This window comes from Lepidochelys kempii, chromosome 2 (assembly GCF_965140285.1).
Source record: "Lepidochelys kempii isolate rLepKem1 chromosome 2, rLepKem1.hap1, whole genome shotgun sequence".
Lineage (NCBI taxonomy): Eukaryota > Metazoa > Chordata > Testudines > Cheloniidae > Lepidochelys > Lepidochelys kempii.
Genome location: NC_136381.1, coordinates 146,196,834 through 146,256,977, shown reverse-complemented (window position 1 = coordinate 146,256,977; position 60,144 = coordinate 146,196,834). Strand labels below are relative to the sequence as shown.

The 60,144-nt window shown below is 43.3% G+C and overlaps 1 protein-coding gene across 1 annotated transcript; it reads left to right on the top strand.

The window, feature by feature from the left end:
• The first annotated feature begins 3,770 nt into the window (after nt 1-3,770).
• UBE2QL1 (ubiquitin conjugating enzyme E2 QL1) lies at nt 3,771-55,912 on the top strand. The gene is made up of 2 exons (XM_073332410.2): nt 3,771-5,553; nt 46,762-55,912. Exons 1-2 carry the CDS (start codon nt 4,732-4,734, stop codon nt 46,891-46,893), a joined length of 954 nt encoding a protein of 317 aa, XP_073188511.1. The 5' UTR covers nt 3,771-4,731; the 3' UTR covers nt 46,894-55,912.
• Nucleotides 55,913-60,144: the final 4,232 nt, after the last annotated feature.

The following is a 60,144-nucleotide window of genomic DNA, read 5'->3' as shown; positions in this document are numbered from 1 at the left end:
ATCAGACGTATGCCACGATCATTTCTTACACCTTTATTGAATTTTCCCATGTACTTTTCATTCTCACTCTCCTTTCCACCTATTATTGCACTGCAGTCCCCTTGAATGATTGTATAGGTGGACCCTTTCTGCATTGCCTCCTCTAGCTTTTTGTAGAAATGTTCCATTTCTTTGTCTTCCGCTTGCTGCATGGGAGCATACACCTGAATCATTTTAATCATTCTCCTTCACTTTATCTGAACCATGGGAACTGCAGTACCACACAATAAATAGATGTTATTTATTCAAGAGACCAGAAATTACCAAGTGCCCAGATTCAGAGGGTTATATAGTACAAGTATATTTTTCATACTGTTTGGTTGTTTACCAATTTGTTCATGCCATAATTAGAAATAAGCAATCCCTGACTGCAATTTGGCAGGGTGGTATATTCATGTGTCAGGGTGTGATCTCACTTCCCATTGAAATCAATGGAAATGTTGCCATTGACTTCAATAGCAGCATAGCCAGGATCCCATCCTTTACTCAGACAAGTACGGCTGTTCTTATGCGAGAAGTTCCCTGGGCTAAATTCTCAGGTGTTTAGCCAAAGCTCACTGAATTCATAGACTCATGGATTCCAAGGCCAGAAGGGATCACTGTGATCACTTAGTCTGACCTCCTTTATAACACAGGCCATAGAATTTTACCTTGCATCAAGCCCAATAATTGGTGGTAAGATAGAGTATCTCTTAGGAGGGTGATGAGAAGATCTTAGAGGAGTTGGAAAAGACCTCTTTGCCCATAACAGGGATTGTGATTGACCTTTATTGTGGCTGAGTGGAGGAAGTACAGGAATTCAAGAGGATGGAGTTTGCATTCAGTGTGAACTAGGGTGTGGAGATTGGCAGCAGTCAAGGTGGCCAACAGGGATGTGGTTGGCAATTGGCAAGAATCAGTGTATAGTATGTTGCCATTTGGCACCTGCCATTACTAACAGGATAGTAGAGTGCTCTGTGTACTCCACAAACTCTTTATCCAGTTGTGGACTCATTTCAGTGTATTTGTTATGAAATTTGAACCCCTCATTGAGCTGGGTCCCAGCTATTTTCAGGCTTGCTTACACTAGGCAAATTTGACAAAAATTCCTCAGACACTAACACTAGTGTCAGCTACACCAGCAACTTTGAGAGCCTTAATGTAGACAGGACAAAGGCTGCAGCCAATGTTTTAAGTATCAAAAGTAAATTACATCTTTGTTTTGAGCAGTGTTAGCGGACACAGTGGTTAAAATGCTGGCAAATGCCAAAAAAAAATTATCTATACTAGCAGCCGGATTCTCCTACCCACTGTGTCTACTTTGAGTTGCTCAAGTGTACAAAATGGACTGATATTGGCCATAAATGGCCATCAGAGAACTCCTCTTGTGCAAGTGAAATCTCTGCCTCCTGTGTTAGCTCTGTCCTTCTGTCCCATCCCCACACAAAAAACCTCCCTTCCCCTAGCATAGCTGAAAGGAGGGAATGTGTTAGGGAACAAAGAGACAGAGCAGAGCTCCACTTTGCATGATCCTCCACTACTATAAGGTCAACTAGGCTATTTACATCAGTGGCATGATATAAAAAGATGTCTAAAAGGTCTGAAACTGACTATCTTTGTCTAAGCTTCAAGAAAGGCAACCAGTAAACAAACAGCATAGATGTTTAAAATGATTAGAGTTTTAATAATCAAAGTGTCATTTATAACAGAGGTAAGGAACTTTGTTTTGTTTTAAATGATTTTAAAGTGATCAGTGTTCCTTTTGGACTCCATCCTATTTCCACTGAAGGCAAAACTCTCACTGACATCCAATGAAGTGAGCTGTAGCTCACGAAAGCTTATGCTCAAATAAATTGGTTAGTCTCTAAGGTGCCACAAGTACTCCTTTTCTTTTTGCGAATACAGCCTAACATGGCTGTTACTCTGAAACCTGACTTCACTGGATCACTGACTTCACCTGCAGGATAAGGCCTTTAATGATACCATAGCTGAGAAATCAATACAGATTGAATCCCTCTAATCCTGCACTCCCTGGTCCGCTAACATCCATGGTCCGGCATAGGTGACAACTCCGTGGGTGCTCCAGGGCTGGCGCCAAGCTCCCCCCTCAGTCCCCTCCCCCAGCGCTGCTTGCATACCGGCGGCCTCGCGCTTACCAACTCCTCCTCCTTCCTCCCAATGCCTCCAGAGTGCTGCGAACAGCTGATTTGTGGCATCCAAACTCCAAGAGGGAGGGGGAGGACCTGGGGACAGCAGCTGGGACCCTGGGCGAGGGGCCGGCAACTGAGACCTGGGGCCGGCATCAGAGTCCCCGGGTGGGGGGGGCCACACTGGGCGCAAAGCCTGGGGGTGATGCATCACCCCCTGCACCACCCCTATTTCCCGCACCTATGGAGACCCGCTGGCACTCTGCATTGACCTCCCGTGGTTCGGAAAATTCACTGATTCAGCATTGGTCAGGTCCCAGGATGCTGGACTAGAGAGGTTCAACCTGTATAATGCTACTGATTAATTATTTTTAGGATCTTGATATCTAAAAGCTCTCTAAAATTATGCCAAATAAAATTGTCATTAATTTGTTTCTTCTGTTTATATTAATTTGCATTTTACACTATATAAAATGAAAAAATGGTTATTGCAACTGGTCGTAACATGCTATATTGTCACATGCAGTATCACCTGACAAAAGAAGTTACCGGTTAAATTAATAGCAAGGGGAAAAAAATAAGGATGAAAAGTAAAGGGTGTCTCCAAAATTCCTTACAGTTGTGTCAAGAAGCCGTTACTCAGATCAAAAAATATGGTTGCAGCTGATAACATACTATAATTTGCACATATCATTTAAGAAGCCTGCTAAGTTTCCTTCACATTGTTTCCAAAACGGCTTAAAGGAGTTCACAAATCCCTTCCCAATACAGGCCGTTCTTCCAAACCAGAGTGGAGGCCGGGGCCAGATTAACCTTTTGTGGGCCCATTCATGGAGGCAATGGAGCGTGGTGGGGGGAGTGAAGGGCCAGCCAGGGGCAATGGAGCATGGCAGGGGCAGCCCCCTCCGCCCAGCCCAGTGCGAGGGCACTATTCACAAACCAGCAGTTGCCAGACGCACAGTGGCCGACTAGCCCTGTGCTGCCAGCATGCCCTTTCCCCTCGGGGGGCAGGCCTATGTTGTCTTGGGGCGCAGTACAAGCGGAGCAGTCCAGGTCCCCTTCTGAGCATGGGCCCGGCTCCATGGCACCATTGTAAACCTGGCACTGGTGGAGGCCTCCCCAGGGCACACCAAAGGGCAGAGGACATCTAATACTGTAACAGATTTATTCCTTCATCAGGTACTGACTTGACATAGATTTTATAGAATATAATACCAACAGGGACACACACACTGGCTATTACTATGTGTTCACTGGTGAATAGCTATAATTATTCTTCAGCCTTTGCCTTTCGTCCTCCCCATCTGAAAGTGTTTCTCTCTTCCCTTTTCAGTCTTTGAAGGGGAAAGCAACTGTATGGATCCAGCACCCAGCGATCACGTTTCTGATACGGTGGGTTGTCTTCTCTCTGTGCACAGTCACAAGCCCATGGGGCCACATTAGCCTTGGCGTTTGGGGGGAGCAGGTGGGCTGAGAAATCTGTTCATGTTGAGGGGATGAAGGGGCGCCCATCCCCAACTCCCCACCATTATTAAAGAAACATTTTAATTCTCCTCCAGCCAGTGGCTCCTGCCCCCGTGCGAGTAACAGCCTGGCCCCTCCCCAGGGTCCCGCCTCCTCCTCCGCACGCACAGCAACAGACTGAGCGGCCTCTGCAATGTCAGCTCCGCAGAAGCGGAGAACCTGCAGAAACAAGGCAGGGCGGCCGTGGTGCGGGGGCAGCTCCCCCCAAAGCGCTCTCTCCCCCTGTGCCAGGAGAAGGTAAACGGAGGGAAGGGCGAAGGGCGCCTTGGGCTGCGATCGGAGATTCCCCTGCCCCCCTCACCCGCCTTCTCGCTGTATTACTCCGTCAGCCCAAACTAGCCCCGTCGGCTGCGGCACACGCAGCGCCCGGAGCCTGGCTGTAGCGGATTCCACAACAAAGAGCCGGGGCCAGGAGCTGTCCGGCTGCCGCTGCTGAGAGGGAAACGGGGAGGCAGAGGGGGATACTCAGGAGCCGAACAGATCCCACCGTCCGCAGGGAGAAACCTGCAGCCGACAGAATCGAGAGCGACATTAGCTCACCAGCTGGAGGAGGAGGGAAATCTGGTACCTGAGCAGGTCCAAGGCTAGCGAGGGAAGCGAAGGGGGGCGGCGGGGAAGAGGCAGCGAAGGGTAAATCCCGCGGGCAGAGCTCGTGGCGTGGCTTGGCTCGATATTAACTGCAGGTTAGTCGGGAAGCAGCCGGCCATCTGCAGGAGAAGCACCTCTCGGGGGGGAGGGGGCGGTGCGTGGAGAGGGTTTCCCCGCTTTCGAGGGGGGTTATGGCCATAGCAGTGGAGCTCTGGTGACTCCGGGAGCGGCTACAGTGCTGCAATGCTGCCAGCAGCAGCCCCGGTGAAAGGAGGCGTCTGAGCAGAAGCAGCATCGCCTCTCCCCATCGTCTTTCTGTCTCTCCCGCCCTCCCTGCTCCGGGCTCAGTCGTCTCCGTCGCCCTCACTCAAGCCGAGGAGCGCCCTGCTCTCTGCAGAGGGGCCACGCCGGGGCTCGCCAAGCAGCGGCTCCAACAGAAACCGCCAAACACAACATGGCCACTCTGCTCCGGAAAATCGGGCTCATCCGACTGCACAACAGGGACACGGAGGATCCCAAGCACCATCATCACCACCACCGCAGCAGCCAGCAGGGCTCCTCGCTCCGAGCCAAGGGCAGCCAGAAGAACAGCAGCAACAAGCAGCAGGGCAGCGCCGGCTGCAGCAGCAGCAGCAGCCCCAGCAAGGAGGGCAGCCCAGCGGGCAACAAGGCCAAGAAAGTGCTGGAGCTCTCCAAGCAGCCGCCGCAGCAGCCCGGCTCGGGGGGCCACAAGGAGAAGCCCCCGCACCACAGCGCCAAGGAGCCCGGCTCGGGTAAGGAGCCCAGGCCGCAGCTGCCGCCTGGGGGGAGCAGCAGCGGCCGGGCCGGCTCTGCCCCGCTGGTGCCGCCCCCGTCGGGCTCTGCCCCAGTGGCGCCCTCGGGCAGGCAGCAGCACTGCACGCAGGTGCGGAGCCGGCGGCTGATGAAGGAGCTGCAGGACATCGCCCGGCTGAGCGACCGCTTCATCTCTGTGGAGCTGGTGGACGAGAGCCTGTTCGACTGGAACGTGAAGCTGCACCAGGTGGACAAGGACTCGGTGCTGTGGCAGGACATGAAGGAGACCAACACCGAGTTCATCCTGCTCAACCTCACCTTCCCCGACAACTTCCCCTTCTCGCCGCCCTTCATGAGGGTGCTCAGCCCCCGCCTGGAGAACGGCTACGTGCTGGACGGCGGGGCCATCTGCATGGAGCTGCTCACCCCTCGCGGCTGGTCCAGCGCCTACACCGTGGAGGCGGTCATGAGGCAGTTCGCAGCCAGCCTGGTGAAGGGTCAGGTAAGGGGCTGAGGACCCGGGGTTCAGTGCCGTGTCAGCTGTTTCCTTACTTGCAGGGGTTTAAGCCCCAATTCCCGCACAGCCTGCTCTCTGGCCCTGACCTCCTGGGCCAATGGCTCCCTGTATGACCTTGGCCAGGTCAAGATACCAAGGTGATGGGTCACCTGTTCTCCCTGTTCCTCAGTGAAATGGGGATAATTACACTTCCCTGCTGCACAGGGGTGATAGGGTCAGTCATGTGGGTCAGGTGCTTGGAGAGCCTCTGGTTTCAGTTATATGCAACGGTAACAATGGGGGAAAGGGTGTGGAGAGGTCTGAAAGGAATGGTTTTATCTCCCCTTTTATATACTTTGTCCTGTAGCTGACATTATAATTTGCTAGCTGGGTAGTGAAAGATGCTGGAAGAGCCATCCCCAGCAGACAATCCCTTTGTGTTGAGCAAATTATCCTCCAGATTTCAGGTGTCATTTGTTCTATCTTGAACTAAAGCCTCTCTCCACTAGTCAGCCTAGACTTGCAGGCCTCCTACTTTACACAAGTATCACTGTATTAAGATACACTGCCTTGAACTGCTGCTTCCAGACTTTTTGTCTGGCTTCTTCCTGGCCTCCAAAGCACTGCACAGATAAATTACTGGATGGGATAGTGGGCAATTATTGGGACTCCCTCAGCACCTGGTTTTTGATAGCTCTAAACATAGGTTTGCCTCTTTGACAATAGTTACACTCAAGCTACAATTCTTGCCCAGTGCTGAGCTATCAACACTGTTGTGCAGCTTTAAATTTGTTGTCTAAAAAACTAATCAAATAATTGTTCACTATACATTAGGTTCATAATGGCTAGCCCTGGAAAAGATCTTTTGGATCCTCCAGCCAGAACAAAATATGTAGGTCCTCAACAGAGGATGTATTAGATATCAAACAATACTCCATTTGCTCTTAGCCAAGAAGAAATATTACTGTTGTGTTCCTTTTTCTCTTTCTCCCTTAGAACACCATTGGAAGTGAGATTTTGATGAATAAATATTTTTTGTGAGATCTGTAGCCAGTCCTTCTTTATGTTCATTACAATGGGCAAGTTGCCTGTGTCTATGTAAGGCGGTTTTCTGATCATTTAGTGTGTCCTTGAAATGTTGTCTTTCCACTTAGCCCACACACACAGGTCCATGTCCTCTAGTAATAGTAGACAATGGAAAATGGTGTTTTTTCCTTCGGACAAAGGTAAATAAATTCACTGGAATCTTTTGGGTGGATCTTTTGTTTAATAAATAATTATTGTTACAGATTTACTCACATTCATTAATGGGACTGCTTGTGTGAGTAACTGCTCATCAGTAGCTTCACAGACTGGCCCATAAAGGAGGTGTTTATTTAGATTACTTTACTTGAACCTTGCCTGACCCTTTTGGGAAAGACATTTCCACAGTCCTCACCTCCTCCTTCAGTTTGGCTTCTAGGTCTGCTACTCATTTATTCAATTAGTTCGTACTGTATGCCTTGTTTCACTTGAAGATGTCAATTTCCATAGGTCACCTTGGAATTCAAAGAAACATCTACCCATAAAAAAGAGGCTTACTTAATTTATAATAGATCTGTGGTATATTAAACCTCAGTAGGATCTGTTTTGTTATGTCCCATTATTTGTTTTTCATTCTTTTTACAGTGATCGTGTTTCTCATTGTATTTGAATAAGGATTGAGAAGTATTATGTTAAAATCTATCAAACCAGTTCTTAAACTATTGTAATATTTTTCTGTGGTTTGTTTCTACCCCTAAACTGAAAAGGGTCAAAACAGGTTTAATGGCATAATTTTGTTTTAAATATTTTGTTTATTCATAACATGGCTCAATATAAAACACTTTAAATAAAATACTTAGATTACTAATCAATTAAACATTAGTCTTGAACACACTGTAAAATTTCACAATCTTCTTTTAATCACCAAAAGGATTTCTGAAATAAAATTCTGTTTTCTGATTGCAAAGGAAGGATGGTTTCTTCAAAGCAAAGTTTTTCTTTTTTGTTGAAATAAACCTGTTCAAGCCAAAATTTATTATAGGTTTGCCAGCAGTTTGATCTTAGGTATTTAATATGAAAAAGTCCTGTATGTAAATTGGTGTGTATTTGTGAGATAAAGTAAAAATGGTCTCTTAAAATTATTGCCAATAATTTAATAGGCAAGTAGCCATAAAAGGGAAATTTGAAAGCCGTGTACTGTGCAATGCAAGTTAAAATATATATTAACAGTAATATAATATATACTTGTCAATTATAGCCTGATAATCTGTGATAGATTACTATCCTGTAATAGAAACCATGCACTGTGTAATGAGAGCCATATTTTTTGTAATCAGACTCATGTTATATAATCTTGATTCCATTGCATAAGTGCAACAGCTGAAAGTACAGACACTTTAGAATCCAAATTCCATTTTTATATTTTAAACATGATCTTCTCTTGACTATTAGTTTAATATCATAAAGTCATAAGAATATAAAATGTTGAAAATATATAACTACTGATCCTGCAAAAATATACATGGTTAATTCTTATCATGCTGCAAGTAGTCACATTGACTTCAGTGAAACTACCTGCACAAATAAGGATGATTCATGTCAGATTAATTAACTAATGCCTGTACAATGGTGTAGCGTATAAAACATTATGAAAATGCTAAATATCATTATTATTTAAATAAGGGTTTGAAAGAGTAAGCACCTTCTGTAGACTAGAAATGACAGTGCAAGAGTAAATGATAATTACTAGCCTACAGTTCCATTGACGGATTATGAAGCTATCATAAAATATGCCAGAATAATGCAGCATCAGAATTCCGCATTTGAATTCCAGCTTGGTAGTCACCATTAGCCTGTGCATTAACCCTTATATTGGGTGTTATCTTCAAGGGAATGTGATGCATGGAGCTCTTGTAGGGTCTGGCCCAATATGAGCTTAATTCTGTTCCTATGGAATTGAGTGGGAGTCTTTGACTTTAATGGAATGTGGATCTGGCTCAGAGAACAGTTACGGGATCAGGATCAAAAGTAGCACTTACATTGTTAAAAGAAGACTTAAGATAATAACAGGTTTCAGAGTAACAGCCGTGTTAGTCTGTATTCGCAAAAAGAAAAGGAGTACTTGTGGCACCTTAGAGACTAACCAATTTATTTGAGCATAAGCTTTCGTGAGCTACAGCTCACTTCATCGGATGCATATAATAACATATGTTAAATATTCTAACTATTAAGAATGTAGAGTATTTCACATGAAAGGTTTCTAAATATATATGCCCCAGTCCTGTAAGCAATTAGGCAAGTATGTATCTTTAATAAGACACCTTATGTGAGCAAAATTACTCAAGTGTGTGAATGCAGGATTGAGTTTTTAATATGCTTTCCACCGTTTGAGATGTTTGCCTACTTTTTTCACTTTTACCAGTTTGAACAATATAACTAGGCTGGTTAGTTTCATTTTTTGTTTCTAGTCAAGCCCACTTTTTGATATTTATGCACAATAATGCTGTTCTGTGTTAGTTTCCAACACTGTAGAGGGAATGCTTAAGTTTTGTGCTGAGCATAAAAATGCTTTTCAGTATATTTCTCGTATTAGGGTTTTGTCAAAAACAAAAACTAAGCAAGTGAACTCTAACCATTAAGCCAGACCTATCATGCTTGTTTATAACTTGCTCTAAAAATTTGCCATGGTTTAGAGTTTGCCATACAACATCTCACTGGGAAACATACATTTGTTTATTTTTATTATCTTTGTGTAAGTTGTTCCAGCTATTTATATATTTTAGGAGTGTCAAAAACAAAAAGGTTGTGTGTGTATAGGCCCTGATCCTGCACCATGGAAGCCAGTGAGAATTTTACTGTTAACTTTAGTGGGCACAGGATCAAGCCCTTGCTTTCGAAGACTCTAGTCCTGCCTAAATGTAAGCACCTGAGTAGTCCCTTTGAAGGACTGGAGCCTTCAGCTCTAACACTGCTTTGGGATTTTGTTTTGTTTTGTTTTTATTTTGGAAAAAAATAAAAGATTTTTCTGGCCACAAAACTAACTAACTAAATGAAATAAAACAAGACAAGTAATTATTTTACTTGACTAGTTAGGAAAAAGAAATAGACAAGCTTTCTATAGGAAGTATTGTCCGTATCTCAAAGAACACACACGTAAAAATAACTTACTTAGTCAACAAGATTACTACCTTTACCAAATAAAAAAGGTCATGATACTGATATTTATAAAGCTATCTTTGAAAGCCTTTTTAGTTTGCATATTTAACACATGCTCTAAGTTCCATTAGATTACTGCACATGTACTATAGAGTATTTAGATTATATAATGTTGACTTTTTAGTATGCAAACTAATATTGACACAAGAGAAGAGTTATTAAAATGAATCATGTCATTGAGCTAAAATTGATCAGAATATTTCATACATTTGCAAGTTGGTCTTTCCTTTATATATTAAAAAAGCATAAAAAGACAGGGATGTTTATACAAAACATTTGTTGCAAATTAATATTAATAGCCTGATTAAAACTGTAAATTCCACAATGAAAGAAAATCAGATTTATGGACTTCCAGCTTTTTACATTGAGTTATAATAGTATATTTGATATGTAAAAGTAATAGGACCCAGTCTTTTTCCCATTGATGTCAATGGCAAAACTTCCATTAACCTCAGAAGGAGCGGAATTGAGTCCTTCTTTAAGCACAGTGGTGTGAGTTACTGGCATGAGACCAGTTCCATTGGGAGCTGAGGGTGCATAGCACCTTGCAGGACGTTCTCAATACCTCGAAGAACTGTGCCCATATTTTCTGCCTTAACTCTGGATCTCTCTTTTAAAAAGATTATTGGGCCAAGAACTGTACTTTAAGAAGGGTTATTATTATTATTTATTTATTATTATTGTTGTGTAATTGATTCCTGCTGTACTCATTGCTGACAGTTTGGTGAGCAAAGCCTAAGGACTTGTCTACAGTTAAAACATTGCAGTGGAACCACTGCAGTGCTTCACTGAAGACGTTACCTATGTTGACAGAAGGGGTTTTCCCGTTCGCATAGGTAAGCCACCTGTCTGATAGGCAGTAGCTACATCGACAGGAGAATTCTCCCATCAACCTAGTGTTGTTGTCTACACTGGGAGGTTAGGTCAGTTTAACTGCATCGCACGGGCTGTGGATCAACCTGATTTCCTAGTGTAGACCAGGCCTAACTGCCTGCACCAGAGTTTGAATCCTGGCCCACTGAAATAAATGACAAAAATCCCATTGACTTTAGTGGGGTTGGGATTTCACTCAAAGAGTTAAGATAACTTTAGAAGAATACATTTGAATATCATCATCTGACACTGCATCAGGTCCTGGAGTGAATATCTTTTGTTGTCTTGGAGCACTCTTGACCCAGCAGAACCTTTTACATCTATGTGGCTAGCCTGAGGGAACTGCACATGTAACTTGTAGCAGATGAAGTGAAGTCCTTTTATTTTTCTTAAGTCTTTAGAAATTTGTAAATCATTCTAGAATAGTAAGTACTGCCCTGACAATATTAAATGCTATTATTCACTGAATAAAGGAGATGGGAGTAGTGCCAGTCATATAACTGTAATAAAAAAGCAGAGTGTCTGCTGTAGCTCACATTTATTTAATATTAAGATGCATGATTGAAATCAGTGCATATCCCTTCAAACACTGATGCTATCTTGTTACTTGCAAACAAGCATTCTTCAAAATTTATCCCAAAGCAGTTACTATTGCTGTAAAAGTAATTGAACCATTTTATTTGCAGTTTTGCAAACTGTGTAAACACTGTATCATAGAATCATAGAAACACAGAATATCAGGGTTGGAAGGGACCTCAGGAGGTCATCTAGTCCAACCCCCTGCTCAAAGCAGGACCGATCCCCAACTAAATCAACCCAGCCAGGGCTTTGTCAAGCCTGACCTTAAAAATATCTAAGGAAGGAGATTCCACCACCTCCCTAGGTAACGCATTCCAGTGTTTCACCACCCTCCTAGTGAAAAAGTTTTTCCTAATATACAACCTAAACCTCCCCCACTGCAACTTGAGACCATTACTCCTTGTTCTGTCATCAGCTACCTCAGAACAGTCGAGATCCATCCTCTTTGGAACCCCGTTTCAGGTAGTTGAAAGCAGCTATCAGGTCCCCCCCTCACTCTTCTCTTCCACAGACTAAATAACCCCAGTTCCCTCAGCCTCTCCTCATAAGTCATGTGTTCCAGTCCCCTAATCATTTTTGTTGCCCTCTGCTGGACTCTTTCCAATTTTTCCACATCCTTCTTGTAGTGTGGGGCCCAAAACTGGACACAGTACTCCAGATGAGGCCTCACCAATGTCAAATAGAGGGGAACGATCACGTCCCTCGATCTGCTGGCAATGCCCCTACATATACATCCCAAAATGCCATTGGCCTTCTGTAAATGATAATCAGATAAAATAATGAACATCCCTAAGGCTCAGCAAGAAATTTTTAAGTCCTTAGCACCTTGGTCCTTAGCACGTTCAACTAAACCAGAACACCTCCAGAAAAAAAGCATAACTTGTTTTCTTTAGTGAACTAATACAGTTTCAAGAGAATTTTTTCCTATTTGCTACATGTTAAAAAAAAGTTCTGTTTGAGAAGTCAAATGAAGCCATGCTGCTTCACAATATAATGCTTGAATCTGTTTTAGTAAAATGATGAAAGAAGTAGGGATGTCAATGTGAAAATAAGAAATCACAAATCACCATTTTATTTAAAAATGGCTGAAGTAGCAGGAAAACATTACTTAATTGTTTCAGGACCCTGGATTGGATTAGTAATACTGGTGGGTTGTCCTGCCTTTAGTCACTTGTTTCATGTGTTCTCTATCTGGGTGAGGGGACAAAATAGTTTAAGATAATTACCAGCTAAATGGTAACCCTGCAGCTTGTGCCATTTGTAAAGCTTCCCTATTGTAAAGTATATATGTTTGTTTTTGTATCAAGTAGGACAAGTATGAGAATGCAGACCGGACCTAATGTCCGAAAAATAGGAAAAAAATAGCTGGGAGTGTTCTCACATGTTTAAGTATCTAGTGCTTGATTTAAGCTGATCAATCCAGGTTGTTGTTTTTTTTAATATATAACATTTTGTAATTCAGGTTATAATGTAAAGTGTACATTCAGGCATCTTCAAAAATAATTTGTTTCAACTGTCTATGGATTGTATACTAGAGTGTATACTATATAAATATACTGTATGCTATATAAATTAATTTGTTACTAATCTATTTTTCCATTTTTAAAAGTGCACCCATCACAGTTGACTCTGCATGTATGAAACTTAAAAACACAACAACATTAGTTAATATCATTTTATTAAAATGAGATTCAGTCACAGAATCCAGCTGTTAAACATAATCTAAATATCTCCCACCTTTACCCTCTGAAGCAAAAGCCTGAGCAAACAGATGGCCTTTTTGATAGACTGCACCTCTTTCAGATATGAACAGTGGAAATGAATTCCAGATCCATGAGCCTTCACTAACCTCCAAACATTCAATCTAAGGATTGTTTGCATGGACCCATCAGCTAATTTCCACTGCTGCAGTTATCCCTAGGAAGCTCGGTAGTCAGAGGCTTGGTCTACACTACAGAATTAGGTCAACGTAAGGCAATTTACATTGAGCTAACTCTGTAAGTGTCTACAGTACAATGTTGCTCCCACCAGTGTAAGTCGCCCACTACACAGGTTGACATAGTTAGGGTGACGCAGTATCTCTGTAGACACTGCGTTACTTACATTGCTTGCTGGCTATCAGCCCTGCGTGGGGCTCACAGCTTGGGCTGTTGGTATCCCATGATGGTGAGGATGCGCACCACTTCACAGGAGGCATAGTGTAGACATGAACCGCCACAGTAATTACTGTGGAAGATGTACATCGACCTAATGTAGGTGGACTTAATTTTGTAGTGTAGACAAGGCCTACGATAGCCAGAACCCAAACCACACAGAGCTTTATATGTTATATTTAGTATGTGATTGCTTTCTATTAATTGGTTATGCCTCCTGGGCTTACCACAGGTGAATGACTTCAGGCATGGGTGGTGAGGACAACTTTTGCTTTAGAACCATGACTGAGAGCCACATTTAGTAGTATGCAAGATGATAAGAAATGACAAAGGTAATAATCATTAAGTAGCAGGCATATCACTTGAAAGTATTTGAACTTTAAGCAAAAAAAATAAGGAATATTACTGAGGACTTGTCTTCACTACTAGGGTAAGTTGACCTAAGTTACGCTACTCCAGCTATGTGAAAAACATAGCTGGAATTGATGTCACTTAGGTCGACTTACTGCAGTGTTTTTACTGCGCTGCGTCGATGGGAGACACTCTCCAGTCTTACTCTTCTCAGCCCTGGTCTACACTATGAGTTTAGGTAGAACTTAGCAGCGTTAGATCTATTTAACCCTGCACATGTCCACACAACAAAGCCATTTTTGTCAACTTAAAGGGCTCTTAAAATCGATTTCTATACTCCTCCCCGACGAGGGGATTAGCGCTGAAATCAACATCGCTGGGTCAAATTTGGGTTAGTGTGGATGCAATTCGACGGTACTGGTCTCCGGGAGCTATCCCACAGTGTTCCATTGTGACCGCTCTGGACAGCACTCTCAACTCGGATACACTGGCCAGGTAGACAGGAAAAGTCCTGCGAACTTTTGAATTTCATTTCCTGTTTGGCCAGCATGGCAAGCTGATCAGCACAGGTGACTGTGCAGATCTCATCAGCAGAGGTGACCATGGAGTCTCAGAATCACAAAAGAGCTCCAGCATGGACCAAGTGGGAGGTACTGGATCTGATCACTGTATGGGGAGACGAATCCGTGCTATCAGAACTCTGTTCCAAAAGACGAAATGCCAAAATATTTGAAAAAATCTCCAAGGGCATGAAGGACAGAGGCTATCACAGGGACCTGCAGCAGTGCCATGTGAAACTTAAGGAGCCCAGGCAAGCCTACCAAAAAACCACAGAGGCAAACAACCGCTCGGAGTCAGAGCCCCAGACATGCCGCTTCTATGATGAGCTGCATGCAATTCGAGGGGTTGCCCCTACAACTACCCCACACCTGTACATGGACTCCTTCAAGGGAGTCTAATGCAACAGGGATGAGGATTTTGGGGACAAGGAAGATGATGAGGAGGGGGAGGTTGAAGATAGCACACACCAGGCAAGCAGAGAAACGGTTCTCCCCGACAGCCAGGAACTGTTTATCACCCTGGAGACAGTACCCTCCCAACCCGGGCTCCCGGACCTTGAAGGCACCTCTGGTGAGTGTACCTTTGTTAGTATAATACATGGCTTAAACGCAAGCATATTTTATGATTAATTTGCCCTGAAGACTTGGGATGCATTCGCGGCCAGTACAACTACTGGAAAAGTCTGTTAACGTGTCTGGGGATGGAGCAGAAATTCTCCAGGGACATCTCCATGAAGCTCTCCTGGAGGTACTCCCAAAGTCTTTGCAAAAGATTTCTGGGGAGGGCAGCCTTATTCCATCCTCCATGGTAGGACACTTTACCACAGCAGGCCAATAACACGTAGTCTGGAATCATTGCATAAGAAAGCATGGCAGAGTGTGGTCTTGGTGTTTGCTGGCATTCAAGCAACATCTGTTCTTTATCTCTCTGTGTTATCCTCAGGAGTGTGATATCATTCATGGTCACCTGGTTGAAATAGGGGAATTTTATTAAGGGGTCATTCAAAGGTGGCTGTTCCTGCTGGGCTGTTTGCCTGTGGCTGAAAAGAAATCATCCCCGCTGTTAGCCACGCGGTGGGGGGAGGGGTGAAGCGATCATTGCAGAGAATTGGGTGTGGGGTGGGGGGTGTTAGGTGGGTTTGTGCTGCACATTAACCCAAAAACATCAGCCCCTCCTTTTAAATGGCCAATGTGTCTTTTTCAATTTTACTTTCCCATTTTTTCCTCCCGCAGCTTCAAATGTTTCAATGCTGCCACTAGCATCTCCATCCCAGAGGCTAGCGCAGATAAGAAGGTGAAAAAAACACACTCGTGATTAAATGTTCTCTGAGCTCATGTAGTCCACCCAAACTGAAAGAGCCCAGCAGAATTCATGGAGGCAGACAATGGCAGAGTCCAGGAAAGCACAAAATGAACACGAGGACAGGAGGGACGCACGAGAGGACAGGTGGCGGCAGCATGATGAGAGGAGGCAGGCAGGATGCAATGCTGAGGCTACTGGAGGATCAAACACATATCTTCAGGTGTATGGTTGAGGTGCAGGAAAGGCACAGACTGCCACTGCCGCCCCTGTGTAACCAATCGCCCTCCTCCCCAAGTTCCATCGCCTCCTCACCCAGACGCCCAAGAACGCGGTGTGAGGGCCTCCAGGCACCCAACCACCCCACCGAGAGGACTGCCCAAGCAAAAGAAGGCTGGCATTCAATAAGTTTTGACGTGCAGTGTGGCCTTGTCCTTCCCTACTCCCCCACCCCTCCCAGGCTAACTTGGCAGTTATCCCCCTATTTGTGTGACAAATTAATAAAGAATGCACGAATTTGAAACAACAATGACTTTATTGCCTCTGCAAGCAGTGATCGAAGCGGGGAGAGGAGGGAGGTTGGCTTACAGGGAAGTAGAGTGAACCAAGGGGGAGGGTTTTCATCAAGGAGAAACAAACAGAACTGTCACACCGTAGCCTGGTCAGCCATGAAACTGGTATTCAAAGCTTCTCTGATGCACAGTGCGCCCTGCTGTGGTCTTCTAACCGCCCTGGTGTCTGGCTGCATGTAATCAGCAGCCAGGCAATTTGCCTCAACTTCCCACCCCGCCGTAAATGTCTCCCCCTTACTTTCACAGATATTGTGGAGCACACAGCAAGCAGTAATAACGATGGGAATATTGCTTTCGCTGAGGTCTAACTGAGTCAGTAAACTGTGCTTGTAAGCTTTTAAACGTCCAAATGTACATTCTACCACCATTCTGCATTTGCTCAGCCTGTAGTTGAACAGCTCCTGACTACTGTCCAGGCTGCCTGTGTATGGCTTCATGAGCCATGGCATTAAGGGGTAGGCTGGGTCCCCAAGGATACACATAGGCATTTCAACATCCCCAACAGTTATTTTCTGGTCTGGGAAGTAAATCCCTTGCTGCAGCTGTTCATACAGACCAGAGTTCCTGAAGATGCGAGCATTATGTATCTTTCCCGGCCATCCCACGTTGATGTTGGTGAAATGTCCCTTGTGCTCCACCAGTGCTTGCAGCACCACTGAAAAGTACCTCCGGCGGTTTACGTACTGGCTGCCTTGGTGGTCCGGTCTCATGATAGGGATATGGGTTCCGTCTATGGCCCCACCACAGTTAGGGAATCCCATTGCAGCAAAGCCATCCACTATGACCTGCACATTTCCCAGAGTCACTACCCTTGATAGCAGCAGCTCAGTGATTGTGTTGGCTACTTGGATCACATCAGTCCCCACAGTATATTTGCCCACTCCAAATTGATTCCCGACTGACCGGTAGCTGTCTGGCGTTGCAAGCTTCCAGAGGGCTATCGCCACTCGCTTGTGAACTGTGAGGGCTGCTCTCATCTTGGTATTCTTGCACTTCAGGGCAGGGGAAAGCAAGTCACAATGTTCTATGAAAGTGCCCTTACTCATGTGAAAGTTTCACAGCCACTGGCAGTCATCCCAGACCTGCAACATTATGTGGTCCCACCAGTCTGTGCTTGTTTCCCGGGCCCAGAATCGGTGTTCCATGGCATGAGCCTGCCCCATTGCACCAGGATGGCCAAATTGCTGGGGCCCGTGCTTTGAGAGAAGTCTGTGACCATGTCCTCATCACTCTCATGACTGCGCTGCCATCGCCTCCTTGCCTGCTTTTGCAGGTTCTGGTTCTGCATGTACTGCATGATAATGTGCAAGGTGTTTACAATGCTTGCAACTGCTGCGGTGATCTGAGCGGGCTCCATGCTTGCCTGTGTATGGTGTCTGCAGGATAGCAGAGGTGCAGGGGAAGCGGTGGTTGGATGACCAGTTTTGCAGACCTACTGCACCGTCTGCTGCCAGGACACAACAGCTGAGTGGGCTGCACGCTTGCTGTGTGATGGTGAGACAAGAGCAGCCGAGCAGAGTTGCAGTGGAATCGGCCCCACGAGACCACCAGAAGAGCAGGAGAACAGAGTGCCAGTGGAAGCGGTGGATGACGACGGTCATATAGAGGACCTGCAAGGTGGATTCATAGCATCAGGAGAGCAGGAGAGCAGAATGGCAGCAAAAGCAGTGGATGACGACGAAGGTTAGCGTCCTACTGCACCGTCTGCTGAAAGCAGTGTGGCGTCCACATGGAAAAAAGGCGCGAAATGATTGTCTGCCATTGTTTTCAGGGAGGGAGGGGTAACTGACGACATGTACCCAAAACCACCCGTGACAATGTTTTTGCCCCATCCAGGCATTGGGAGCTTAACCCAGAATTCCAATGGGCGACAGACACTGCGGGAACTGTGGGATAATGGGGGGAGGGATAGCTCAGTGGTTTGAGCATTGGCCTGCTAAACCCAGGGTTGTGAGTTCAATCCTTGAGGGGGCCATTTAGGGATCTGGGGCAGAAATTGGGGATTGGTCCTGCCATTTGAGCAGGGGGTTGGACTAGATGACCTCCTGAGGTCCCTTCCAACCCTGATAGTCTATGATTCTATAGCTATCCACAGTGCAATGCTCTGAAAGGCAATGCTAGCCTTGGTACTGTGGACGCACTCCACCGACTTAATGCGCTTGGTGCATTAGTGTGGGGACACACACAATTGACTGTATAAAATTGCTTTCTAAAAAATTGACTTCTATAAATTCAACCTAATTTCATAGTATAGACATACCCTCAGAGAGCTAGAGTACCGGGGTCAACCGGAGAGCACTCTGCCATCGATTTTGCAAGTCTTCGTTAGTCCCCTGCTGCATTGATTGCAGCAGCGTTGATCTCCCCGTGATGAAGGCAAGCCCTTCGATACATGAAGAAAATCAGGTAGCAATCTGAGAGCTATCTTAGACTATAATTTATGAAGCTTGGATTTTAAACTTCATCTTTTATTTGCACCATTGAGATGCTGGAAAATGATGTATGAGCTGAAAAAACAACATTGTTCATGTGCATTGTGCTGCTGTCCTAAGTATAGAGTGTATTGTTATGCAAATTTATTCTGTGGAGTGGGAGTGGAGACACAGGGATTCCAACTCACTGAGATAGGAAGATGTCTTAGTTCTTTTAAACAGCAGGGAGAAAATAATCTTCACTTTATCCCTTCAAAGTATACACAGGGAAACTATTCTAAAGATTTTTAAAATATTCTATAGTAGTACCATATTGTTAAAAATAATGATTGAATTAGTGAAATCATTAAAATTGAGAAAAATTACTGTTTTTAAAACATACTTTCCTGGCACATAGAACTAATTCTCCCTTGCAGTACTTGGCTGATACCCTGAATAGACGAGTTCTTAAGAAACACCTGCTTTGATCACAACTGATTAGATGCAATTTTATATGAAGAGCCTGAATCACCCAAGTGGTTCCCATTTACTTTAGTCGGGCTGCTCACTTGAGTGAGTTGTGTAGGATTTGCCTTTTTTTGTTAAATATTGTAAAGAATCACACTTCTGAAATAAGAGTCAAATCTTGAAGTCCTTACTCAGGGCCTAATTGTCCTCTCTTACCAGAAAATATGTGGGAGGAGTCACAAGGTGCTACTCTGTGAGGCAGGGACAGTTTGATCCACATGGACCAGTCTATGGGGCTACCCTCAAGCTCTGAAAATCCCCAGAATTGGAACAAATCCCAGGGGATCCATGCAAGGCCAGGGACTTGCATGTGGAAGCTCTGTTTCTGCAGTAGTTTTGGCCTTTGCACCATTGGAATCTTATTGCCATCATCTTGTTTGGCCATGGCTGTCCCAGGGACACCCCTCAATTGTATTAGTTTTCCAATGTGAGCTCCACCAGGCTGGGTGAGAGGATGCACACCCCTACCCCCTCCAACCTGCCCACTCTCCCATACAGATCCCAATCAGCAGGATCTGTCAAAGGGGGAACACAGCCATTAGGCAGCCGAGTCCCCTTTACATGTGGAAAGGGGAGATCCAAGCAGAGGGATCACAAAGGTATAATTCTGACTCTGTTTTTACTTAGGCAAAGCATCCATTAATTTTGGTCAATATTTTGCATGAGTAAGAACCTAGTAAAGATTGAATAAAGACGTATAGTTTGGTCCAAAATGTATAATATGTAATGTACAAATGATTTAACTGTCATGATTGCTTAATTGAATGCGAGGTTTTTGGTGAGCATTATGATACTGCACAGCCTCTTGGGTCTGGCCTGACACAGGTTTAAGTGGTACTTAAGTGTGTGAGTAAGATAATTGCACTCGCCTGTGATGAGTGGCAGATACAATGCAGTCTTCCCTGGGGAGCGGGGCTAAGCAATGACTGGCAGTAGCCAAGACTGAGGCAAGGTGGCGGTAGTGGGTGGGGGTTCCCTGGGGAGGGGAGACCTTCAGGGATTGTTGTGGTTTATTGCCAGGGGGCAGCACCCCAGGGGGAGGAGGCACCGGGTCCTGGGAGGGACTAGGGCCAGTGGTAATGTGGATCACCAGACGGCAGAGGGCACTCCAGAGGCTGACGAGCTAATTCCCAAGGAGAACCAGCAGGAGGCACTGCTGGGTGAGTCCAGCTCAATTACAGATCAGTACTGCTGTTTCTGTTAGGGAACTCTCTTTCCTTGTTTACAAAGATTGTTTATGAAAGTTTTCAAGTGATTATGTATGGAACAAAGATTTTCCATAATAGGAAATGTGAGTGGGTGCCTGGGATGGGCCACATTGAGAATGCCACACTCTGAGCAGACTACAAGAAACAGGGCAGAGAATCCCCCAAAACTGGTGATTTATTGTTGTCAAAGTTTGACTCAGACTCACAATTTATCAGACCACTCTGTTTTATTAGCAAAGCTGCTCTGCTAATACATTTAGAAGTGAGTCCCCCGAGTGGGGCTTGTGTCTTTTAATTTATACAGTTTTTTGGAGAACAAGTTACAGACAAAAGAAGAAAAAGATTTTAGTCACCACCCTTTGAGATCCCTGAGACCAGTCATGTATCTTCAATTACCTGCCACCCTTAACAATCTCCTTTAACAGCTTCCAGTTAACTTAACTAATTGCCCTTCACATCTTCCATTCTGATGCCTGCTTCTTAGATGTGCTGGCTCTATCTTAATTGCTTCTCCATTCAAAAGCTAACTGTCCCTACATGTGCTCCCTCAGATACTTTGTAACATGTTTTGGCATGCCCTCTCATATACAATGTATCCAGCATGTCCCCTTATACAATGTTATACTTCCACAATTCCCCCTTTTGGTCAAGGCTACGCCCAGGACCAATGATTTACTGGATTTCATACATCAATCGTTCTTTTTCATTACTTTCACTGGTGACATTTAACAACATTAGATTAGCACTCTGGTTAGGGGTAACCTGATGGATGGTGTGTCTTGTGCAGTTTTGGATACAACAAGAAATCAATTGAAAACACACAAAGATTATTAGGTTTCAGAGTAACAGCCGTGTTAGTCTGTATTCGCAAAAAGAAAAGGAGGACTTGTGGCACCTTAGAGACTAACCAATTTATTAGAGCATAAGCTTTCGTGAGCTACAGCTCACTTCTTCAGATGCATATCGTGGAAACTGCAGCAGGCTTTATATATACACAGAGAATATGAAACAATACCTATTCCCACCCCACTGTCCTGCTGGTAATAGCTTATCTAAAGTGATTTCCAGCACAAATCCAGGTTTTCTCACCCTCCACCCCCCCACACAAATTCACTCTCCTGCTGGTGATAGCCCATCCAAAGTGATAACTCTTTACACAATGTGCATGACAATTAAGCTGGGCTATTTCCTGCATAAATCCAGGTTCTCACATCCCCCCCACCCCCATACACACACAAACTCACTCTCCTGCTGGTAATAGCTCATCCAAACTGACCACTCTTCAAGTTAAAATCCAAGTTAAACCAGAACATCTGGGGGGGGGGTAGGAAAAAACAAGAGGAAACAGGCTACCTTGCATAATGACTTAGCCACTCCAAGTCTCTATTTAAGCCTAAATTAATAGTATCCAATTTGCAAATGAATTCCAATTCAGCAGTTTCTCGCTGGAGTCTGGATTTGAAGTTTTTTTGTTTTAAGATAGCGACCTTCATGTCTGTGATCGCGTGACCAGAGAGATTGAAGTGTTCTCCGACTGGTTTATGAATGTTATAATTCTTGACATCTGATTTGTGTCCATTTATTCTTTTACGTAGAGACTGTCCAGTTTGACCAATGTACATGGCAGAGGGGCATTGCTGGCACATGATGGCATATATCACATTGGTGGATGTGCAGGTGAACGAGCCTCTGATAGTGTGGCTGATGTTATTAGGCCCTGTGATGGTGTCCCCTGAATAGATATGTGGGCACAGTTGGCAACGGGCTTTGTTGCAAGGATAAGTTCCTGGGTTAGTGGTTCTGTTGTGTGGTATGTGGTTGTTGGTGAGTATTTGCTTCAGGTTGCGGGGCTGTCTGTAGGCAAGGACTGGCCTGTCTCCCAAGATCTATTCAGGGGACACCATCACAGGGCCTAATAACATCAGCCACACTATCAGAGGCTCGTTCACCTGCACATCCACCAATGTGATATATGCCATCATGTGCCAGCAATGCCCCTCTGCCATGTACATTGGTCAAACTGGACAGTCTCTACGTAAAAGAATAAATGGACACAAATCAGATGTCAAGAATTATAACATTCATAAACCAGTCGGAGAACACTTCAATCTCTCTGGTCACGCGATCACAGACATGAAGGTCGCTATCTTAAAACAAAAAAACTTCAAATCCAGACTCCAGCGAGAAACTGCTGAATTGGAATTCATTTGCAAATTGGATACTATTAATTTAGGCTTAAATAGAGACTTGGAGTGGCTAAGTCATTATGCAAGGTAGCCTGTTTCCTCTTGTTTTTTCCTACCCCCCCCCCCAGATGTTCTGGTTTAACTTGGATTTTAACTTGAAGAGTGGTCAGTTTGGATGAGCTATTACCAGCAGGAGAGTGAGTTTGTGTGTGTATGGGGGTGGGGGGGATGTGAGAACCTGGATTTATGCAGGAAATAGCCCAGCTTAATTGTCATGCACATTGTGTAAAGACAGGTTTCAGAGGAATAGCCGTGTTAGTCTGTATTCGCAAAAAGAAAAGGAGGACTTGTGGCACCTTAGAGACTAACCAATTTATTTGAGCATGAGCTTTCGTGAGCTACAGCTCACTTCATCAGATGTTTACCGTGGAAACTGCAGCAGACTTTATATACACACAGAAATCATGAAACAATACCTCCTCCCACCCCACTGTCCTGCTGGTAATAGCTTATCTGTTGATCACTTTAGATAAGCTATTACCAGCAGGACAGTGGGGTGGGAGGAGGTATTGTTTCATGATTTCTGTGTGTATATAAAGTCTGCTGCAGTTTCCACGGTAAACATCTGATGAAGTGAGCTGTAGCTCACGAAAGCTCATGCTCAAATAAATTGGTTAGTCTCTAAGGTGCCACAAGTCCTCCTTTTCTTATTGTGTAAAGAGTTATCACTTTGGATGGGCTATCACCAGCAGGAGAGTGAATTTGTGTGGGGGGGTGGAGGGTGAGAAAACCTGGATTTGTGCTGGAAATCACTTTAGATAAGCTATTACCAGCAGGACAGTGGGGTGGGAATAGGTATTGTTTCATATTCTCTGTGTATATATAAAGCCTGCTGCAGTTTCCACGATATGCATCTGAAGAAGTGAGCTGTAGCTCACGAAAGCTTATGCTCTAATAAATTGGTTAGTCTCTAAGGTGCCACAAGTCCTCCTTTTCTTTTTACAAAGATTATTAGAATTCCAAATAGGATAGTCAGGATTCTTTGAAACAACCAGTTTCCCAGACTAGAGAAATTGAATAAGTTACTTATCCATTTCCACAAGGAACTTGGTTCTTCGTGGGGAAGGTATGCAATTTGCTCCAGATGGCTAGCACAATTAATTACCTCATTAGTATTATCAGGTATGTATACACAGCATTCTGTTCCAATTAGAGCACAGGTCCCTCCTTTGGCTGCCAGTATTATATCTAATGCCCGACAGTTTTGGAGGGCCACTTGTCGGACCGCTCCTGCTTCTTTGGCTAGAGCTTTTAAGCTCTCTCCTGTTTCATTGACCATGATCTCAACCACCGCTTGTAACCTTAAAAGCCTTTTTGCATGGTGGATTACCCCCCTCCCTCACTGGGACTAAAGAAATGCCAACAGCTTCTTCCCAAGTTAGGGGGCTTATGTTATCCACATACCATTTAGCATCTGGCAAGTCCCTCTTTTTTCGCCTGAAATTACGGAGGCGATTTCGTGGGAGGGATTGAAGCACCCGGAATTGTGGGAAAAGCTGAGCAGGATAACAGATACCTGACCAATTTGCTGGTAACTCAGTGTAAGCATTTTCCCCACAAACCCAATAATGTCCCATTAAAGCTGGGAAGGGTTGACTGCAACCCTTTGACATGTAAGAATTTATGAAGGAGGAATAGTAACCCCCAAAGGGCACAGGATGATTTTCACTGGGAGAAGAAGTAGGATTCACATGACATTTGTAGATGGTGCTGTTTTTCTCAGGGAGGCTGTAGGGGGAGCAAGAGATTGAATCTTTGGTTTGGTCCCAGGTTGAGAGGAAGTTTATCTTTCCATACCCAGTTCGCCATTCTCCAGCCTTGTTTGAATAGTCCCATATACCATGGGACACGATGTATTGGAGACAGCTGCTCCTCCCTAGATTCAGCCCTGTCCCATTACACACCCAGCACCAGTGGCCCTTTCCTTTCACCACACTTATAAGTTTAGGAACATATGTTTTTCCCAGCCCCCAAGTGTCATTTTCCTTCTATGTCCTTTTAAGTGGATAGGGTTCTCCAATAAGCTCTGAGGAATTCAAAGGGATTGCCATGGTGGGGATACTAGCTTGTGAGTGAGCTGGGATGTGGCTGCAGACCCAGCAATTAGAAATATTCAGGATCTGGGCTATCTGCACCTGTTGTTGGATGAAAGAATTGTCACTGTCACTCTGGATTCCCCAGACCCTCAGGACACAGTAGCTGAGGATTAAGCTTCTCAAAGGACACGTGTTGGAAGCAGGACCCTTTCTGGTTCCGACAACCCCTTTCAAGGGAACCTCAGTCATGGTTTTACGTCCACCAGGCAGCAGACGCTAGGCTCACTACTGCTTCTTGTTTGTTGGGTCCTGCTGTCTGCTTACCCTCTGCTTCTGGCAACCCTTACGAGAGCGCAGATTGTAAGGTATTGCAGGCTGTTCCTCTTTGTCTTCTGGGGTTGAAGCTGGTTCTGCGTGGTCTTGCAGAGGTGCTTGGTCCCCTTGAGGTGGCGCTGGCTTACACTGTGAGGCGTGGATCCATGCAGCGATGCTGGATAATTTCACTGCTGTCTGGGTGGTGAGCGGTACCTGGTATGGACCCTTCCACCAGGGTTCCAAGGCGTGCTTCCGAAGGTGGTGCCGCAGGTAGACCCAGTCACCAGGCTCAAGAGTGTGACAGGCAGCAGAGGTGGGTTCCGTCGGCCAAGCTGCTCGCACCTGCGAATGGAAGGAGCTCACAACTTGCATTAACCCTTTGCAGTACTGGAGGAGCGTGCTGTGAGTTAGGTTGAGGTCTGGGGCTGGGGTAATAGTAGCCATTGTTCGCATAGGGCGTCCCATGATGATTTCAAATGGATTCAATTTGTGTCTCTGGGATGGGGATGACCGAATTTCCATAAGGGCCAGTGGTAAAGCAGCTGGCCAGTTTAACCCTGTGGAACTACAGATTTTTGCCAGCTTATTTTTAAGCAACCATTTCGCCTTTCAACTGCCCCTGCACTCTGTGGATGGTAAGGGCAGTGCAACAGGTGGGTGACATGTAATACCTGGTTTAGATGTTGAACAATTTTTCCAGTAAAATGTGTTCCCCGGTCACTAGACAAAGTGGCAGGAATTCTCTTGGTAGGGATAATGTGGTTTAACAGACATTTTGCAACGGACAATGAATCAGCTTTGCGACAGGGAAAGGCTTCAATCCAACCCGAGAACAGACATATTATAACTAATATGAATTCATATTTCTGACACTTTGGCATTTGTACAAAATCAAGTTGCCAGTGTAGGAAAGGTGCTTGAGGCAAACCCCGGAACCCTTGTGTTACTTTTACAGATTTGCCTACATTGTGGCTTTGACAAGTAACACAAGCGGCACAGTGGCAGGTTGCAAAGGAGCTGAAATGGGGAGCCCACCACCCCACCTTACTCATAGCAGAGACCATCCCCTCCTTGCCGACATGCAAAACATCATGTAGCAGGGTGGCTAGAGACGGGTGGAGTGAGAGGGGGGCTACAAATGTACCGGTGGGCAATCGCCAAAGGGAATCAGAATGCAAAGAGCAACCCAAAGCACTCCAGGAGTCTTTCTCTGTTTCTGGGGCAGAATCCTGGAGCTGAGCAAGATGAGACAGGGATGGTGGCATTACAGAGACAGAGAGGAGACCAAGAAACGCTTCTGGTGAAGGTTTTATAGTGGCGGCATGTTTTGCAGCAGCATCAGCAAGTGCATTACCTTTTGCCACCTCGGTGTCTGCTGCTGAGTGGCCAGTACACTTAACAATTGCCAAGGCAGACGGTAGTAAAACTGCATACAGGAGGGCGGCAATGTAGGGGCCATTCTTGATAGGGGTACCAGTAGGGGTAAGAAAACCTCGAGCCTGCCAGAGGGTGCCAAAGTCATGCACAACCCCAAAGGCATACCGAGAATCAGTAAAAATAGTGGCAGAGAGCCCCTCGGCTAGAAAGCAGGCACAGGTTAGAGCAATCAGTTCAGCCACCTGGGCAGGGGTCACAGAGGGTAAGGGCGCAGCTTCTATGGTCTCAGAGAGAGAGACCACAGCGTACCCTGCAAGAAGGTGGCCTTGGTCATTTCTATAACAGGACCCATCAGTGAATAATACCAGGTCAGAGTTAGGGAGAGGTACATCTGAAAGGTCGGGGCGCGGGACAGTGATAGCGGAGACAGTTGCAAGGTAGTCATGGGGTTCACCATTACTAGGTAAAGGAAGGAGGGTAGCAGGGTTTAGCCGGGAGCAGCGCTTAATAGTGATATGTGAGGCTGAAAGCAGCAAAAGTTCATACCTAGTGAGGCGAGCAGAGGAGAGGTGAGCAGTGTTGCATTGCAGAAGGAGAGTTTCCACAGAATGGGGAACCATGAGAGTGAGAGGAGAGCAGAGGACAAGGGACTCAGACATCTTGACCAGGCGCGCTGCAGCAGCTACAGCGCGTAGGCAAGGGGGTAAATCCTGGGCTACAGGGTCCAAGGTTGCAGAAAAATAAGCCACCAGGCTATTTCTGTCACCGTGCTCCTGAGTAAGAACCCCGAGGGCACAAGCAGATTGTTCGTGACAGAAAAGGGTAAAAGGCTTGTCATAGTTAGGTAACCCTAAGGCGGGGCAGAGGCTAAATTCTGCTTAAGGGAGATGAAAGCAGCATTTGCTTCAAGTGGCCATGGCATGGGGTTAGGTACAGAGGATCGAGTGAGTTCTTGGAGTGGTTTAGCCAGAGAAGCATATTGGGGAATCCATTGCCTACAGAACCCTGTCATGCCTAAGAATTTTCTGACCTGGCGTGGAGAGCAAGGCTGGGGAAAGCCAAGGATGGCTTGTACCCGGGCTGGATAGAGTGAACGGGAGCCCTGGGAGAGAAGGAAGCCTAGGTATGTGACAGAGGTTTGGCAGAGCTGCAATTTTGTGCGAGAAGCCTTATGACCCTTGTTTGCTAAAGCTGTGAGAAGTGTTAGTGAATCAGTTTCTGAGGCAGACAGAGAGGGGGAGCACAGGAGTAAGTCGTCCACATATTGGATCAGTGTGGATCCTGATGGGAAAACCAGATCAGCGAGATCCCTGGCTAGGGCTTGAGAAAAATAGGATGGACTCTCTGTATACCCCTGGGGAAGGGTAGTCCATGTATATTGCTGACCCTTGTAGGAGAAGGCAAAGAGATACTGGGATTCAGAGTGAACTGGGACAGAGAAGAAAGCGGAGCACAAATCTACAACAGTAAAGTGGGTTGCATTTGGAGGAATAGACGCTAGTATTGTAGCAGGGTTAGGAACCACTGGAAAAGAAGGTATGACAATACGGTTAATAGCTCAAAGGTCTTGAACAAATTGCCACGATTTGCCCTCAGCCTTTTGAACTGGGAGGATATGGGTGTTACAGGGGCTGCAACAAGGGACAATAATTCCTTGTTCTTTTAATGCAGATATAACTGGAGCAATCCCAGCCTCTGCCTCAGGATTCAAAGGATACTGAGACAGGCGAGGCAGAGGTTTGGAATTGTCTACAGTAATCCGAACTGGGTCAGTATTTAATCGGCCCACTTCAGATGGGTGAGATGGCCATAGGGAGGAAGGAACCTGAGAGATTAGGTGCTCTAGGGATGGAGTTAAGGGACAGCAAGGGACCGGAGTGGAGAGGGAAGTTTCAGACAGCAGGGAGGCTACAGAATCACATAAGGAAGACTGAGGGATTTGCAGATAGACTGAGGGATTTGCAGATACATCTGGGGATCAGTAAATAGAACAGCCAAGTTTGCATAGCAAGTCCCATCCCAGAAGGTTTGCAGGGGTGGAATCAGAGAGGAGGAATGCATGCTCCTCAGAGTGGGGACCGACCTGAACAGACAAAGGTTTTGAGAGGGGAAAAGAGGTAGGGATCCCTGTAATGCCAACAGCAGACACAGATTTTCCAGATCGGGGAACCTCAGGCAAGTCAGTGGTGCGGATTGTAGAAAGAGAAGCTCCAGTATCAACAAGGAAAGGGAGAGAGAGATCATTTACAGTCAGGACACATTCTCCAGTAGGGGACAGAGGTAATAAGGGAACTAAAACTTTGTGAGGTTCCCCAGCATTCCATCATTGTTGGGGTGAAAATAGGGTTGGGAATCAGCTGGAGGAACCAGCGGGGGGTTCACTTGATTTCCCATACAATTATTAGGTTGTCTTGGACACTCTTTTTTCCAGTGACCAGGCTGTTTACAGTTGTTACAAACCCCAGTTAATCCAGCCCCCCGCCCCCTTCTGCAACCCCGTCCCTGTCCCCGGTGTGGTCTGCTTAGTCCTGAATAATGCTGTATCTGCAGAGCCATTAACTTTTGGGAGGACTGTTCCTCCTTTCCTTTTAAAGTGCAGTGGCAATGCTCTGCTACTGCCAGCAATTTGTCCATGGTTTCAGTTTCCCATCCCACACTTATTCGTTTTAACATGCTGCCTGTGGCAGGGAGAAGACCATCAACAAATGCATGTGCCAAGGCCCCCTGCCCATTTACATCGGGCTCTTGTATTCCTGAATGTTGTAGGAAAATATCAGTTAGCCGGGACCTATAGTCACCTGGGCTTTCTCCTTGCCCTTGCTTACAGCAACGTATTGCTGTCCAGTTTGTTTTAGGAGACCACACTTTGGGAATGGCTTGATGCAGGCGCTTCCAAAGAGCCATACACCGGTCTCTGTATGCCGAATCTGGGCCAGTACTTTTTATGGTTGAGTGGCGTGCCTCAGCTGGCCAGTCTGCGGCAGCCAACCATTTTTCATAATAACTGCCAGGAGCTAACAATTTACACAGTTGGAGGAGATCTGTCTCAGAGGGTTCATAGGTTTCACAGATTAACAGAAACTCCTCAGCAAATTTGACAGAGTTTTCCTGTGGTTTGGGAAAATTTTTAACTATAGATAAAAGTTCCGTACGAGTCCAGGGCTTATAATCCCATATGGACTCACTTTCTCCCATTTTAAGGACTCGTAAGGGTACCACAACAGTTTGATCAGAGTCTCTCATTAACCTCCCATCAGGTTCTCTTTTCCAAGAAGAGATGTCAAGAGAATCTTTGCAGACTGCTTTGGATTTCTTCTTCATAATATTTTGCAGAGCTGCGAGGCCAATGAGGGTATCTTCTTCACTTTCATTATCTGTAGTCACTGAAGATTTTTCCTTTTCTGATTTCTTATTTGCGCAGGAGTATGGTGGGGGTCGGATTTGATCAGGATCATTGCACAGGACTGGGCAAAGGGGAGCGCTTGGACTAGTGGTGGGAGAGACTGCATCCAATTGAACTGTTAGGTTTTTTTGATAGAATTTTTAAGAGAGGTGAGTTTTGACTCGGTCCATCTATGATTTGCCTCTTCCCACCACTGCATGAAGCAGTCTACTTCTGCTCTCTCCAATTTGGTTTTTGGGAGGACGAGTTTGCTTTTTAAAGCGTCCACTCGATCCTTGTCCCAAGAACCTAACAGTGGCCACTGTAATTTGGGGTTCTCTAGAGCTAATTTGGACCATTTTTCAAGAAACCTACAAGAGTCCAGACCCCTCCTAAAATACATAAAATAAGCTGGATTTCCCTTAGGGAACTGTTCTACCTTAGACTTCTGATTACCCATCCAGGAGGACTTCACACAGCACTCACACAAGAAGGAAATTCAGGCTCAGCAGAGCGGTACCCGGTGCAACACACAGAAAGGACCCCACAGGCTACTGCCTCAACTGCCCTTGCTTTCACACCAGGGGTTATACCCAAGGTGTGGTGCGGCTGCAGCTGTGCAGATTCCACTTATTCAGACCGTGGGGACGGGGACCCCTTGGTCAGCCAGTCTCCGGACAGAGATGGCTCCCAGATTCACACACACACCATGGGGAAGACGGATAGACACAAAGACAAGACAGTCCTCAAACTGGTTAAAGCACAAAAATAATAATTACCTGAGACGTCTGATTCCAGAAGCTGGATCCAAAGACCCCTACCCGAACAGAGTGGGAACCAACAAGTTCAATGGTGTAGACTGCGCTGCTGCTGTGTACCTTTCTGTCTTGTGGAGGATCGCTTGGACTAAGCGTCCAGGCGCCGGCTGCCACGATCGTCCTGCAAGGCAGTCAGGGATAACACAGCCTCAGTGAAGCCGCTTGCCATCTCAGTAGAACCTCCAAATTGTCAAAGTTTGACTCAGACTCACAATTTATCAGACCACTCTGTTTTATTAGCAAAGCTGCTCTGCTAATACATTTAGAAGTGAGTCCCCCGAGCGGGGCTTGTGTCTTTTAATTTATACAGTTTTTTGGAGAACAAGTTACAGAGAAGTTACAGATAAAAGAAGAAAAAGATTTTAGTCACCACCCTTTGAGATCCCTGAGACCAGTCACGTATCTTCAATTACCTGCCACCCTTAACAATCTCCTTTAACAGCTTCCAGTTAACTTAACTAATTGCCCTTCATACCTTCCATTCTGATGCCTGCTTCTTAGATGTGCTGGCTCTATCTTAATTGCTTCTCCATTCAAAAGCTAACTGTCCCTACGTATGCTCCCTCAGATACTTTGTAACATGTTTTGGCATGCCCTCTCATATACAATGTATCCAGCATGTCCCCTTATACAATGTTATACTTCCACATTCTATAATTAGATTCACTAAACCAGTAACAAAGGAGCAGCACCACACTGGTTAATCAGAAGCCAAACACATTCCCATTTAGGCATTCCAGCCCTTGGCTCCCATCCAGACAAACAGGTCCCCATATATGAGGTTCTACCAATTTGACACCCCCCAGGTCAATATGTATCTTAGATCTTACCCAACTATCAGGCTGTCAGCCAATCCTTAGTAAACTAAATATTTTATTAAGAAAAGGAGAGAGTTACTGAATGGTTAAGGAATCAGATACATACAAGTGATTTTCAGTGTTCATAGACCAGGATCATAGCAGTGATGGAATAGACTGCTGGCCTGCAAAAGTCTCTTTGATAGCTTCCAAAAGATTGGAAGGTCCTCAGTCCATTGTTCAAAATACTCCTTTTAGTTGTAAATCCACAGTCCAGAGAATTGGAGCAGGAATGAAGCATAATGGAGATGTCTCAAGTATCTTTTATATCCTCTGCCATGTGCATGGAAATTTACTGCCCCAAACAATGATAAATGGATTTAACAAGGATAATCATACTTGATAGACAGTATCTTTTCCATTGACACCTATGATATACTTTGTATAAGATTTGTATAACAGTGGTAGCGACAATGACACAAATGGTCATCTTCAATTATACAGTGTCACAGGAAAGAAAAATAATTTATGTCAAATATTGATATTAGAAATATTGTATTTTTAGAAAACTGAACAAATGTGACATATACTATAGGTTATGTGACCAGTGATTACTATAATATCCTGGGAATAATTTTAGAGTAATTTTTCCACTGGCAGTTATACATGAGAATGTAGAGACCCTATTTTTCATAAATCATCTGTGGCATTTAGCATTTCAACAATCCTGCAATTATTGCTTTCCTGAAATCTGCCATTGAAATCAGTAAGGAAAGCAGGATCAAGCCCATAAGTTCTGCACCCTGCTAACACAAAGCTTAGTCCTGCAATATCTTAGTCACTTAGGAACTATTGTAGAAGTCAATAGGATAGTCACCCTGATTACCTTCAACTACACTGAAATCCAGCTAGGCAATGCCATTAGTCTTGTACTAGTGGAGGGGGTGGCATAGAATGAGGTTCAGCATTCTATAACTATCAGAAAGGGATTAGGGGAAATTAGGAGAGCCTGAACCACACTCAGCTATTATTGGTCTGAAGTTAAGCAGGTCTTCACAGCTATTTATATAAAGAGCAGCCCACTAAAATAAATGGGAACCACTTTATTACTCTAGCTGAATTTTGCAACAGCATGACTATTGGGCAACACAATAAGTCTGTTGCAGGGAAATCAACATAATATTGCACAGTGGCCTAGATGCTGAAAATGTGTTTTCCATATGTATAATTTCACAGAGTTTAAAACCTGAAGGGGCCATTAGATCGTATAGTCTAACCTCCAGCATATCACATGCCACTACATTTCACCCATACTCCTATAGTGAGCTCAATATCTTGAGTTAGACTAAGCATTTCAGTCCTCAGGAGATTAAATTGTTGGGTGCCACAGGCAGAGAACAGGAGAGATCAAGGAGCCACCAATGCTCAAGATACATTGAGATGATCTTAATCAATGCCTCAGGCTCCAGCGGAACACCTATGATCCCTGCAATTCTGACCTGGGAGTAAATGCCTTCCAAATTCTAAATGCTGATTATGACTCTGAACACATGAACAAGACACACCAGCCAAGCATGTAAGAAAGAAGATTCTGTGTACCACCTCAGAGCACTAGTGTAATGGCCAGGGCATAGGTAGCCAGCCTAGTAGCATCTACAGGGCAAGGGTCAAAGGCAGGAGTCAGGACTAGTTAGTAAGCCAAATAAAGAGAGGGTACCAAGGTCAAGCCAGGCCAGAGTCAAAGTCAGGAGCAAGCCTGTGTAAAAGACAAAGTCAGTAACAATTTGCATTTTTGCTCAGATTGCCCCTTAGGCCAACTTCCTGGTGTGGACCAATCAGGCAGCTGCAGGGTTCTGTTGCTCTGGCCTCTTCAGGCATTACTTTCTGCAGTGCCTAATTCTCCAGGAATTGTTGGATGCTATTCTATATGGCTTTCCAGTGGCAGTAGAGCAGTGTCAGTTCTCTTAATAGCCTAGCGTGCTGGGTTCTAGACCTGTGGATCCATACAGTTAGGCCGTCCTATCCTGCTTTTAGCTGTGGTTAATTTCTGATGCTTCAGAGGGTGGTATAAAGCAAAACGCAGACTACAGCTGTCCAGTTGTGCACTGAGGGGAAAAATGCCTTCCTGAAGCATGAGATTCTATTTCAGTCATAATGCAGAGCTGGAAGTGTTCTGAGTAAACTGAGGACAAAATGCAGAGATTCTTGTTCTCCCCTTGTCCTGAGAAGGAAGGGGATGAACAGGGGTATTCATAGATTCACAGATCCAAGACCAGAAAGGACCCCTACTGGAACAGTGTTCTGTCTCCACTACCCCACTGTGCCCAGTCCCACACTGCTATATGCCTCTCCCCATGCAGTGTCAGGGTAAGGTTAGAAAGCAGTGTGGGAGCAGGGCTAGAGAGCCAAGCTGACAAGGGAAACTGCAGTTTAGGACTACCCCACTGAGTACGACCATCCAGTCCACCCCATTCCCTGTCCACTCCCTGCCCCTGCACACATAATCCCATAGGTGGATATCAGCATATCTTTTAGAAATAGATCTAATATCATTTTAAAGACTCCAAGTGATGGCGAGTCCCCAGGTAAGCAGTTCCAATATTTAATCACCCTCACTTCTAGGAATTACATCTTATTTCAAGGTTAAATTGGTCTAACTTCCATTTCCAGCCATTGGTCTTGTTATGCTTTTTTCTGCAAAGTTGAAAAGCACCACCCCTGGCCCTCCTCCCCAGTATCAGATATCTTTTCCATGTGTAGGAACCTAGACACAGAGATCAAGTTACCCTTCAACCGCCTTTTTGCTAAACTGAATAAGTTGAGCTCCTTAAGCCTCACAAAGTAAGGCCTCTTTCCTGGCCCCTTGATCATTTTTTTGTGGCCCTCCTTAGAATTCTCTCCAATGTTTCCACATCCTTCTTGTAGTGTGGACCCCAAAACTGGACACAGGTTTTTAGTCACGGTCTTACTTCTGCTGTATACAGAGGCAAGGTCTCTTCCCTACTTCTTTTTGATATTCTCCTTTTTATACACCGAAAGAGTGCATTAAACCTTTTTGCCACAGCATTGCTCTGAGAGCTCATGATGAGGTGTTTATCTACAATTCTTCTCTGAGTCAATGCTTTCCAAGGCAGTCCCCCATCCTATAGATTTAACTTACATTCTTTATTCTCAGATGTATTTCCTTGCATTTGCCTGTATTAAAATTCCCTTTATTGGATTGTGACCAGGTGATTCAGGTCACTCTGAAACAATAATGGGCTGAATTCACAAAGTGACTTGGTTACCTAACTGCCATTGGAATTTACAAAATCCCTCTGCTCAGCTGCTGTCAAACCTTGACTCCTAAACTCACTCAGAATTTAAGATTTTGAAGTAAAAGATTTCTAGGCACTTACATTTCACCTATAGGCATGCACACTGCTCCCTCATTCTAGGTGTCCAGATGCCTCGAGCACCAGTGTGATTCATAAAATGGAGGAAAATAGCCATTCCCCAACCTAACTTGCCTGTGAGTCCCAATCCAGTAGGCATGCTTAGAGCATTCTTAATTCCACACTAGACAGCAGTAGGGACGGGGGACCTCCCTCATAACTTTTAAACTTAGTGTACATTGGAGCAGGGGGACTGGATCCTAGGTCTCCCACATATTGCATGAGTGCTATAACTACCAGGTAATAGATTCATTCTTATATGTGCTCGCTCTCTTTTTCTCACTCAATGACTCTTTAAATATTTATCTAAATTGGAACTATTGAGGCAGTGCCACAACAGAATATCCCATAGTCCAGTGGTTATAGCACCCACCTGTAATGTGGCAGAGCCATGTTTAAATGCCTTCTCTTTTTGAGGCAGTGGGGGGGCTTGAACCAGGTAGTCTCCCACATCCCAGGTGAATACCCTAATCAACAGGCTAAAAGTTACAAAGAGATCCTCCTCTAATGCCTAATTCTTAAGACAGTATTCAGAACTGTGAACTCCAAGCAGACATAGGCCCCTCCCTCCAACCTAAATTTAGGTGCTAAACTTCCTGAGAGGACTGGGATTGAGGACACATCTCTCTCATTGGCCAGTTTAGACAGGGAACCACCTAGCATGCTGGCTTTCATGAATCCCATTCTCGGGCTCTCCTCTCCCTCCATTCATTGTATAGGGAGCTTGAGCACTTGACTCAGGCCTCGTGAATCCGAATGATTTTCTAGGCACTTAAAATTAGGCATTGTGACACTGAGCATTGCAACACCTAAGGCCCTTTGTGAATCTTGCCCAACTTGTCCTCCTCATTATTTACTACCCTACCAATCTTTGTGATATCTGAAACCTTCACCAGCAATAATTTTATAACATCATCTAGATTGTTAATAAAAATACTGAATAGTTTTGAACCAAGAACTGATCACTGATGGATCCTGCTAGAAACGGCCCTGCTCATTGATATCCCCCCCCCTTTGACAAATACATTTTGAGATCTGTCAGTGAGCCAGTTTTTAATCCATCTAATCTGCGCCCTGTTAGTTCCATTTAATGCAACTGTTTTAATCAAAATACTATGTGATAGCAAGTCAAATGCCTTGGAGAAATCTAGGTATACTATATCAACACACTTGCCTTTATCAACCAGACCTATAACCCTGTCAAAAAAACAGCAGGTTTGTTTGACAAGACGTACCTTTCATGAAACCATGCTGACTGGCATTAATTATATTTTTAGCCTCTAAATCTTTGTGGATAACTTCAAATTAATTGTTCCATTATTTTACCTGGGACCAATATGAGGCTTACTGGTCTATAGTTTCCTGGGTTGTCCCCTTTAACCTTTATAAATATTGGAATTACATTGGCAGCCCTACAATCCTTTGGAATTTCCCCTTTTTTCCAATATTTGTTAAAAATTAACATTAATGGTTCATAGAGCTTCTCAGCTAGCTCCTTTAAGAATCTTGGGAATAAGCTATCCAAGCCTTTTGATTTTAAAATTTTTAATTGTATCAGATGCTTCCTCTCATTTTCTTTTGTTATAGATGGTAAAGTTTCTCTTGCATCCACAACATTATATGGGATGGATACTGTCAAGGTTCCTTCCCCACTCTGAACTCTAGGGTACAGATGTGGAGACCTGCATGAAAACCTCCTAAGCTTACTTTTACCAGCTTAGGTTAAACTTCCCCAAGGTACAAAATTATTTTACCCTTGGATTTCCACTGCCACCACCAAACTTTATCTGGGTTTACTGGGAAACGTGGTTTGGACACGTCTTTCCCCCCAAAATCCTCCCAACCCTTGCACCCCACTTCCTGGGGAAGGTTTGGTAAAAATCCTTACCAATTTGCATAGGTGACTACAGACCCAAACCCTTGGATCTTAGAACAATGAAAAAGCATTCAGTTTTCTTACAAGAAGACTTTTAATAGAAGTAAAGGATTCACCTCTGTAAAATCAGGATGGTAGATACCTTACAGGGTAATTAGATTCAAAACATAGAGAATCCCTCTAGGCAAAACCTTAAGTTACAAAAAAGACACACAGACAGGAATAGTCATTCTATTCAGTACAGTTCTTTTCTCAGCCATTTAAAGAAATCATAATCTAACACATACCTAGCTAGATTACTTATTAAAAGTTCTAAGACTCCATTCCTGTTCTGTCCCCGGCAAAAGCATCATACAGACAGACACAGACCCTTTGTTTTTCTCCCTCCTCCCAGCTTTTGAAAGTATCTTGTCTCCTCGTTGGTCATTTTGGTCAGGTGCCAGCGAGGTTACCTTTAGCTTCTTAACCCTTTACAGGTAAGAGGATTTTTCCTCTGGCCAGGAGGGATTTTAAAGGGGTTTACCCTTCCCTTTATATTTGTGACAGATACAGACTCCCGCTTCATTCCAAATATAGAACATTAATGTCTATTAAGGATTCCTGAATTTTCTATATCCCTATTTACAGTTTTACCATTTGCATCTAGCAGTGGACCTATACCTGACGTAGGATTTTATTGTTTGTTTGTTTTTGTTCCTGATATGTTTTTTAAATGTTTTCTTATTGTCTTTAATCCTATTGGCCATTGATATTTCATTGGTTCCTTTAGCTTCCATTATCAGTCACCTATATTTTTAACTTGTAACTTATTCTTGAACAATTCCCAGTTGTCATTAACACTTCCCTCTTTAAACAAATATTCTCAGTCAGTTATGCAGACAATTGCTTTACATTTGGAAACTTGGTCCTTGTATAGTTCCAAATATATATATATATGTAAAGGTAGTCAGATCATGATCACTGGTATGCAGACAACCGCTAATTTTTAGGTTAGCAATCAACTCTTCTTTGTCCATGAGAATGAGACTAATACTGAGTCACCCCATGTTGTGTGCAAGGTATTTTGTGTTCAGTTATGTATGATTTTTAAAAATTCTGACAAAGTTTTGGAACTGGCTGCATGGGATGTCCAGCAAATATCCCCCCAATTGAAGTCAACTCATGACAACCCAGTTTTTCTTTCTACATATTACGAACTGATGCTTAAGGAGCAGTTTTCCTGTTCTCTAGTGAGATTTGGAACTCTGTAACATATGCCCACCAGTACCCCAAATTTAGTTTTACTAGTTACAACTTTAATCCATAAAGCATTTGGGGTCCTGTGATTCTGAATTGTCTATGAGTCTGTGACCCGTGATAGTGTCTTTGAAGTATCATCCCTCCCCCTTTTTTCCTGTCCTTATGAAACAAGTTGCAACCATACATTTTTATGTTCCAGTCATATGACCTATCCAACCAAGTTTCAGTAATATCAGCTGTATCATATTTTTTATCATTCACAAGCATCTCCAACTATTCTTTATCAGAGGGGTAGCCGTGTTAGTCTGGATCTGTAAAAGCGGCAAAGAGTCCCTGACGAAGTGGGTATTCACCCATGAAAGCTTATGCTCCAATACATCTGTTAGTCTATAAGATGCACAGGACTCTTTGCCGCTTTTACAACTATTCTTTATTATCTAGGCTGCTATCATTAGTATATAGACAATTAAAAATGTTTTTTCCTTATATGCCTCCTAGTCATAGAATCATAGAATCATAGAATATCAGGGTTGGAAGGGACCCCAGAAGGTCATCTTGTCCAACCCCCTGCTCGAAGCAGGACCAATTCCCAGTTAAATCATCCCAGCCAGGGCTTTGTCAAGCCTGACCTTAAAAACCTCTAAGGAAGGAGATTCTACCACCTCCCTAGGTAACGCATTCCAGTGTTTCACCACCCTCTTGGTGAAAAAGTTTTTCCTAATATCCAATCTAAACCTCCCCCACTGCAACTTGAGACCATTACTCCTCGTTCTGTCATCTGCTACCATTGAGAACAGTCTAGAGCCATCCTCTTTGGAACCCCCTTTCAGGTAGTTGAAAGCAGCTATCAAATCCCCCCTCATTCTTCTCTTCTGCAGGCTAAACAATCCCAGCTCCCTCAGCCTCTCCTCATAACTCATGTGTTCCAGACCCCTAATCATTTTTGTTGCCCTTCGCTGGACTCTCTCCAATTTATCCACATCCTTCTTGAAGTGTGGGGCCCAAAACTGGACACAGTACTCCAGATGAGGCCTCACCAATGTCGAATAGAGGGGAACGATCACATCCCTCGAGCTGCTCGCTATGCCCCTACTTATACATCCCAAAATGCCATTGGCCTTCTTGGCAACAAGTCCTTGGATTTGTCATGTGCATGACACCTTGAGGTTGGTTTACATATTTGGGTGTTTGTACCATGATTGCCCCATTATTACCCTCACCCTTCGTGATTATGCACTCCTGCTATTCCAGATAATCTACAGGAGATCCCCGGTATATGTTTCCCCCTTTGCATCAATATCCATTGCTCATCAATAGGAGAACGTGTTCCAATTCACATTGGTCTTGATCCGTATATCTGTCGCTTGCAACTTGCTGCTTCATCTTTTGCGTTGCTTTTCCATGGGTGCTTAGCACCCACCGGCAGCCAGCACCAACAGCCCCACCAACCCCCCCAGTGCCTCCCATCCACCAGCGGCCCCACAGGCCGCCGATCAACTCCTCCCTCTCCCTCCCAGCGTCTCCTGCATTCTGCAAAACAGTTGTTCAGCAGCATGCAGGAGGCATTGGGATGGAGAGGGAGGAGCGGGGACAAGGCATGCTCAGAAGAGTGGGCGAGAACTGGGCCATTATTTCCTATGGGGAAAAATTCCCCGATATCCATCATTTTGGTATCTGTTGCCCTTTTCAAGAATGCAACCCCAATGTATACCAGGGATCCCCTGTATCACTCGAGATTGGTAACCCTACTACTGATCTAGAGGATGCAAGAACCATACAGCCACCTCTCTCCATAGTAGGAGCCTCAATGTTCCACAAAACCAAAGCCTTTGCCCCTACACCCCTTACTTAAGCACAGATCCTGTGAACAAATTAGATATTTTTAAAACATGAGAAAAAAATGAGAGGCTTCAATATAAAACACAAATCATTTGCTGAAGTTTTCTGTTTGACATGACAGTCTTTCATAGCCAAACTACAAGTCAGTAATAATTTTCTCAAAGTACCAATAGCAAAATATATAAGTGTGTCATAAATATAAAGGGAAGGGTAAACCCCTTTGAAATCCCTCCTGGCCAGGGGAAAGCTCCTCTCACCTGTAAAGGGTTAAGAAGCTAAAGGTAACCTCGCTGGCACCTGACCAAAATGACCAATGAGGAGACAAGATACTTTCAAAAGCTGGGAGGAGGGAGAGAAACAAAGGGTCTGTGTCGGTCTATATGCTGGTTTCTGCAGGGGATAGACCAGGAATGGAGTCTTAGAACTTTTAGTAAGTAATCTAGCTAGGTATGTGTTAGATTATGATTTCTTTAAATGGCTGAGAAAAGAATTGTGCTGAATAGAATAACTATTTCTGTCTGTGTATCTTTTTTGTAACTTAAGGTTTTGCCTAGAGGGGTTCTCTATGTTTTTGAATCTAATTACTCTGTAAGATATCTACCATCCTGATTTTACAGGGGGGATTTCTTTATTTCTATTTACTTCTATTTTTTATTAAAAGTCTTCTTGTAAAAAACTGAATGCTTTTTCATTGTTCTCAGATCCAAGGGTTTGGGTCTGTGGTCACCTATGCAAATTGGTGAGGCTTTTTATCCAACATTTCCCAGGAAAGGGGGGGTGCAAGTGTTGGGAGGATTGTTCATTGTTCTTAAGATCCAAGGGTCTGGGTCTGTAGTCACCTAGGCAAATTGGTGAGGCTTTTTACCAAACCTTGTCCAGGAAGTGGGGTGCAGGGTTTTGGGAAGTATTTTGGGGGGAAAGACGCATCCAAACAGCTCTTCCCCAGTAACCAGTATTAGTTTGGTGGTGCTAGCGGCCAGTCCAAGGACAACGGGTGGAATATTTTGTACCTTGGGGAAGTTTTGACCTAAGCTGGTAAAGATAAGCTTAGGAGGTTTTTCATGCAGGTCCCCACATCTGTACCCTAGAGTTCAGAGTGGGGGAGGAACCTTGACAAAGTGAAAAATTATTCCATAAAGCTGGTAATGTGGGCTAACTTGGTAATGGTTTGTGTGAAATTCTGCTAGTATTTTAATATTTTTGTGTAGCTTTTGAATATCTTTTTTAAAGGCTTGGTCCTGCTCCCTGAAGTCAGTGGGTGTTTTGCTTTTGGCTTCAGTGGGAGCAGGACCTACATCTGATTTTTGAGTGGTGGATGGCCAATTTCTGCTTGCCTTTTTCAGGTAGCCACAGAGAAGTCAATTGGGTTGTTTATCTCAGTAAGGCTAATATAATTTGACTTGTGTTTAAATATACTAAATTAAGTCTTTTTTTAAAAAAGAAGCAATTCAAAGTTCTGCTTACATAAATAAATGATGATAAAAAATGGAAGTGTTGTTGTCCTCTATATTTCTTTATTTTAACCTCAATTAGCTCATTATGAAAAGGGTCTCACCAATCCTTAAAAATGATTCATTCATATTTTAGTAGTATATGGAAACAGCTGATGGCACTTTTGGGAGGTACATTTGTTTTAACTGCCTTTATGAAAAGCTTCCTTGTTTTCTGTTGCTTTTAAGTTTTATAGAACATTTTGATCAAATTCAACTCAGAATTGGTCTTTTATGAATTAGGGCCTGATACTTCAAATCTTTAGTCATGCACTTAGTCCTTGCTCCTGGGAGCAATAACTATTCATGTGCTTTAGAGTTTACGGGATGGCACCCTTGTTTAGTTTAGTTTTACCAATCCTGAACTGGGAAGTGGCAAGAAAAAAGATGACCCTAGTTTAGATAAAGCATAGGATGTGCAATCAAGATACAGCTAGTGCTGGCCATTTATGATGTTCAATTGCCAAAAGGCACCTGCAAAGGTTAGGATTGCTACATTTTCAAATAGCAGCTTTAAAATATATTATAGGTGGGGCTGATAGTATCACACATTAAGAAGTTGCCTGATACTTCCCATTATAAACGTTTGAATCATAGGCACTGCCAGCCCCCCCTGGCTTGAAGTGGTTTCCATCATATACAGGGTTTACAATTTTGTTCAATGGTTTTCAGCACCCTCACTATAAAAATGTTCCAGCACCCTTTGTATGAATTGCCATTTTCAAAGGCTTATAACTTGGCAAATGTGGGTGGATTTTCACAGATATAGCAAAAGGAACTCCCTGATGCTAAGGCCATGCCCCCCACCAAACAAATGTCATGTTCCTGCTCCAGTGCATGGAAATGCTAGAGCATTTCAAAGAAAAGATCTCAAGAATTTTTTAACATGGGGGAAGAAAACATTTTTCCCTAGCCGCGTTCTTGGAAACAGCTGTACCAGTTAGCTGGGGGGGGGGGAAGATGGAGCCAGAGGCAGATAGCTGACATAGAAAATGGAAAATTTCAATCAGAATGCTTAAAGTTTTACCAAGTTATAAGCAAGTGGGAAATTTGGGGCAACCATAATAATAGTTATATATATATAGTGATACAGCAGAGCCAGAGGGCAGCATGAGAATGATCTTATTGGGTGCTGGGATCATAAGCCAGCCCACAGCTAAAAGTCCCTTTCCCTCCAGTCTGGGGAGGAGCTCCTGAGCCCAGAACTCAACTAAATTCAGGGGACAACAAAGGAAAATAACAGGAACAGGTGTGAGGGTCAAAGGGCCAAAACTAGGGAACCTGAAGGTGACACTGAGCAGAGAACCCCAGACAGCACCCGCTGCTCCTCAAAGGATATCCAAGGAGCCAGCAGATGCCACCCAGAGGAACTCTGCCTGGATGCATGAGCGGATAAAGGAACGAAAACAGGCCCCACAGTCACAGAGCCCCCATTTAGTATCAGAGGGGATTTCAGAATTTATATCTTTGATATTTTAGTTGTATTGCATATTGTGTAGCTTGTTTGCTGTAGAGAAAAGATGGCATATGTTTTCCCCAAAAATTCTATTTCTGGGCACCTCTAGAATGGTAATAGCTGCATCTGTGAAAATTAAAGAGTGGACAAAATGTGTCAGGTTCCAAAAACTTTCAGTTGATGAGACTTTTAAAACATGCTGATATCTAACTAGATCAGTTCCTGTGGGAGTTTAAGTGGAAGCTGTTGGACTCATTTTCTGATAGACTTCATATTTTTCCTTTTTCTCATGTGTCTCTAAGTACAAATACATTCCCTATGCTTGTTTGGTTTAGGATAAAAAGGAGAAAATATTTAATATAAAAACAAACAAACCCAGAATGTTACCTCAGCTGAATTAACCATTCAGAATGTGTTGTGTTTCCATTAAATCAATCTGATTAGTGTTTCTGGAAAGAAGGGGACAGTAGATTTTGCACCCATGAACATTTGAAAAGATGCTGAATATCACTAAATGCATTTATATATTACTTCTCTCAAACTGAAAATGAATATTTTCTGGGAAAATGTATTTACACAAATGTATGTGTTAGTGCAATTTTCAAAGGTAAACTTTAAAATTCTCAGTTATACCATAGCAATTGTAACAAAAGCCCTATCATTTGAGACATTTTGAAGGGAACACTGGAAAATATACTGTACTGGGAAAAATTCCACATTGGTAGAGGTTTTATTACATGAATTTAATGTCATTTTAATATTAACTAGTTTACTAACGTCTAATAGTAATTAGCAATAGGAAACATTTCTGTACTGTATTGTGATATCTTTCTAGAAAAAGAAAACCTGACCTGACCCTTTTCAAATAACTCTCTATTTTATCCTCATTCCTTTCAGTTTACAGTCCTGACTAGTTTGTTTGTTTTCTGTCAGTTAATTTTAATATTTTGGACATTGTGATAAAATTGAATTAAGTGAAACATCATGCTATCCCTGTGGAAACTACAAAAATTGTTTAAATAGAAAATGAATAGTAGGAACAGTGTTTAATGCATTTTTAGTTGCCTTTTAGTGCAGTTAGCAGCTAGAAATAAGGAAAAGGAGAATGTGATCAGTCAGTTTTTTGGAATCCACTAGCAAGTGCTCTGTGGACCACCAGTTGTCAACCAATCACAATTTGAGAACATCTGGTCTGTGACTATTAAAACACCTTTATCATAGAATATCAGGGGTGGAAGGGACCTCAGGAGATCAGGAGTCCAACCCCCTGTTCAAAGCAGGACCAATCCCCAATTTTTGCCCCCAGATCCCTAAATGGCCCCCTCAAGGAATGAACTCATAACCCTGGGTTTAGCAGGCCAATGCTCAAACCTTTAACAGTTGCTGGGGTGTAGGTCTTGGGAGGGAAGGGGTTGTTTGTTCCATTTTGATTTTTATACTCTTGATTTTAACTCCAAACTCAATTGCTTATTCAGTATAATCAGTTGCATGTAATTAGAGATGGCAATTTTCAGTTCAAATTACTTAGCTATTGTTAAAAGTCAACAAGAAATGCAGACTTACCAATAAAAGAACACTAATTCCCTGAAACCAATTTCCATTTTTCTGTCTATCAACTGAGGGTTAACAAATCAGGACCAAAATATGGGAATCAAAAATTGTGACCTATCCCGATTTTCAGCAAAGTGTAGAAGAATAGGATATATTCCTTGGTTACTGCTCAGTGTAACACTGTTGCACAAGAGCAACCACTTATCAGATCATTTTTGTTCTATCTAACAAAGGCTTTCAAATCAGATTGTCAAACAATTATGATAAAGTGGTAGTTTAATAATCTAAATAAATCTTTACTTATTGGAAATATGCCCGGGGTGGGCAAACTTTTTGTCCAGAGGACCACATCTGTGCAGGGCCATGAATGTAGGGCTGGGATAGGAGGTTGGGGTGCAGGAGGGGGTTGAGGTGAAGAAGGGGGCTCAGGGCAGGGGGCTCAAGGCAGGGAGTAAAGGGGCTCAGGGCAGGGGTTGGGGTGCAGGGTGCAGGAGAGGTTTGGGGTGCAGGCTCCAGTCTGGGGCCACTTACCTCGAGTGGCTCTGGGGTGGCAGTGTCACGCAGCGGGGCTAAGGCAGGGTCCCTGCCTGCCCTTGCCCCGTGCCGCTCCTGGAAGTTGCCAACATGTCTGGCAGTGACTCTGCGATGTGCTGCCCTCGCCTGTGGGTACCACCCCCGAAGCTCCTATTGACCATGGTTCCCCGTTCCCGGCCAGTAGTGGCTGCGGGGTGCCTGCAGGTGAGGCAGCGCACAGAGCCCTCTGCCCCCCCCCCCCCCAGGGGCTGCAGGGACGTGGTGCCAGCTGCTTCCGGGAGTGGTGCGGGGTCAGGGCAGGCAGGGAGCCTGTCTTAGCCCTGCTGTGCCACGGGGCTGGCAATCCCACGGGCCGGATTGAAAGCCCTGATGGGCTGGATCCGGCCCACGGGCTGTAGTTTGCCCTCCCCTGATATATGCAATACAAATTAGCATTTTTAAGATCAATATTATTGTATAGTGGAATACATTTGCAGTTATATTATTGTCTAGTGTCTGTTTAGCCTGCTGATTTCACAAATAATTTAATTCATACTCTCAGCAAAGGTGCAAAATTATTCTACAATTATTATATGGGATAAGCTGTTAACAGCCTATTACTTGGGTGTCATGTCAAACATGCTTTTGAAATAGTGTCCTGTCAGACATTTGATACCCATATTTAATTCTGCCTTAACGAAGATGCAAGGAGTTTGAATTTCTAGATTTTCATTTATCATAAAATTAATGATATGTATAAGTCACAAAAATAGAAATGGGCAGATTGGTCTTTTAAATCCAATTTGGAATATTACACTAAGTCTGTTCTTATATTTAAGAAAGAATAGGGCTGGGTGTTGGTCCATTTATTTTTTTCAGTTCAGATTATCAGAGGGAAACTATGCTGAATCAGCAGGAAAAGTGTCCTGTTGTTTAGTGATGTTACTATGCTATCACTGGGACAATTTACCATGTTGGCAGTTTCCTCTGGAGAATATCTTTGAGTATTTTAGTCATAAATTATTCATGGAGGACTGGATCATTCAGAGCATTATTAATGGACAACACATGACCTTTTTCATAATGCACAGAAGGCATGGATTGCATGATATTCATGTTTTTTATTAGGACTGGCACTTACTATCCTGCATAAGTTCCTTACCACACATGGTAGTAAATCACAGTATTCCAGAGAAGTGCAGGATTGGGCTGTTTATTGGTAAATTGCACATTTATATTAAAAATGAATTTATATGGAGACGGTCTGATTACAGAAAAATTAACAGATAACTAGGAATCGTGTGCTTTGCAGCATTTGGGTATAATACAGGATACACTTAAAAGCACATTCATATTGTAAGCTACTTTTTTACATTGGAAACAGCATTTAATCAACCATGAAAGATAACATTTTCCTGTTTGCAGAGGAAAAGAAGGGCATTAGTAACCTCAATAAGAATATAATTCATTAATACTCATTGATTTGTCCGTAAATCGTAATTTGATCAACTGTAAATATTAATGACAATAATCATGTATGGCATTATTTGAGCTTTTACACAATCTTGGGTCATTAAGAAAGCATTTTCCAACCCCTGGGGCTGATATGCCTTAGGGAAGCACCAGACTAAGTTGGTGGGAGGGAATTGGGAAGGGCAAAGGAGAAGATTAGTAACAGTGTTGGTGGGGAAAGCTGCAGAACTTGAGCCCTCTCAATTCGCAAATGTGCTTTTACATCTATATAGCGGTAGGAGATTTCCTGAAAGCCATCTACCTTTCTCCCTGCTCCCATTATTCAGCAGTTAGCTATTTTATAATAAGGGGCTGCTTTTGTGTGTCTGCCTGTCTTCTAACAATGTTGAGTATCGTTGTTCTCTGCTGGGTGGACAGTCAGACCTACTCAAGCATTTGTGATCAGACAGAGGACATAAGGGTCTAATACTAATACCAACTGAGTGTTTTATGACATAACATTTGTGAATTCTTATTGTTTTTACTTGTTCAATGCTTAAATTGGAATTGACCTGTGTGTTCACCTCTTTAATGAATGTTTTCTCTTTCTTTGGTGCAGGGCCGTATCTGCAGAAAAGCTGGCAAATCAAAAAAGTCCTTCAGTCGTAAGGAAGCTGAAGCAACATTTAAGAGTTTAGTGAAGACCCATGAAAAATATGGGTGGGTCACTCCTCCCGTTTCTGATGGCTGATATTTGCACCCTGCACATCAATGCTAAACAAAACAACAAAACCAAGTACTATGCTATCTCCTCAGTGCTGTACACCACCCATCCTTTTCTACTTCAGCTTCTGTTAGATACCATGAATGTCAAGGAGACATTTAAATAATTTGATCTATTTACAGAGGGAGAGAAAACAAATGCTGTTTAGGATTATGTTTTAGGACTGGCGAATGGTCATCTTTAAGTCACTCTAGAGCGGATGTTATGATTGTGTCATTTGCTCCATGCAGGCCATATTGTCTTCATCTTCTTTCCATGACAGCAGCACCAGACATCAGTACTGGAAATTCCATCCATTACTGCTCAGTTCATTTAAACGTAGAAATGAAGCAGTTAATATTTAATAGGGAAGCAGTGCATTGCAGGTACATGTTTGCTGTGCTGTTTATCTTTGTTTCCTAGCAGGTCAACATAACTTGAAGATGTGTCTTTATGTGGAGCTGTGGTCTGCTGTGACTAAATTTAGACCTCATGTGTGCTCTATATATGACCTTTAATTCATAAAAGCAGAATTATAACAATGAAAGATTCTGGTGTTGAAAAACTGTTAAATGAAATCACGCAATTGGTCAAATTGTTCTATCTATGCTGGTATTGTGGTATGCTGTTGTTCAGAGATAAACCAGTGTGATTAGATCAGGTGATATGTCAGATACCAGATGCACCCACTATAGGGCTCAAAGTCGTTGATGGTAGAATAGTTTTTATCTTCCCAGTACAATGCAGTACTCCTACAACAGCATGTTTGCCTGTCAGCTTTTCAACGGCAATACTAAAACCAAAAAACATAAATGAACCTTTAAAATTTATGAGTCATTTTAAAATGATGTGCCAGTAACAAAGTAAAAGTCAGATTTTTCAAAGAAAGTGGAACAATTGGTTTGTAAAGATGATTTGCATGGTTGAATTTTTTATTTTTCCTCAATAGACATTGTATGTACTTTGAGCCCCGTATCTGAGAAAACCCACTGATGTATATAAATGTCCTGTTATTTAATCATTAAGATTTAATTTTTCTCTTTTGTTCAATAATTTAAAAACTTTCTAAGACTCCATAAAATCTGGAGATAATGTTTATAATAATATATTGAAACAGCTTAAAAATGTGGAATCCAAATGGAAAATCATATTGGACACATTCTGAATAAAATCACCAGTACCGTTTCATTGCCTCAAGATTTCAATCATTTTAGGCTAATTTTCTTTTCAAATTATTAGATGTATTACTGTGAAACACTAGAAATCTTACTGATACATAATGCCTGCTCTGGCAGCATTTTTAATAGAAAGCAGGACATTATTGATTGTAAAATGCCGTCCAGAAAAAAAATATAATGTGTTTTTAGAGAACTCTCCATTACATGCCTAACACAAGAGTAGGCCACTGCTTTTAATCAAAATGGCTGAACAGTCTCTGGTTACATTTTAACGGCACGGAAGTCTTCATTTCTAACTATTTATGGTGCTTTGTGGGGTTTTGGCTTGATTTAAAGCTGCACAGAACAGAAAAGCACAAATGAATTAACTATAAATCAGAGTGTTGTAGGGCCAGTACAGCACAGGTTTGCCTCTCATTTCTTAATTGGAGAAGCAAAAATGCATTAATCAACCTTAAAAGTATCTGACTCATTTTGCAAAAGAATGTTCCCTTCACCCCCTCCACCCCTGCACCAATGCTGCCAGCCTCCATTGCCCCCTTGTCCAGTTCTTTCATAAGCATCTTTGTGCTTTCTTCTGCCCCACATCTTCTATGCAAAACATCCTCCCCAAATTATTCCATAAAGCCATTACCCTCTTCTCCAAATCCCTCTTCTGCAAGACCCACTTCTTCCAACAACCTACGGGAAACTGACAGATGATAGTGCCTAAGTAAATGGATGTAGGGACTTCTGATTGTTTTGTTTGTTTGTTTATCTATATATATTTTGGCAAAATGACAGTCTCAAAACCATTTAGTTGTTTACTTAGCTGGCCTATGAAAACACATGTTTTTATTATGGTTTCCCTCACCCTTCCTCCTTCGTTTGTTACAGCCATTTGGTATGTCTTGCCTTAATTAAACACTAATTATGGACAGGACTGTCTTTTACTCTATTTTGAATACAGCCTGGAAAAATTTTATCTTATCCTGATTTGTGATTTAGGGTGCTACCATGATACAAATACATAAATGAGAATTTCTCCCTAGGACCTATTTATCATCTCCATTCAGTGATGAGTCACACACAGCATTCAAGTGCAGAATGTACAGCTCAACAAAATTTATAGTCATCTATTTGTTTGATGTATTTATTTTTATAAACTTGATCTTTTTTTTTTTTTGCTTTGTTTGTTTCTGTTGCAGAAAAAGAAGCTAATATATTTTGTTAGGCATCAAATAACTTGCAACCTCCACCGTGGTTACTAAGTGCTAGAAACATTGAGCACTAAAAGGAGTGAGAGAGATTTTCCTGCTAATGGGTTATTTCTTAAAGCACTTACTACACACATCACATCAGAATTCTGTTAAAAGCAATCTATAATGCTGAGGTAAATCCACTGGGGAATGTTACTATCTCTGTGATTTATTCTCTGTCCTTTTTTTCCTATCAACTCATTATTTTAAACATAGAATATCAGGGTTGTAAGGGACCTGAGATCATCTAGTCCAACCCCCTGCTCAAAGTAGGACCAGACTAAATACCGTCCCTTATTTTTGCCCCAGATCCCTAAATGGCCCCCTCACAGATTGAACTCACAACCCTGGGTTTAGAAGGCCAGTGCTCAAACCACTGAGCTATCCCTACACCTCCAAAAAGAAAAAAAAATCCTAACACTGTTGCTGTTATTGCCTTTAAGTGGAACCCATGGTTTTGAGATACCCACAGGCATGATAATACCAATTTAATGTGACAAACTATTTGGGACATTCTGGCAAATAGTTATGGTCAAAGAAGAAAGTAAATGTCAAAATGTTTTGTTTTGGAAATGCTGCAAAGAGCCTTTGTATTTTCATTAAGCTCAATAAGGTGCTAATGTAGAGAACAGTGTCTCCTGAGGGATCTTTAGCTAAAGGTCAAGTAGCCAGGTAGCCAAGTCTTCACCCCCAGTATCCTAGACAGGAGGCCAGGTTAGTCTTAGTCTATTGGTCTCCTTTGTCCAGGTTCTTTACCGCTAAGGCCACTTGACCCAGAGACCCCTTCTGGATAAATGGTGACCATTCTTCCTGAGAATCATGTATTTCATGTTTAATTAAAGGGTTCTGTGAAATAAAACAGTGTAGATGATAGGTTCCTCACACCTATTTATGTATTTTTAAAATATATATATATATATATATATATATATACATACTTTCAAATGTTATTTTAAATAGTTGGCAAAACAAGGGGCATTGCTGCTAAAAATCATACCCCCATAACTAGAAGGCAGCTATCTCCATATCAGTCAGAGCTGTAGAGCAGCGGAAGCAGTGGACCGGGCGTTTGGAGTGCTTCATACAATGCCAAGCCCTTGAAAGGATTGGAGAGAAGAGTGCTGCATGGTGGCAGCCGTGGGGAAGCCATGGGTGACAGAAGCGGAGACTGTGGGATGGGGGAAAAGGAGAGGTGCAGTCTCCAAACAGGGCAGGGTGAACTGGCTCCCAAAGTGTAGAGAGAGGAACATCCCTGATAGAGGAACAGTATAAAGAGAGAGGACACAGCAAGGGGAATAATGAGGAACTTTAGGGACAGCACTTAAGACTGAAGGGAAAGGGAGAGGAGTAGGGAATTAGAAAGGTAAATAAGATATACAGAAAGAGGGGATTTCTACAGTAGGAATGGTGTTGTGATGCCTTAGGGGTTCACCCAGACCAGTAAAGGGTTCTGTCACTGCCTGCCCTGTAACTTTGTGTTCTTTAGTCTGTGCAGCTTTGGCTCAGAGCCCTGACACCAGGAGCCTGCTCACAGCACAAAGGTTAAAAGCTATTCCACCCATCCAGTTACTCCATTTTGGTTGACCCCAACAATTCTCATTGTCCCAAATCTCCCAAAACCATCTCCACTGCAGTGTCCAGTCCCTCTTAGGGCATGTCTACACATACAGTGGTGAAGATGCTGTATGCGAATGGGAGCTCTCCCATCAGTATAATAAAATCACCTCCAAGAGCAGCAGTTGCTATTTTGGGGGGAGAAGCTGTCCCGCCAACATAGTGCAGTTCACACCAGCGCTTATGTCAGTGTAACTTATGTCGCTCGAGGGGCGGGTGTTATTCACACTCCTGAGTGACATAAGTTATGCTGACATAAGCCATAGTGTAGTGGACATTCACAGAGGTAACACCAAGTTCACTGCCTCCAAAGAGCCAGTACACACAGCAGCTTGTTAGCTCAGCTGGGGTGGTACAATCCATCTTAATACACAGCACTGAGACAGTTTGTAATAAGACAAGAATAAGTTTATTAGCAAAGAACATAGATGTAAGTGATTTCAAGCTCCAGTGTAAGAGATATGAAAGGGTTACAAACAAAAATAAACTAAACAGAAATAACACATTTTCTACTGTCTAAAACTTAATTCTAGCAAGATGCAGTTTTGCCTAACCTAGTATCTTACTCACACAAAGTTTTCAGCATTCTCCAGCAGGCTGGCTGTTCCAGCCAGGATCCAACCCTCACAGAATAATGCTGGTTTCTTTGTTCCCTCAAGGGATGGATGCCCCCGCTGTCTTTCAGCAGTTCCTTATATCCCCAAAATTTAGCTTTAATTTCAAAGTCAAGAAGCCCTCCTGGGGTTTCAGCTTTGCTCAGCTGTCTGTGTCCACCAAGAGACAGCACCATGTTAATTTTGCAGTCTCCTGGATTTTACAATGCAAATGATCTTCCTGCAATCTCTGATGCAAGTGAATAGCCCATTATCCTTGTCTATGATCACACCTGGCTTGGTTTGCAACTGAACCAAAGAGGTATTTACCTTACCCTTTGTCTGGAAAAAAACCTATTTTGTTTCCTTTGTCTGTTTCCAAACCATTATATCAGAGAATATCAATAATTTTACATACAGTATTTACATAAATTTCACAGTGATATTAATGAGCAGTATATTAGTTTTCAAATGATACATTACAAGACACCTTTTAAATAAATATCATAACAATGGTGTGTGAGGTATATCAAGCTGATCAGGCCAGCTGAGATTTGCTGTTACGTACCAGGGAGCCCTTTACCATATCACACTAGGGTGCTCTTAGTGTCACAGGTATATCTTGATAGAAAAACATCTGAGCTCTGCCTACAATAACAGTTATGCTATTTATAGCAATACTGCATGTATGCTGTTGCTGAAGAACAGGTACTAATTTTCCTACTCTAGACAAGGCCAAAAGGAGAATAAAAGAGGAGAAAACTGGGAGAAGGGGTAGGCAAACAGAGATGGAGGAGGAACGGGAGAACTGAGAGAGAGGTAGTATGAAGTGGAAACCAGAATAAAAATGGACAGCAAATGCAGAAAAAATGGTTTATAGGGAAGAAAAATGAACAAGATGGAAAAAAGAGAGAAAATGACAAAAGAGTGAGAAAATAGACAAAAAGGAGGTTCAGAAAAAGTGTCTGTGCCAGACCCTGGCATGGGAAACTATCATGGGGGGTTGTCTACATGCTAATATATTACACAGAAGGGGCTCCAATAAAAACTCATAGTCATAAAATGTCAGTTTTCTTTGTGTCCTGGGAAATGAAACAAGAGACACTCCTTTGCTTTGTCCTTTTTGTGACAGTTGTGACAACCAAAGATTTTGGTATAAGATGGGTATTCAAAAAGTTGAAGCCATGCCATTGAATGTAATGCAGCCTATCAGCCCCACCCCCTTTTTTTTTGTGCCTGGAGGCATGTATCTGTCACAGATCTTGAAGTGGCCCAGGAGACCTCACTAAGCGGACTGGCCATTTCCCCTTTCTGTCTAAGTTTCAGGCTATTAAAGGGATTTCTCCTGCACAATGGAGAGTTCAGCACCAGGTTCCTCCATATTCCAACGTAAGAGCTCCAGGAACCTCTCTAAATAGGCTTGGAAGGATTAGATTTTTATCTGTAAATGTCTCCTTCACCCTACACATACAAACCAACAAAAATATTTCTATTGACAATAATTGAAATGTACAGATAGTGAAAGTAAGAAATGCTGCTTGAGAACTTCTTAGAGTTTGATTTTCGGCTATTTACTTTGTATATTTTGACATATGAAGTTGACAGTTTGTGGTTTAATGGTTATAAAGCTTTAATTTTTTAAAAATTTCAGTGTCTACTGTCATTAAATATTTATTGTCTGACCCTCCATTGTCTGACCCTCCTATAATTTCTCCACAAGTGTGAAAATGTAAGTAGAGAAAACTAAAAAAGCCAAAAAATAAACATTGATATTATTCATCAAAATAATAAAAAAAATAAAAATTGAATTCTGCCAAGCATCCTTGTAAATCACCAGATAATTGAGCTTCCTGTAGCACCATCTGGTAAGGAGGAAGATGAAGCAGCCTGTTCAGGAATATCATTTTCCATCTATCCTTCCAAAACCAGATGGGCTTTCAGAAACCATATCTCCTAAGGAAGATGGAAGTTTGAAGATGGGGTTTAGCTCTAAGCAGACAGACTCCAGGATTGAGAAGGCCACAAAACTGCATATGGACATTGGGTAAAGAGACCATAAGGTTAGTGGAGAGGACTCTCAATGAAATCGTACACAACTGGAGAAACCACAGAAGTAATAGTATGTTACTTCCTGTGGAGACACATCTCCAGAAGCCATCTTGTTCTTGTTCTCTGGGCATCTAGAAATAGATCTCAGATACTAAGAAGCCTCACGGATTAAAGGATTCTCAGAATTTGCCTCAGGCACCATTCTAGAATGAATGAGTCTATTCAGGGAGCACCCAGATCCAAAATTTCAGCTCCTCAGAGATGATCTCCTGGCTTATCTTTCTTGTAGTCCAATTTTACTACAAATACTATCACACATAATGCTTACTTCCCTAGGTAGTCCCACTGAAGCCAACTGTTGTGTTTAGAACAGTGCGGGGTTCCAAAGAGGTTGGAGCTAGGCTGTTCCCAGTGGTGGCATGACAGAACAAAAAGCAATGGTCTCAAGTTGCAGTGGGGGAGGTCTAGGTTGGACATGAGGAAAAACTCTTTCACTAGGAGGGTGGTGAAGCAGTGGAATGCGTTACCTAGGGAGGTGGTGGAATCTCCATCCGTAGAGGTTTTTAAGGCCCGGCTTAACAAAGCCCTGGCTGGGATGATTTAGTTGGAGTTGGCTTAGATGACCTCCTCAAGTCTCCTCCAACCCTAATCTTCTATGATTCTATGATCCCTGACCAGGGTTCCATTTTGCAGCATAGATGGGATGATAAATGTGTCTCTGCATTGTGGATTTTAGCACGGTTTAGGGACAAGCATTTGTATGCACTACAAAATGGAATGATTTTCCATTGTGGCTGATGTGATTAGGCCCTATGATGGTGTCCCCTGAATAGATATGTGGGCACAGTTGGGGGAGGTTTAGATTGGATATTAGGAAAAACTTTTTCACTAAGAGGGTGGTGAAACACTGGAATGCGTTACCTAGGGATGTGGTAGAATCTCCTTCCTTAGAGGTTTTTAAGGTCAGGCTTGACAAAGCCCTGGCTGGGATGATTTAACTGGGAATTGGTCCTGCTTTGAGCAGGGGGTTGGACTAGATGACCTTCTGGGGTCCCTTCCAACCCTGATATTCTATGATTCTATGATTCTATGATTTTCAAACTAGGTCAAAGGACAACTAGATTGAAAGAAAGTCACTCACTAATATCAACACAGCTGTAGTGGAGAAGGGCTGTAGACTGCTGTAATTTATACATCCAAGGGTGCAGAAGGGAGGTGTTGCAGCAGGAACAGCGGCCAGAAGGACTTTGCAAGAAGTTATAAAATAAAGAAGATATAGCATATTTAATTATCTTACACTCTCCTATTAGCATCTTCTGTATTCTTTACATGTCACCAATGTATACTTATATCCATGTGTAACTTGTATCTCCATATGTCACCTCTGAATTTGACTATATGAGTTATACACTAATATTCTAAAGAACCATTGTAATGTGTCATTTAAATTCATTTTAAAAATCCTGAATTTTCTTCTACAGCACTCAAATAATATACTGTCATGTGTCATATTATGTAGAAGCATAAATGCTTTCTCATACCACCAAGCCTAAGTCCAATCAATGATAACACAGTTCACAAAGAAAAATTAGAAACAATATAGTTTGGATATCCGACTTGTTCTTTTTCCTACTTGCTTTATCTTCTAACCTCCAAAATGTAACACCATAATGACAGCAGCATAGTGATGACATTAGTCGCATTATTGCCAGCAGCTGGTATCTTGATTTATTTTTAATGATATCTTCAGTCTATGTTATTACAAAAATACCATCTCAGGAATCCTACTCCTTTCAGCTGAGGTGACAAGTAAATTTTAATGTAGGAAGGAGCATATACATTGTGGATGTGTTTCACAAAGTGAGAATTCAGAATTATCTCTGCACCCTATAAAAAACTTCCTGGTCTAATCTCAGTGGTTGCCAGTCTATTAACATACATTATCTTATGTTATCAGCTATTCTGTGTTTTTTTACTCTATGATCTTTTGTGATTTAAATTATTTGTGGTTCACTAAATGAAGTCTTTGAGGCATGTCACGAGTATTCTCCATAAAAATCAGTGAAATGTAACTGAACCAAATCTAATTAAGTGTCTGTGTGATTTAAAAGACTTCTCCTTGAGCTGTCATTTGCATTAAAAAGATTTGTAGACTTGTTTACCACAGATTCACCCTCAAAGGTTCTCAACATAGCTACAACTGTGAATTCAGCACAAAACCCATAATATAATGTATTAGTACATTGAATGTGAACAACTCCTAAAGAAGTAACAATTTTTGCACAGATGTTGGAATCATGTAATTCTGATAATATGTGTTAACATAACAAAATCATATTATTCCTTAACTTGGATGTAATTTCTATTGTTATTATGAAATTACTTCTGCTATAACAGTATTTTGGGATAACTACTTTAATTATCAAAATTGTTTGTAGTAATATATTCAGGTGTAATGAACTGGCTCATATGCAGGTAGTTACACAAATTATCTCCTTTGAAAGAATCTTCCTTCATTATTTTAAAACTTATTTTTGTATATTACAATGAAATCATTAAAATAGATGAAAGTTGCTTTTTCCATAATACAACAGACATTATTCTTGGGAAATAATTAATATAATGTCACCCTTAATCAAAAACACAGCTGAGTTTAGGAGTGAACTATACCCGCAAACTTTACATACACAGAAATTAAAAAGTAGTGGAAGGAAGTTTTCCTCCCTTTGTGCTGAGGGAGGGGAGATAAAGCTGAGGGGATTGGGAGAGGATACAGGAGGTGGGAAGCACTGATCAGTGTTTATTTACCCTCTTCCCCCAGGCTGCAAAAGCCCCTCCTATGTATATGGTGGGGCTGGAATTGAAAACGAGTAGAAATGGGAAGCTGCTGATGTGTATGGTATCCTCTGTTCTATGCCCAGCACATTATCAAGCGACAATCTCTGGTGCAAGCCCCACTCTGTTGGTGCAGCATGTCTTCATTAGGATTTACACCAATGCACTAGCTACAGAAATACAGTTACAAATCCAAGTGCAAATCTCCTTAGAGTACAATGAAAAGGAGTACTTGTGGCACCTTAGAGACTAACCAATTTATTTGAGTCTCTAAGGTGCCACAAGTACTCCTTTTCTTTTTGCGAATACAGACTAACACGGCTGTTACTCTGAAACCTTAGAGTACAATGGGTTTGAGAAAAGTAGGATTTAATTCTAATGTCTCTGCAGAAGGTAGGGCACAATGGCTTTCCAGACTGTACCTCTCCTCCCAGTATGAGATTGAAAAGTCTTCCCCTCTCCTAGAGAGAATGGAAGGAAACTGCTTGACAAACTGCCTGGAGATCACATGCAGTGTTCTTCTCCAGGAGTGAGCAATTGGCTCCCTAAATGCTGAAGTACAAGCACTTTACAGATGTCACCACATATTATTAGGAGTACTTGTGGTACCTTAGAGACTAACAGATTTATTTGAGCATAAGCTTTCATAGCCCACAAAATAAATTTCTTAGGCTCTAAGGTGCCACAAGTACTCCTGTTCTTTTTGCGGATACAGACTGACACGGCTGCTACTCTGAAACCTGTCACAAAGCCCGTTGCCAACTGTGCCCACATATCTATTCAGGGGACACCATCATAGGGCCTAATCACATCAGCCACACTATCAGTGGCTCGTTCACCTGCACATCTACCAATGTGATATATACCATCATGTGCCAGCAATGCCCCTCTGCTATGTCCATTGGTCAAACTGGACAGTCTCTACGTAAAAGAATAAATGGCCACAAATCAGACGTCAAGAATTATAACATTCAAAAACCAGTCAGAGAACACTTCAATCTCTTTGGTCACTTGATTACAGACCTAAAAGTTGCAATTCTTCAACAAAAAAACTTCAAAAACAGACTCCAATGAGAGACTGCTAAATTGGAATTAATTTGCAAACTGAATACAATTAACTTAGGCTTGAATAGCGACTGGGAATGGGTGGGTCATTCCACAAAGTAAAACTATTTCCCCATGTTTATTCCCCACCCCACCCCTCACTGTTCCTCAGACTACTTGTCAACTGCTGGAAATGGCCCACCTTGATAATCACTACAAAAGGTTCCCCCCACCCCTCGCTCTCCTGCTGGTAATAGCTCACCTTGAGTCATCACTCTCGTTACAGTGTGTATGGTAACACCCATTGTTTCATGTTCTCTAGTATGTCTACACTACGAAATTAGGTCGAATTTATAGAAGTCAGTTTCGTAGAAAGCGGTTTTATACAGTTGATTGTGTGTGTCCCCACACAAATGCTCTAAGTGCATGTAATCGGCCGAGTGTGTCCACAGTACCGAGGCAACCATCGACTTCCGGAGCGTTGCACTGTGGGTGGCTATCCCACAGTTCCCGCAGTCTCTGCCGCCCATCTGAATTCTGGGTAGAAATCCCAGTCCCTGATGGGGCTAAAACATTGTTGCGGGTTGTTCTGGGTACATACCGTCAGGTCCCCGTTCCCTCCCTCGCTCCGTGAAAGCAAGGGCAGACAATCGTTTTGCGTCTTTTTTCTTGAGTTACCTGTGCAGATGCCATACCACAGCAAGCTTGAAGCCCGCTCAGCTAACCATCACCGTATGTCTCCTGGGTGCTGGCAGACATGGTACTGCATTGCTACACACCAGCCGTTAATTGCCTTTTGGCAGCAGACAGTGCAGTATGACTAGTAGCCGTCATCGACGTAGTCCTGGGTGCTCTTTTAATCGGGCGCCTGGGCAAACATGGGAGTGACTCAGCCAGGTCATTTCCCTTTTAAGTTTCATCTCTTGGCGATTCAGTCCTACTGGCAGTGCACTGTCTTTTAACCTCCAGCCAGCAGAAGATAATGGCTAGTCATCATACTGCACCGTCTTCTGCCGAGCACCCAGGTGTTGACGTTGGCTAGCGGTCGCACTGCACTGTCTGCTGCCAGCAAGATGTATAAAGATAGATGAAGTGGCTCAAAACAAGAAATAGACCAGATTTGTTTTGTATTCATTTTCTCCTCCCTCCATCCTTCCCTCTGTGAAATCAACGGCCTGCTAAACCCAGTTTTGAGTTCTATCCTTGAGGTTTTGAATTCTATCCTTGAGGGGGCCATTCAGTTTCTCACAAAGCCACCCCCTTTGTTGATTTTAATTGCTTGTAAGCCAACCCTGTAAGCCATGTCATCAGTCACCCCTCCCTCCGTCAGGGCAACGGCAGACAATCGTTCCGCGCCTTTTTTCTGTGCAGACGCCATACCACGGCAATCATGGAGCCCGCTCAGATCACTTTGGCAATTAGGAGCACATTAAACACCACGCACATTATCCAGCAGTATATGCAGCACCGGAACCTGGCAAAGTGATACCGGGCGAGTAGGCGATGTCAGTGCAGTAATGTGAGTGATGAGGACATGGACACAGACTTCTCTCAAAGCAGGAGCCCTGGCAATGTAGGCATCATTGTGCTAATGGGGCAGGTTCATGCGGTGGAACGCCGATTCTGGGTTCGGGAAACAAGCACAGACTGGTGGGATCGCATAGTGTTGCAGGTCTGGGACGATTCCCAGTGGTTGCGAAACTTTCGCATGCATAAGGGCACTTTCATGGAACTTTGTGATTTGCGTTCCCCTGCCCTGAGGCGCAAGAATACCAAGATGAGAGCAGCCCTCACAGTTGAGAAGCAAGTGGCAATAGCCCTGTGGAAGCTTGCAACGCCAGACAGCTACCGGTCAGTTGGGAATCAATTTGGAGTGGGCAAATCTACTGTGGGGGCTGCTGTGATGCAAGTAGCCAACGCAATCAAAGATCTCCTGCTATCAAGGGTAGTGACCCTGGGAAATGTGCAGGTCATAGTAGACGGCTTTGCTGCAATGGGATTCCCTAACTGTGGTGGGGTCATAGACGGAACCCATATCCCTATCTTGGCACCGGAGCACCAAGCCGGCAAGTACATAAACCGCAAGGGGTACTTTTCAATAGTGCTGCAAGCACTGGTGGATCACAAGGGACGTTTCACCAACATCAACATGGGATGGCTGGGAAAGGTACATGACGCTCACATCTTCAGGAACTCTGGTCTGTTTCAAAAGCTGCAGGAAGGGACTTTCTTCCCAGACCAGAAAATAACCATTGGGGACATTGAAATGCCTATAGTTATCCTTGGGAACCCAGCCTGCCCCTTAATGCCATGGCTCATAAAGCCGTACACAGGCAGCCTGGACAGTAGTCAAGAGCTGTTCAACTACAAGCTGAGCAAGTGCAGAATGGTGGTAGAATGTGCATTTGGATGTTTAAAAGTGCACTGGTGCAGTTTACTGACTCGGTTAGACCTCAGAGAAACCAATATTCCCCCTGTTATTACTGCTTGCTGTGCGCTCTATAATATCTGTGAGAGTAAGGGGGAGACGTTTATGGCAGGGTGGGAGGTTGAGGCAAATCGTCTGGCTGCTGGTTACGCGCAGCCAGACACCAGGGCGGTTAGAAGAGCACAGGAGGGCGCGGTGCGCATCAGAGAAGCTTTGAAAACCAGTTTCATGACTGGACAGGCTACGGTGTGAAAGTTCTG

What these genes read in the sequence shown, in the direction of transcription:
- UBE2QL1 (XM_073332410.2), top strand. Translation starts at nt 4,732, where the DNA reads ATGGCCACTCTGCTCCGGAAAATCGGGCTCATCCGACTGCACAACAGG. An exon ending in CCAGCCTGGTGAAGGGTCAG is followed by an intron (nt 5,554 to 46,761) that starts GTAAGGGGCTGA and finishes TCTTTGGTGCAG; the next exon opens with GGCCGTATCTGCAGAAAAGC.